The 59878-nt window shown below is 38.8% G+C and overlaps 1 protein-coding gene across 2 annotated transcripts; it reads left to right on the forward strand.

The window, feature by feature from the left end:
• Window positions 1–1377: 1377 nt before the first annotated feature.
• MMGT1 (membrane magnesium transporter 1) lies at window positions 1378–39091 on the forward strand. 2 transcript variants are annotated; one of them, XM_090264242.1, is made up of 6 exons: window positions 1378–1700; window positions 5318–5370; window positions 36529–36682; window positions 37867–37992; window positions 38341–38434; window positions 38835–39091. In XM_090264242.1, the coding sequence occupies exons 1-6, from the start codon at window positions 1622–1624 to the stop codon at window positions 38920–38922; spliced, it is 594 nt and encodes a 197-aa protein (XP_090120368.1). In that variant the 5' UTR covers window positions 1378–1621; the 3' UTR covers window positions 38923–39091. The 2 variants fall into 2 exon arrangements, with proteins under 2 accessions (XP_090120368.1, XP_090120369.1); XM_090264243.1 differs by lacking the exons at window positions 36529–36682; window positions 37867–37992; window positions 38341–38434; window positions 38835–39091 and adding exons at window positions 7265–7368; window positions 9184–9510.
• The last annotated feature ends 20787 nt before the right edge of the window (window positions 39092–59878 follow it).

Below are 59878 nucleotides of genomic sequence, written 5' to 3' on the forward strand. Positions count from 1 at the left end.
GAGACTTTTGAACCCAATTCAAATTAATGGAAGGACTCTCTATAAAGAACCTTTCAAATAAGAGCATATCTCTCCCCCGTTCTTTCCCATAATTTAGTAGTTCATTTAGCAAACATTTATTTGAATGGCTATCATGTGACAGGCAATTTTCTAGACATAGAAATCTCTGTCCTCTTGGAACTTACATTACAGTGGAGTTAGTAAACAGTAACACAACAAACATAAAAAATAGGTAAATTATAGAGTATGTTAGGTGATAAAACTAGAACAGGCTTAGGGGATCTGAAGGGAAGAGGGCAAATTTAAAAGAGGTGGTGAGGATACATCCTCAAGCATGTGAGAGAAAACTGATGCAGCAGGGAAAGAATGTTGACCATACTATGTAGTTACCTTGTGATATGCATTTTACAACTCTGTGCCCATCAGGGGGCACTGGAGGATTTGGTGCAGAGTTTGGGGAAAAAGGGATTCATTCAGTTTTGGCCATATTAAGTTTGAAGTGCCAGAGGATAAAGATAAATGACCAACAGGTGGTCAGAAATGCAGGTCTGGAGCTTAGGAAGATACATTTGAGATAGAGATGTCAATTTGGAACCAGTGTAACATCGATAATGCCTGAAGCAGTGGACATGAATAGGTGAGCTAGCCAGAGAAGAGCAGAGTGAAAGAGGTCAAGGGGAGAACCTTACTATTGAATGTCAACATTTTAGTGGATAGAGACAAAGGAAAATCGTGAAAGAAGAGTGCATTTCATTCTGGTCAGAGAGACAGAGGGGGACAGAGACAAGATGTGCCTGCTTTGTTAGCATTCTTATATTTCTCCCCTTTCATTTCTCCATAATGTAAACCGGTTCTTTTCCTGACAAAACACTCGCCCTGCTACACCCCTTTGGGCGTGAATCCTTCTTAAAGGCCTTGCCAAGGTAAGGAGAAGGGAACTAACTTTTGTTGAGCATCCCCCCTGGCCGTGCCACTTGATTGGGTCTCAAAATACAGTGGCCGCTCTCCTTTGCACCCCACCCACCTCCTTGCTTTCACACTCTCGCTTCCTCCCATAGTGCCGGTTACCAAAGGACTGAAACGTAGTAAAGCCAACACAAAACAAAGAACACAGTTTGAGGGAAAAGCAAAAACAACAAACCAAACAAACAAAACAAAAACCCCCTGACAGGGACAGAAACCCAGCACCAAAGGCCTTTAACCACCACCTCCAGGCCCCGCTCCTCCGCCCCTCCTCCCCCCTAACCGGCCTCTTCGCAGGCCTCGCCCCTTGCCCCAATCATTTGCTGGCGCTCTTCCTCTCCACTTCCCCATTGGTCCATTCGTGCCTCTTCTTTTACGCCCCTCTCCCCGCATAAGCTCCACCCGTCGCAGAGAGGCAGTGCTGCGCCAGCTGTCTCACAGGCACTCGCGGACTTTTCCCCGCGTGCTTCCCCTTCCTTCCCGGCATTCCTGTTTCCGCTTTCTGAAGGCTCTTTGGTTTTCCCACTCCTGTAAGGCCCTTCGCGCCCAGTGGTCCAGTGACGTCATCTTTCTGCGCTGCGTGGACCCCCACTGTTGGAAGAGGGAACTGCTTCCCTGCACTTCACTGCTATCGTAGGGCTGCTGCTCATCCGGAATAATGGCGCTGTCACTGTGGAAGGGGCTGGTAGGCATTGGCCTCTTTGCCTTAGCCCACGCGGCTTTTTCCGCTGCTCAGCGTAAGTGCCTGGCGGACGCGGACCGCTCTGGTGCGGGAATTGGGGGGTGGTGTGTGGGTGCTCCACTGAGGGAGGGTCAGGCTGAGGGTCCCAGGAACGATCATTCGAGACCTTAGAGTTTGCAGTGACTACAAGAAGCGGTGAGGGGATCCCCAGTGGAAGATTGAAGCAGCGTTAGAAGGGGGTGTCTGGAAGAGGGCACAGAGCGGGACAGGCACGCTGCATGGTGGGCAAAGAGGGAGTCTGTCTGGGAAGCCCGGACAAGTGATGTCAGTTCCAGCGCGGGGCTGATCACGCAAAGTGTCAGGTTGAGGACCTCGGTTTCTCAAGGTCCCATGACAACTTGGTGGACAGCATCTTGGGCATTTCTCGGCTGCCCAGGCACTGACTGAGAAGTAATGTGAACATTTGCCTTAGGTAGGGACTGGTACAGGGAACAGAGCACTGGACTCGGAGTCAGGAGGGCAGGTTCATAAAAAATTGCTTTGCCGTTAAACCTGTGACCTTGGGTAAGTCATGTCACACAGAGTGACATAGAAAGTTTAAATGAAAAAAAGGTAGAAGTACTTTATCATACAGATAAAACTGTATCATCTGGAAGAAAGTTGGTGTCCCACAGAGGATGCAGTGTAGTCTTGAGACAGCTGATCTGTTTTGACGTCTTCTCTCCTAGGCCAAGCCAAATGCAGCCTCCCTCCTGTTTTCATAGCGAGCTAAGAATGTTTTTACACGTTTAATTTGTTGGGGGAGGGGAGCAAAAGTATCATTTTATGACCCATGCCAGTTATATAAAATCAAAGTTCCAATGTCCATCAATGAAGTTTTATTGGCACACAGCCACACCCATTCATTTAGGTATTGTCTGGTTGCTTTCTAAGGGCAGAGTTGAGCCTGTGATAGAAACAGAATGGCCTACAAAGCCTAAAATATTTATTATCTTGCCCTTTATGCATAAAGTTGGCTGACCTCTGTCCTAGCCTATACAACCCATGAGGGCAGGGACAATGTATATTTTTTTGTTCATTGCTGTAATCTCAGGGCCTAGCACAATTTTCCTCAGAGTAGGTACTCAATAAATCTGTTCAATGAAGGAACTGAATTCAGGCTCAAACTTTATTTCTTTATTTGCTGGATTGCTTTCCTTTAGGAATAAAGCAGAAAATGAAATGTGAATTCCTTCAAAGCTCCATTTTTTTCCAACTTACAACTTTTTATTGCTTATTATATATTACTAAAATGATCCAATTATTTTAACTACTTTTTACATACATGCATTATGACATTGTCTGAAGGAAATGCAACTTATTTTTTAAATAAATTTGAATTTAGAAATTTTAGATTTACAGAAAAGTTGCAGAGACGCTACAGAAAGTGACTGTATACCCCCTTACCCAGTTTCCATCATTGATAACATCTTATGTCACTATGGTATATTGTCACAACTAAGAAACTGACATTGGTATATTACTATTAACTGAAGTCTATCTTTTATTTGGATCTCACCAGTTCTTTCATTAATGTCATCTTTCTGTTCTAGGAATCAATCAGGGTATCACATTACATTTAGTTGTCATGTTTTCCCAGTCGCCTCTGTTCTGTGCTCCAGGCTTTAATGATAATCATAATGGCTAACATTATTAAGTGCTTACCAAATGCCAGGAACTGAACTGAGCACTTTACTTGTATAATTCTGTCCTACCAAAAGCCCTTGAGGTAGCTGTTATTGTTATTATTGTATTTGAAATGTGAAGAAATTGAGACACACAGCTAGGAAATTTGCACAAAAGTACTGAGATGAGAAATGGTGGGGCCAGGATTTAAAGACAAGGAGTTTTGACTCGAAGCCTATGTGCTACACTACTTTATGAAATTCGGTCTCGGGGAATTGGTTGAAATTGCACTATGCTTAGGTACTAGAGGTAGGGTAAGTTGCCCTGAGGGAGTTCAATGGCAAGTGGAAAAACATGGATCAAGAAATAATCACAATAAAGTGATATAAATGCCATTCTAAAAGTATGTAGACACGTGGAGACAGGGGCAGTTCTAGAGCCTCACTTGGCAACTGTGGTCAGCAGAACAGCATGGTTGTAATCACTTGGGAGCTTGTTAGCAATGCCTGCTCCAGATATATTGAGTCTGAATTGCATTTCAGTCAGATCCCCTGGTGATTACTGTGCACATTCCTTTGAGAAGCACTGCCCTAGGGGAAGGTAGGATTCTGTGGAGTATTGCAGCCTTTTCTACCATAGGCTTCAGCTGTGAAACTTTAAGGTACTAAATCAAGATCACTGAAGTCCTTCCTACCTTTAGTTTTACAGATGAGGAAATTCCTGGTTAAATGTAGTATTAGAGAGTCAGATTAGACTTTAGGCAAAGAAGAAAACTAGCTGGGATCTGAACAGAGGGTAGGAAGTTAGGCAAAACCTATTTTTGGTAGTGGTTTGATTTTTCTTTTACGTTTGTCCTTATGATAAACCCTGTAAGAAAAAACTACAGAAATGTCTCAATGAATTCTCTTTTAAGCGTCAATACACATTGACTCACAACAATTTGGCTTTTTTATTTCACAATACATTATTAAATAGGGATTGTGCAAGGTTCATCTAGAATTAGGGTTTTGTGTTTTTATGTTTCCAGTGAGATAAAAATGCCTTGTGGCACTTGTCCCTGCAGTTGGACCTCTTTATAATGCTCATGGTGGAAAGAGGCTAGCATTAACCTTTGAGGCTACTTGTGTCATGTCAGATTGTGACAGCATAGTGTACTCTGGTGCCATGGCATGCTCATCTTTGCCATAATGGACTTCGTTATGGCTGAGAGCCTGTTATATATCTTACTTAATCCTCACATTATTCCCATCTTACAGTAGCAGAAAATTAGGCCGTGAAAAGATAGGTACTGTATTCCATTGAGTCTAAGACACACTTGCCCTCCAACATCTTTATTTGAACACTGAGAAATTGAGGTAAGTGTTACATGAGAGTGTCTTACGTTGATTGAGATAATATCAGTTACAGTAAATTGAAGAGCTGGTTTTATGATCCAGGCATATCAGCTTCCAAATCCTGATCCTTTTCTTTCATACTATGTTGTTCCCTGAGACTAAGGCAGCAGCAGAATTATAATTTAATCACGGAGGCAGAAATTAATGTCCTGAAATTTTTCCTGTTCTACCACTGCCCCAGCATATTCTCTCAGGAAAAATATTTCCGTACCAATTCTATGTGATGGTGGTGCTATTTCAGAATAGAGATTTTCTGTAAGCTTATTAATTTTTAAATAGCTGTGAGCTCTTTGACCAGTTAGTGAAAGGAACGATTCACTTCAGAGGATTCTAGTTTTCCTGTAGTAATGAAAGAAAAATTATGTATAGGTATTTCTTCCTCATACTTGCTCACCTTTCACTTTTATTCTCTTTTATAAGGTGACAAAGTGAGAATAAAGTTGTTCAAGATCAGGCTGATAGTCTGAGAAGATAGAGGTTTTTGACGAACCCAGAATTAGCATTACTATATGTAGCATACAAGTCAGCTGCTTCTTTGGTATATTGATTTGCTTGTATTTTAAGGAAGAAAAATGAGCTACAGTTTACTTAATGGTATGCTTCTGGTTTATAGATCGTTCTTATATGCGATTAACAGAAAAGGAAGATGAATCACTGCCAATAGATGTAAGTTGGTCATTTATATTCTATTAACATATATTTTAAAAATTAGCCATGTACTTTATGGTAATATTTTTACTGGTTTTTATTCTCTTAAAATTTTTAGACTTAAAATTACATCTGTTCTCTACTCTACTTTTTGTCATTCATTGTGAAACCCAAAGATTTGTAGACAAAATATTTCTGTTTGGTTTCAAGAACAATAGTTGAAATAGTCTTTCTAGAAGTTGCTCTTCCATAGTTTGAGATGCACTTAAAAAGTTGATTATTTTACTTCAGTTTTTGATAAAGTTCCTTTTTATATTAAGTTTAAGAACAAGCAAAATTAACAAAACATTGTTTAGGAACATACACATAGGAAGTAAAATTAAAGAAAAACAAGACCTGTTCTTTTTAGCTAAAATTATATGTGAACTTAACTCACAATTTTAATCTTTACTGGATTTTAAATTACAAATTAGTAAGTTCTTTGTAACAGAATCAAACAGTAAGTATAAAAAGTAAAACTGACCCCATTGCTCAGCAATTCTACTTATATTCTGATGTTTGGAGTATACCAGTAGTTCAGTTTTCTTCCTACGCATAAACATTTTATCTTTATTTATGTCTGTATAGTTGTACCTAATCAAAACACAGAGGGTTTCTTTTAAAAGTTATTATAGATATATATACACATATATATATATAGTTTTATAATTAGATTTTTATTACTTAATTTATCTTGACATATTTTCATGACTACTTACAGATTTACCCCATTTTTCTTAGTGGTGCCTATGATTGCATTGTATGAAACAGGTCTTGGTACACTGGTGGTGGGAATGTAAACTGGTAATAACATATGACATGACGTTTTAAGTTAGGAAGAGTAATAGCTTGTGGCTAATTTTGACTTTAGGTTGTCTATAATGAAGGATATGGTAGATGTGGCTATTAATTCATTCTCCCATCATCATTGCATTCTGGTAGATGCACACACATTCATTTATATCTATTTAAAGTAACTTCCTTCTGTTTACAAATTGGAAAATAGATAAAATCAATAAAAAATATGCCTACAATTCCACATTGATTAATGTCAAGCTTGCAAGTTTTTGCTTGGATAACCTCTTTGGAAAGGATTTTAGTATCATCTAATAGTTGAATGTACATACTCTACACCAGTGATTCCCCTCCCATGCATCAGAAGAAATACACAAGGATATCCACATTGACATTCTAACACAAAGTAACACACAGGAAACAGTCCACATAACCATCAAGAGTGGAATGGGCAAATTATAGTATTTTCATAGAATGGAATACAAAATACAATGAAAACTAATAGACTACAACTATATACTACTACATGGATGAATCTCACAGAAATTCAAAATATAGAAAAGTAAGTAATATATGTTTTAGAGGTACATACATAGCTGGTAAAATTATAAAGAAAAGCAACTGATTAATACAATTTCGGACAATAGTTAACTTTGAGGGAGGGTGAAGAATATAATTGCAGAGGGACAGATGGGACTTGAAAGGTACTGGTGATGTTCTGTTTCTTAAGCTAGGTGATGGGTAAGAAGTATTCTTATACTCTATGATATTTACAATAAGACATTAAAATTTTTAGTTTCTCTTGGAAGCAGATGGTAGTTGATAACTGAGTTTTGAGTGGCTCAGTACCTGTTTTTGCTCTTTGAGGAAAACCCACAAGTATTTTTGTAGCCAATCCATAGAATTTATAGAAGACTTTATTGTGTTTTAAGTCCAAATCCTTTACACTGAGAATTGACTCCTTGGTAGGATCTGGAGAAATACCCATTAGGGGCTAAAAGGAGATTTGAAAGAAAATTGTAAATTTTTATAATAATATTTGTATATAATTTAGTAATCTTAATCTTTATACTCACAGATAGTTCTTCAGACACTTCTGGCCTTTGCAGTTACCTGTTATGGTATAGTTCATATTGCAGGGGAGTTTAAAGACATGGATGCCACTTCAGAACTAAAAAATAAGTAAGTTTTCCCCTTTTCGTAAGCATTTAATTTCTTAAGAGTTTTGTTTTCATTTACATAATTTTAAATTTATGTGTTCTGGCACATAAAAATCATTTTTTTTTTTTTACATTTTGATGGTACAATCAGTATGAGTAATGAAATAAAAATTTTGAGGCAGTGTTTGATATGATAGGAAAAATGGAAGTTGAATAACTGATTATTGATGATAGAATAAGATGCTATATTATGGTTTTGCTTAAAATTATTTATTGACTGGTTGGGTGGACGGGTAGATGGAAATAGATATATAGGAAGGTATTTCCTCAGAAATATTTCCCTTCCTCCCTTCCTTCCTTCCCTCCCTTTCCTTCCCTCTCTTTGCTTCCCTCTATTTCCTTCCTTCCCTTCTCCTTTCCTTTTTTCCTCTTTTTGTCCTTTGTCCCAGCTTAGTCTTTGGAAGAATAATAGGTTTTATATTTCCTCTATCACTTGAACTTAGTCTGAGACATAAACTCTGTTCTCAGGCCCTTTTTTATCCCTGAGTTAAAGTATATGTCTTGTTCTGCTTTCATTTTTCTCCTGTACTTCTTCTAAGTATTTTTTAAAAGATTTTATTTATTTATTTTCAGAGAGAGGGGAATGGAGGGAGAAAGGGAAAGAAACATCCATGTGCAAGAGAAACATCAGTTGGTTGCCTCTCGCACGCCCCCAACCGGGGACTGGCCTGCAACGCAGGCATGTGCCCTGACTGGAAATAGAACCAGCGACCTTTTGGTTCACAGGCCAGAGCTCAATCCACTGAGCACACCAGCCAGGGCTTTCTAAGCTATTTTTGTGAGCTTTGCTTTTTATAAAATCATTCTTTAGCATTGTTCAATTCCATCTCTGGACTTTACCCACTTTCTTGATCCTGGAAAATGTAATCCTTTACAGTATTTTCTTAGGAGGATTCACAATAAACATGTTAGAGGAAACTAACCCGCTTTCCGCTTTTTACTTTTTACTTTATATTTAAAATAGTCACATCTCAGGCTGCCTGTTTTATTTGGGGGTTATGCTAGGATTTTTAGATGGGGTGACTTTGAGATCTGAGTTTTATCACAGGAAGAATTTTTTTCCAGGAAAATAATATTTAAAAACATGCCAGCACTAAAAGCTATACACTTAGGTGTTTGTGAACTTTTTTTAGACCACATATCTTTCACTGGAAAAGAAGAAAGGATACTCCACTATCACCATCCACTACTACTATTCTTAGAAAGAATCTACTAAGCATCACAGGCAAGGGGCCAGGAAAGGAAGAAGTAAAAGAGAATGGCATTGAGTCGGTGGCAGCAAAATATATGAGTTTGGACAACACAATGTACAGAAGTGCCAAAGGAATTTAAGGATTTTTTTGTTGTTGTTATATTTGAAAGAGTCTTAGAAACCAGATCTGTCAAATGATCATAAGGCTTGAATAGTGAGGGCCTAATGAGAATAACCAAAGGTACCATCTCTGTACTGGTTTTTAAGACTATTTGGGCATGGACTAATTTCAGATCTATAGAGGTGATTAAAGTTCAGCAATTACGTGTGCTATTCATAGGCACACTGGAAAGACTGGCTGAATAAAAAAATCCTAAGGCTACATGTTGCTTTTCCAAGTTTCTTATTTTAAAGGAAAAAATAAGATACAGTATGATTACCATTTACAATCTGATTTCATGGATTTAAACATAGTTTAAAGTATAAACCATAGCAAATTCATAATTCATGAGAAGTCTGCTTATTTTCAAATAGGCTTTTATAAGGGTTTATCCAAAATTGATGCTTTTTTTTTTTTCTTTTAAGGACATTTGACACATTAAGGAATCACCCATCATTTTATATATTTAATCATCGTGGTAGAGTACTATTCCGACCTTCAGATACAACGAATTCTTCAAACCAAGATGCACTGTCCTCCAACACATCGTTGAAGTTACGAAAACTTGAATCACTGCGTCGTTAAGATTTTTACAAATCATAACAATACAGGACAAAGAGCTGGAATATTGGAGTTCGGGGTATAAAACACTCCCCCTATCAGTATTTATAATGATCTCTTAGACCTAATTTTAAAAGGTCTGTGGCCCTTGTTTGTACACTGTAATCAAATTATTATTTTTTTGGAGAATTTCAAGATTTATTTATTTTTTTTAATTGAATTTATTGGGGTGATATCAGTTAATAAGATTATATAGGTTTCAGGTGTACGAGTCTATAATATATCATCTGTATATTGTGTATTCACCACCCCAAGTCAGATCTCCTTTTGTCACCATTTATCCCCCTTTTTCCCCCTCTTCTGCCTCTCCCCATCCCCTTTCCCCTCTGGTAATCACCACACTGTTGTCTGTGTCTATGAGTTTTGTTTTTTGCTTTCCCTTCATCTATTTCACCCAGCCCCATGCCCCCCGCCCCTGTGACAGCTGTCAGTGCATTCTCTGTATCTATTAGTCTGTTTCTAGTCTGTTCATTAGATTCCACATGTAAGTGAAATCATATGGTACTTGTTTTTCTTGACTGGCTTATATCACTTAGCATAATACTCTCCAGGTCCATTCATGCTGTTGCAAAAGGTAAGATTCCTTTTTTTACTACTGCATAGTATTCCATTATATAAATGTACCACAGCTTTTTTATGCACTCATCCCTGTTGGGCACTTAGGCTGCTTCTAGACCTTGGCTATTGTAAATAGCACTTCAATGAACATGAAATTATTAATGCAGTATAAATTATCTGTGAAATCTGTGAAATGAGTCTTTGATCTTTTATAGAGAAAAAGTTTTTTTTTTCACTTAAAACATTTACATTTCATGTAAGAGTCACTGTTTTGAACACATTTCTTTGGAAAAAATGTTTTGTAATTATTTATTTTCTTAGATTTCATTTCTTTTGCACTTCAGTTTCTAGGATCCTTTAGAAACAGTGTGACTATTGCATTTTGCAGAGTGAATGATAGTAAAATGGTCTTCATTTCTTCACAACAAATAGACTTCTCTAAAGAGATATAGAAAGGTGACATCAGTTTTTCTTATGCCCCCTAAAAAGTGGCTCTGCTTCAGGAGATACCAGTTTTTAATTTATCTATGACTTCTCATTCCACCTGACTCCTATATACCTTCTAATATCAGCTGTCTTGTTTAATCACTTCTCTGGAGTCCTGTGTGCAGTGTGCAATTTTTGTGTCAGAAATTCTTTGTCTTAACAAATATATTTAACCAACTCTACTTGCTATAAAGGCACTTGTGTTCTCTTCATTTCACTGTAAAAAATTTCCCTAATTGGTTATGTAGTGTAAGAATAGTTGAAGATACATCAAAAAGACTCTTTGTGATATAATTACCCTGCCTATGTAGAAGAATAGTAATCACTGAGGAAAATTGATTATTTGTCATTAGCCAGTTTAACTTATTCAAAACCTTTTATTTTATTGCATACTATACTAGTGAATTAGTAAAAATAAACTTCTCATTAAAGGTAGACTTCAAAGGATTTGGGCCAAATATGTTTTAAATATTTGGAACTTATATATTTAATTTTTTTTAAATTAAGGTCACTTAAGAAATTGTTTTGTAGCTTCTGACTTCTAACAGGCTTGCAGTTTTCCATCTTCATGATATGCTACTGAAGATGAAGATGAGGATGAGGATACAGAGTAGAACTTTTTTAGAAACAGTAATTTTAGTTTTAAGAACATTTGGCTAGCTCTTTGATTTTCAGAAAGCTTAACATTTTTTTGTAGAGAACACTTTTTATTGAACTGTACGGATATGAAATCAATGCTTATGTTGAAATTTATAGATATAAAGGGAATAATTATGCAGATTTGAAAAGGAAATGTGCTTATAGGCAAAGTTCATATGATGCCCTTAACTTTGATGGTATTATTTTTTCCATTAGAAATGAACCTCAGCTTTTCTATTCTGCCTGGTAATACACAGCCCTAAAGCAGGAGATTATTTTTTCATTGGGTTTTATTCATGTTTTGTTTAACTTTCTTTTGCCAATCTAGTCTTTCTGTGGAACACCAACTCTGCTTTCTAAGGAGGACAAAGTTAGAAATCTGATGACCTAAAATAATTTAGAAATGAATTAAAAATATGAAGTCAAGGGTTAAAGTGATAATAAAATCAAAATAGTGTGTGAGAAACCAGATTCTTACATAAGGTTTTATACCGTTTCCTCAAATATGACTAGATTCACAACAGCCTCTTGTTTTCTTCTCTCTTGAGGCTGCCTTCCTTTCCTAATATTTTTATAACAACTTTTTAAAGATATAATTCACATACCTTACAATTAATCCATTTAAAAGATCAGTGGATTTGTAATGTAGTCACAGGTTGTGCAACCATGACCACAGTGAATTTAAGAATGTTATCACCCCAAAGAGAAACCTTGTACCCTCTAGCAGTCTTATCTCATTTCCTCCCAATGCCTCCCAGCCCCGAGCAACCACTAACCTACTTTCTACTTCTATGATTTGCCTTTTCTTATCATTTAATATAAATGAATTCATACACTATTTGGTCTTTCATGACTGGCTTCTCGTGCAGGGTTTTGTCTTATGTGGAGTGAGAACTTCTCATCTTGAGAACTGTAACTGCTCTGAAAGGAAGTAGTTGGTAAAATCAGTAGATGTAAAGATAGAGGGTTTCTTAGTCAATCTTATGCTGAATAGTTTTTCCTCATAACCAAATATTCATGATATACTACTACTTATGTTTTGTCTAGACTCTAGAATGGATATTGAAATCTTTGTCTGCCTAGTCAAGAAAGTCCTGCTAAAAATGATGCCAAATAATTTGGCAACAAATTGACATAGCAATTTTCAAGTGTCTCACTTTGGTAGCAGCTTATATACCTTGGGCCAGGCGAGCTTCCCAAATTTAATTTCCTCCAGTATCTTTTCCAGGTATGTGCCATAGGACTTGAGTTGATTTGGATGCATCATGACACTGCTAAATGGGTTAAGTTCAAAATTTCACTTTTAATACTATTGGATAGCCCATGACTACCTAGAGTAAATCCAAAAAATGTAGTCATGTGAGCTCATTCAGCCTGCAGGTGACTATGATTTCAGTGGTATTCAGAAGTTTGAACTATTAAAAGCTCTAGAATATGTGAAGTCTCACTTCTTAATAATCAGGGAACCAGCCAAATGCCATAAACTAATGGCTCAGCTTCCAAAAATGTAGATCAGTGTATTAGAGACTATGATGCTGTGTAACTCCCTAATGATGGTGTCCTAAGTACTGTAGCTTCTTTTTCAGTGGCATGGCAGCATCTTCCTGGTTGTATGTGGCCTGTTTCCATGATATATTGAGTAGTGTTGTTTGTAGTGAGCATCAATGCCTGTAATACCAAGCAAAGCACATTCTTTTGAATGTTTTCTCTCTTTTAATGACCTGCCCTGTCTAATAAATAAATGATTGTCTTACCTTTCCCCTGTTTTTGGTAGTGTTTTTTTTTTTTTATTTTTTACTTTTAATCACATTTTCTTCTGCTTCTCTGTCCCAAGAAAAATGTAAGAGCTAATTTTATGACTATTTTTCCACTGTAATGCTGTTTTACTAAATTCAATGGATACTTTACTTTTTATTATTTATATATATAAAGTCTTATTGCAATTTTATGTTTTTTGGAGTCAAAACAGAATATAATCTTATTTATATTTATAAATTATCAAATGACCTTTGGGTTATAAGAATTTTGGTCCTTGAGTAGCAAGCAGTGTCTAATCATTTCATCAGAAATTTTTTATATAGCCAAGCTGCTGTGACAAAATGTCACTTTATACTTAACAGGAAATCATGATTAAAGCATTAGGGGGCAAATATAAAGTTCAATGAAAATCCAGAAGGAAGTTCTGATTTGCAAAACTTGGCACTTGTCTGCAGTATTTTTAAAAATAGCATTACCAGTATCTAAATCTATCTAGGAATATCTCAAAACAGCCCACTAATCAAGTATTCTTTAAAGAGAAAAGAATAAAGATAATATATGAACATAGCAAAAAAACAAAAAAATCAGATTGTACTGAAAGGCATGAAAGGAAAACGTGCCCCTTCCTTTCTACTCCTAATACCTCTCCTCAAAGGAAATCAGCTTAAAGTGTCTCATATATTCTTTCAGGGAAAAATTATTTGCCAGCAAATATAAACTTTTAAAATCAGATTGTATTATACTCTTCTTACCTTGCTTTCTGTTGTTTGATAAGATCTTTCTGTGTCAGTATATACAGAAATACCTCATTCATTTAATGACTATGTGATATTCCAATGTATGAATGTGTTATAAATGTTTAAACATTTTTCTATTGCTAAACCATATTGCAGTGAACATACTTGTACGTATAATGAGATTATACCGAAGGGTTCATTACCAGCAATAGAATTGCTGGGTCAAAGGGTATTTTTAATTTAAGTAGTTATTGCTGAATTGTTCTCTGGAAATCGTTGCCCAGTTATACTACCATGTGTAATGTATAAGAATAGTTACTTAAGACGTCCATGCCACTGGGTACCAAATTTTTAAAAATTTGATCATCTGAAAGTGAATAAATGGAATCTTGCAGCTTAATGAAACTGTAATGAATTTTAATGAAGAATGTGGAACACATTTTTATGTTTATTGGTTTCTTACATTTCATTTTATGTTTATTGGTTTCTTACTATGTGGTCATGTTCTGTTTTCTATTATATGAATTTTTATTGATTTATATGTGCTCCTTGTAAGCTATGAAAATTGGTTCATGGTCGTATATTTAATAATATTTTCCTGAGATTTATTTATTTATTTATATGTGTAGATAAACTTATCAGTCTCTATAGCTTCTATGATTTGTGCCTTGCTCATAAAGGCCTTTACATTTAAGAATAAATTTAATGTATTTTCCAGTACTTTAAAATTTTTAACCTTTAAATCTTTGATTCGTTTGGAATTAATTTAGGTAGAAGAAGTGAGGAAAGGATTCAACATTTTTCTCCCTCAAAGAGCTATCTGGTTATTCCAATACTATTGACATTTTTTTTAAAGAATTCATTTATTTACTTTATAAAGAGGGGAAGGTAGGGAGAAAGAGAGGGAGAGAAACATCAATGTGCGAGAGATATATGGATAGGTTGCCTCTCGCTCGCCCCAAACTGGGGACCTGGCCGTCAACCCAGGCATGTGCCCCAACTGGGAATCGAATCGGCAGCCTCTCAGCTCACAGGCTTACACTCAATGTACTGAGCCACACCAGCCACGGCAACACTATTGACTTCTTTACACACTGATTTGAAAAGGCATCCTCATCCATACATTGAATTTCCATATGTATTTAAATCTGTTTTTTATTAAGTTTATTGGGGTGACATTTATTAATAAGATTATATAGGTTTCAACTGTACATTTCTATGATGCATGATCTATATATTGCATTGTCTTTTACCTGTCTTAATTATTTTAAGTTACTACACATTTTCATATTTGCCATTACTTATCCATACCTCATTATTATTACCCTCAGGATTTTTTCTTAGTTATTCTTGCATGTTTATATTTGCAGATGAACTTTAGTATTATTTTTCCAATTCTAAAATCTTACAGACATTTTTCCTAAAATTTTATTTTGAAAAATATGAAACTTACAGAAAATTTAAAAGAATAATATGATGGATTCCAATATACTTTGATTTAGAGTTACCACTCCTAACATTTTGCCACTTTTGCTTTTGTTCTCTCTAAATGTGCTTTTTTTCTTTTTTTAAATATATTTTATTGATTATGCTATTACAGTTGTCCCAATTTTTCACCCTTTGCCCCTCTCCTCCACCTGGTACCCGCCTTCACTCCAGCAATTCCCCCCTTAGTTCCTGTCCATGGGTTGTGCATGTAAGTTCTTTGGCTTCACCCTTTCCTATATTATTCTTAACTTCCCCCTGCCTATTTTGTACCAACCAATTATGCTTCTTAGTCCCTGCACCATTTCCCCATTCTCTCCCTTCCCTCTTACTGCTGATAACCCTCCAAGTGATCTCCATATCTACGATTCTATTCCTGTACTGTTTGTTTGCTTAGTTTGTTTTTTAGATTCAGTTCTTTATAGTTGTGAATTTGTTGCCATTTTAGTGTTCATAGTTTTGATCTTCTTTTTCTTAAAGACTTACCTTTAACATTTCATATAATAATGGCTTGCTGATGAAGAACTCCTTTAGCTTTACCTTGTCTGGGAAGCACTATCTGCCCTTCCATCCTAAATGACAGCTTTGCTGGATAGAGTAATCTAGGTTGTAGGTCCGTGCTTTTCATCACGTTGAGTACTTGTTGCCAGTCCCTTCTTGACTGCAGTTTCCTCTGAGAAATCAGCTGACAGTCTTATGGGACGTCTGTAGGTAACTCTGATTTTCTCTTGCTGCTTTTAAGATTCTCTCTTTGTCTTTAACCTCTGGCAATTTAATTATGATGTGTCTTAGTGTGGTCCTCTTTGGGTCCAACGTGTTTGGGACTCTGTGCTTCCTGGACTTCCATGTCTTATTTCCTTTGCCAAGTTAGGGATGTGTTCTTTCATTATTTTTTCAACTAAGTTTTCAATTTCTTGCTCTTCTTCTTCTCCTTCTGGCGCCCCTATGATTTAGATGTTTGTATGTTTGGAGATGTCCCAGAGGGTCCTTGTACTATCCTTATATTTTTGAATTCTGTTTTTTTCCTGCTGTTCTGATTGAATGGTGATTTCTTCCTTATGCTCCAAATCATTGATTTGAATCCCAGTTTCGTCTTGTCCACTGATGGTTCCCTATAGCTTTTTTCTTTATTTTATTCCACGTAACCTTCGTTTCTTCCTTTATGTTGATGTCGTACTCAGTGAGCTCTTTGAGCATTGTGATCACCAGTGTTTTGAACTCTGCATCTGATAGATTGGGTATATCCATTTCATTTAGTTCTTTTTCTGAGGTTTTGTTCTGTTCTTTCATTTGGGCCACGTTTCCTTGTGTCCTCATTTTGCCAACCTCCCTGTGTTTGTTTCTGTGTATTAGGTGGAGTTACTCTGACTCCCTGTCTTAGTAGGAAGGCTTATTGTAGAGAAGGCACCTGTAAATTGTGTGGGGTGGAGCCTTAGATAATCACCAGGGTGGGGCAACCCACTCCACTGCTTTGTGGCTCTGTCGGGGGTGGGGGGAGGGCTCAGAGAGGGGACACTGCTGCTGCCTGGCTCCTGGAGGTTTGCCCGACACTTGTCCCATTTCCAGTTACTTCACCCACTTCCTATATGCGACTGGCGCCCTTTCAGCTATTGCCCTGGTGGTGAATCCCAGAGTGGTTGGGTTTGCATGCATTCTAAGTCCATACAGACCCCATAAACTCTCTGGAATCTCCTGAATATCTGGTAGTTTTTTCAACTGCCCCAACCCCCACTGGTTTTTGCAGCAGAAGTTACAGAGATTTATGTTCCTGGCTCTGGAATTGTGGGCTATGTGGTCAGGCCTGGGGATGGGATCTCTCACTCCCAAAGAATCCATCCTGATTTTTATCCACCATATGTAAATGTGGTACTGTCCCTTCTGCCACCGCCACCTCTGCCACACACTGCATCTCTGTGCCTCTCCGCCCATGTCCACGACTCTGCCCCTCCTACCCATCTGTATGCATGTGGCTTCTTTAAATCCTTGGTTGTTGGACTTCCATACAGCTCAATTTTCTGATGGTTCTGGGTATTATTTGTTTTGAGGTCTAGTTGTAATTCTTTCTATGGTTGCACAAAGAGGCGAAGCATGTGTATCTCTGCCTCCATCGTGACTGAAAGTCTAAATGTGCTTTTTTCCTGTCCTATAAGAGTGAGGACATTCTCTCTTTTAACTATAGTACCATTCTCACACTTAAGAAAATGATGAACAGTCCAATATTATTTCATATTCAAATTTCCCCATGTGTCCCCATAGTGTCTTTTATAGCTGCCCACACCAAGGTTCACAAATTACATTGGTTCGTGTGTCCCTCTAGTTTCTTTTAAACAGTCCTCTTTTTTAAAACGGTATTTTATAAATAAACTATTTTTAGAAATTTTAGATTTATAGAAAAATCGGGAAAGTAGCATCAAGGGTTCCCACATGCCCCGCATTCAGTTTACCTGTTACTAACATCTTATGTTAGTGTGATGCATTTAATATAATCAATGAACCAATATTGATGCATTATTATCAACTACAATGAATGTTCAAATTTTCTTAGTTTTAATCCAATGTCCTTTCTGTGTGCCAGGGTAGCATCATATTTAATCATGATGTCTTCTTAGGCTTCGTTCTCTTGGTTGTGATTGTTTCTTAGACCTTACTTATTTCCGATGACTTTGACAATTTTGAGGAATACTGGTCAGGTTTTTTTGTAGAATGTTCCTCTATTGGGGTTTATCTGATGTTATTACCATTATTAGGCTGGGGTTACACGTGCCATTGTTGTATCAAAGGTACATATTTTCTAACCAGACTTATCACTGTTGATGTCATTCTTGATTACCTGACTGTTTTATCATGTTTTTCTACTATAGTTACTCTTCTTTTCCACTTTCCATATGTACTCTTTGGAAGGAAGTCACTATGTACAGCCCAAACCTAGGAAGTGTGGGAGTTATGCTCCAACTCCTTGAGGATGAAGTATGTACATCAATTATTAATTTTACTGCACAAATGTATTTCTTCTCTCCCACTTATTAACTTATTCAGTCATTTATATGAGTTTGGGCACATGGATATTTTACACTTTGGGTTATCCAATATTTATTTTGTTATTGAAATTTTTCCAACTTCGGACATTGGTAGCTCTTTCATTTGGCTCCTGTGTCCTGTTGACATACTCCATTATTGTGGATTCTTTTTTACCACTTCCTTACTGTCACAACAAGATGTTCCAGACTGTACTTTTCCTTTCCCAGTCCTAGAATCAGACTTTTCTCCAAGGAACCTGATTCCTTTAATTGAAGAATGGTATTTAGAAACCAAGATCTGGGCTTTACTTGTGCTCAGTGCAGCTGGGGTTTCATCGCTTCGAGGCCCTTTCAGCTGACAGAGCAAGGAAATATATATGTGTGTACTAACCTGTGCACACACACACACATTTATATAAATATTTTTGTAACATCTGTATTTCTACTAAGATAAACACGAATTCATATTGATGTTTGATCTATCACCACATAAATCATTCTCAGCTCCTTCCTTTGCTTATCTTTAAACTCCTGCTCCAACATTTAGAAACCTGGATTTCAGCATCTGCTACCCATTTACTTGAATTATTTAGTTCCAGAATACTTGTGAAATGATTTCAGAATTGTTAACCCGTACTCCCATGATAAGAAACTTTTTCAACTACAGCACAGTGATTATGGAGGTTTTTTTGCCATTAGTTTTACAGACTCCATTGATTTCCAAAGTTATTTAGGTCAGGGCCTTTCCCCTTACTCTCTTAAGTATATTTGTTTCATAAATGTTTAATACAGTTAGATCTTTTTTGTCACATTCTGCATTCTATCCTGGGACTCCCCTGATCTAAATATTTTTTTTAAGTTTGTATACATCAAGGTTCAGTTTTTAAATTACATTTAAAAATTGAGGTAACATTGGTTAATTATATTATGTAAATTTCAGGTGTACACCACTTTAAATTTATATCTGTATACTCTATTGTGTGCTCACCACCAAAAGTCTAGTGTTCATCCACTACCATATATTTGACCTCCTTTCCCAACTGTGCCCTCCCCACACCTCTCTCCCCTCTGGTAACCACCATTCCACTGTCTGTATCTATGGGTGTGTTTTAGTTTTGTTAGCTCATTTATTTTTGTTTTATATTCCTTATGAGTGAAATCATATGGTTTTATACAACTCACCAGCAATAAAAGCAATTCAATTAAAAAATGTGTAGAGTATCTGAATAGGCATTTTTCCAAGGAAGACATACAGATGGCCAAGAGAGATATGAAAAGATGCTCAACATCACTAATCATCAGAGAGATGCAAATTCAAACCAAAATGAGATATCTCACACCAATCAGAATGGCTATCAACAATAAATCAACAAACAAGTGCTGGCGAGGATGTGGAGAAAGCAGAACCTTTTGCAATATTGGTGGGAATGCAGACTGGTGCAGATACTATGAAAAGCAATACGTACATACATCTAAAGCCTAAAAATGGATCTGCCTTTTGACTCAGCAATTCCACTTCCAGGTGTATATCCATAGAAACCTGAAACACTAATTTGAAAGAACATAAGCACCCCTAAGCTTATTGCAGTGTTATTTACAATAGCCAAGATCTGGAAATAGCCCAAGTGCCCATCAGTAAATAAGTGGATAAAAAAAGCTATGGTACATATCCACAATAGAATTATTAGCCATGAAAAAGAAGGAAATCTTACCTTTTGCAACAGCATGGATGGACCTGAAGTGTATTATGCTAAGTGAAATAAGCCCGTCAGAGAAAGACAAATACAATGTGATTTTACTAATATGTGATTTTAAAGAATAATATAAACAAACAAAACAGAAACAGACTCATAGATACTGAGAACAGACTGATGGTTGCCAGAAAGGAGGGAGTAGTTTAGAGGACTGGGTGAAGAATGTGAAGAGATTGAGAAGTACAGATTGGTAGTTATAGAATAGTCACAGGGATGTAAAGTACAGCACAGGGAATATAGTCAATAACATTGTAATAACTATGTGTGGTGCCAGTTATGTACTGATAATATCAGGGGGAACACTTTGGGAAGTATATGATTTGTCTAGCCAATATGCTGTACACTTGAAACTAATACAAAATAATTATGAATGTAAAGTGTAATTGAAAAACAATTTTAAATGTAAGAAAAGCAATGAGGAACACTGGCAAATGTCAAAATTGACATTTCCAGAACTCTGGAATTAACCAAAGTGTTGCCCCCCCCCAAAAAAAAATCCTAACAGGGTTTAAGAAAAATGGCTAATTCACAATAACAGGAAGCTTTGTGGTTTTTTTATCTGGCCTCTTTTCACCCTTCTCTCTTCTGTTTTGTAGTAGCCTTGAAAACCAAGAATCACTATTCTGAGAGAATTATTACTATTTAAGGTGCCTTGCAACACTTTGAAAAGCACATTCCCCGGGCTTGTCCATAATTAAACAGTCTGAGAGTTTTCTCTGTGTGAACAACCTATTTAGTATCTTAAGGTACAAGATAGGAATCCCTGTAGTGCAGTGCTGAATAGAAGCAACAAAGGTGGGTGGGAATCTTATGTTGTTTTGATTTTGTGAGGAATGCTTCCAATTTTTCACTACTAGGAATAATATGTATTGCAAATTTTCAGTAGATACCTTCCTACCAAATGCTTTTAATTTTTGCTCATGAATATTTGCTGTATTTAATCACATGAGTGTTTTGTATCAATTGTGATGATTATATAATCTCTTCCTTTCCCATTAATACAGTGTGCTGGTTTTTTATTTATTTCCTCTCAGCTCCAAAATCACTCTTCTAGCCTGCTCTTTTAAAATGGTTATGGTTCCTTTAATTTTTTTTTTTTTCTTGTGGAAGTTGATACGAAAGGTTACTGTATGTGTAGAGGGCACCAAAGACATTCATTACATGTCAGAAGTTTTGCTTGCTGGTTCTGAGGGTTGCTGGCACAGATGGCTCCTGCTAGGCACCAGGATCTCCAGCACCAGGACTTGCCTCTCACACGGCTTCTGCAGAGCGCAGCTGGTACTCATCTTAGGCAGTAATATAGCAGTGACTTTGGTGAGACGCTTCCTCATGTACATCACTCTCAAACACCTTAGAGGTAGTATTTCCAGCAACTCGAAGAAAGGTAGTTGTTTCTAGAGGCACCACAACTTTCCTGCCATTTTGAGTTGCTTGCAGGCTTGTCTAACAAGGTCAGGATTTGAACACTTAGTATGTGAATTCTTTGACCAAGGTATTCTATCTCTGCCTGGGAAAATGTCCCTTCCTTGGATGTTCTAAGTCTAGGTTGCGGTACTATTCCTGGGTGATTTGACTCAGCTCTTTGGAGACACTTCCTTGTGTGTTTTCTGGCGCACCTTATGTCAGCCATGTTAGGGAGGATACTGTCTTCGTCTCTTTATCTCAGTTCTGCGAAGAACTTTTCCTTGAGCAATTCTGTCCTTGCTGGTGAGGGAAGTCTTTCTTGGGTTCTTGTCTCAGCGCCATGTGAGGGAGTGAGATGTTCCTTGGTGTCTAGATAGCACTAGGGGGCGTTTTTTCCTTGGGCGCTCTATCTCAGCCTGATAGGAACATTCTTTTGTTCTGCTCCTCCCTGGTGGGTGTGCTATCCCAGTCCTAAACAGTTACTGTTTCCTGCCTGTGGGCTGGCTGTTCTTGGATTCTCTAAGACGAAGCTGGACCTTTCCCTTGGGAGCTCTGTGTCAGCTGTTGGTGAGACAACCTATACTTTGATTGCTTTCTCGCCAATATGGGTTCTTTGGCTCTTTCTCAGGGTTTTTCTTAGATCGGAGGTGATTGAGATTATTTCTTGGAAGGTTGACCTCTGCCCAAGACAGAGCTCTTCCTAAGCCATAATGGAGGAAATTTTCTTGGGAACTTCATCTCACTTCTGTAGGGGTGGAATTTCCTTGGATGCTCTGTCTCAGCCCAGGAGTGGGGTACTTTTCCTTGATTTCCAAATCTCAGCCTTGAGGGAGTTCTTTCTAAACTTTAACTATGTCCTTAGGCATGTATGTGGGAATCTGGTTTCACCAATGTAGGAGTGCTCTTACTTGTACCATATACTTACAAACACTTGCTCCATAGTCGGTGTAATTTCAACCACTCTGGTGGATGTGCAGTGATCTCTCATTATGTCTAAACTAGCATTTTATGTTAATTAATAAGGTTTTCTTACCATTCACATATGCCCTTTATGAAGTGGTTTTTCAGGTCTTTTACTCATTTTTTAAAAAGATTTTATTTTTAGAGAGAGGGGTGGGAGGAGGGAGAAAGAGAAGGGAGGAACATCAATATGTGGTTGCCTCTTGTACACCCCCAGCTGGGGACCTGGCCCAAAGCCCAGGCAGGTGCCCTGACTGGGAATCAAACTAGTGACCCTTGGTTCTCAGGCCAGCACTCAATCCACTGAGCCACAGCAGCCAGGGCCTTTTACCTATACTTATTGAGATATTTCTATTTTTAAAATTGACTTGTAATTACATTCATTTTTTGATATATTACATATATTTAAAAAGATAATTTCGAGTATCTTCTATAGAACTGTTTTAATTTTCAGTCTCTTAAGGTAGTATTTTTTATAAAAACCTAATTAAATTAAGTCTAATTAATCAATTTATTCTTTATGGTTAGTGCTTTTTTCTTTTAAAAATTTTTGCCTACCTTAAAGCCATGAAGCTAATATACTAAGTTTTCTTCTAGATATCCTATTTATCTTGCATAAATCTTTTATAGAGTGAATTGAAGTAAGACTTAAGGTTTATTTTTACCCTGTAGTTATCAAGGGGACTTTTTAAAAAAGATTTTACTTATTTATTTTTAGAGAGAGGGGAAGGGAGAGAGAAAGAGAGGGAGAGAAACATCAATGTTTGAGAGAGATACATCCATTGCTTGCCTCTCACGTGCCCCTAACTGGGGACCTGGCCCACAACCCAGGTGCGTGCCCTGACTGGAAATCAAACCAGTGACCTTTCATTTCGCAGGCAGGCTCTCAATCCACTGAGCCACGTCAGCCAGGGCTCAAGTGGGCTTTTTAAAAGAACTATCTTTTCCGCAATGCTTTGGCTAATATTTGTATATTTCCAGATTGATTTCTAGATTCTCTGTCCTCTTGCATTGGTTTATTTACCTACCTTTGCTGCAATGCCACATACTTTTCATTTTTTTACCTTTACTGTAAGTCTCATATCTGGTAGTCTGTCTTCCAACTTCTTTTTTTCTTACACTGTGTCTTGGTTTTTCTAAGCCTTTTGATATCCACTTAATTTTTTAAAAGATTTTATTCATTTATTTTTAGAGGCTGGGGAAGGAGGGAGAAAGAGAGGGAGAGAAACATCTATTGGCTGTTTTTTGCAAACCCGCAGCTGAGAACCTGGCCTGCAACCCAGGCATGTGCCCTGAGGGAACTGAACCATTGACCTTTCAGCTTGCAGGCCAGCACTCAATCCACTGAGCCACACCAGTCAGGGCCCATTTAATTTTTTTATCAGCTTGAAATTTTCCCCAAAATGAACATGGTGGAATTTAAATATGGTTGTTATAATAATTCTGGGGATAAGTGACAATAATGATTGAACAATGAGATTTCCAATGCATGCAAAAAGCATTTCTCTGCATTTCCTGGGGTTTTTGATTTCTCTCAGTGATGCGTCACAGTTTTACACGTATTGGTCTAGCAGACCTTTCATTGGATTTATTCCTCAGTATTTGATGTTCTTGATACTATTTTCAATTGTGTTTAAAATATCTGTTTCTAATTATTTCTGTTATTATACAGAAATACTTTTTTAAAATTATTACCCCTATACCAAGTAACTTGGCTGCATTCATTTATGAACTCAAATCATTTTACAGCAAAGATTGGTTCTCCAATATTTCTCATCTCAATTCGGTTCTGAACCAAGTTGTTCATGAGGAAAAAGGTCTCTGTTTTTTAACAAAACTTCAATTTTTGACCCAACAACCCTTTCATGCTGTTACACTGGAAACTCAGGTCTCAAACTTTGCAATTGAAAAGGTAGAAAAAGAGGGAAGGGAGGATATTCCTGCTCACTAATGAAGGAAATGCTTGGGACATGGGGAGAAAACAAAGTTTTATTGAAAAATATCACCCTGACAAAGAAGTAGCAAACCTTGCAATAAACTTGTTCAATGACAATGCAGTATCTCACTTCAGGCAAGTGTTAAAACGCAAGCAGAAACAAACATCATTGGATAGGCTTTTAGTGAGACAGAGGCCCAGAGAGCCTGAAGCAAGTTCAGTGGAGCAAAAAACAGACAAAAGAGAGAAAGAACCCCAGAAGAACAGCTACTTGACTTTTCTTATGGAAGGGTCTCTCCTTCCAAACAATAACATCTCTCCATCCCTCCATCCCTCCTCTCTATATTCAGTCATCAATAGCTCTGAACATTAAAGGTAAGTTCTAGTGTGTGCATAAATTTTCATTTTTTACTGTACATTTCCTTTCCTTTTTGCTAGATTTTCATTTACATTTCAAGTCCTTTTTTGTGTTTAAAACATTTATTTATAGATTAAACAGTATACCAGACATGTATTGTGTATCAGAAAGGTTAAAACAGAGAATCATTTGGGGGTCTGAAATGGATTAATTCAATTTACATTATTTATAATGGGAAAAATTATTTGGTTATTGAACAAACTGCTTCTTGAACAGGCTTCCAGAATGAATTAAGTTCCAGAACTGAGGTTCCACTGTATATCCTTTTTAATATTTTATGTACAGAAAAATGTAATCTGTGAATAATGACAGCTTTCCTTATTTCTTTCCAAACTTTATACCTGTTTTATTTTCCTGGTGAGAACTTCATTCATTTTTGATACATAGTGGACATCCTTGTCTTGTTTACAAACTGAGGGAGAAATTGTTTGATATATGACTATTAAGTATGATGTTCGCTATAGGAATTTTGGGGGTAGATATTCTCTATAAAGTTAAGAAAATTACTTTCTATTCTTAGTTGCTGATAACATTTAATCATGAGTGGTGTTGAATTTAGACCCATCTATAAAATGATCATGCATTTTTTCTTGTTCTTTTTTAATATGGTTAACATTTTCTGATTTTTTAAATTTAAACCAATCTTGCCTTCCTGAAGTATACTGCACCATGACATGATGTATATCTTTTAAAATTTTTATTATTTTTAATTGTATTTTTAAAATTTATTTTATTTTATTGTTGTTCAATTACAGTTGTCGCAAATTTTCCCCCTGTTGCTCTCCCCTGCCTTGCCCACCCACCTGCATACCCCCAGAAAAATATTATTTTTTTTTCTTTTTTCCATTTTTTTATTGTTCTGTTACAGTTTTTCCATTTTCCCCCATTGCTCTCCCCTGCCCCACCCACCTACCCCCTCTCCAACAGTCAATCCCCACCCTGTTGTCCATGTCCATGGGTCATTTATACTAGTTCCTTGACTAGACCCTTCCCCTTCTTTCCCCCCTTCTCCCCCTCCCCCCTCCACTATGGTTACTGTCAGTCTATTCCTTGTTTACATGCCTCTGGTTCCATTTTGCTCCTTTGTTTGTTTTGTTCATTAGGTTCCTCTGTCAAGTGAGATGATATAATAGTATTTTTCTTTTGCCACATGGTTTATTTCGGTTAGCATAATACTCTCCAGTTCCATCCATGTTGTTGCAAAAGGTAGGAGCTCCTTCTGTCTTTCTGCTACATAGTATTCCATTGTGTAAATGTACCACAGGTTTTTGATCCACTCATCCACTGATGGGCACTTAGGTTGTTTCTAGCCCTTGACTACTGTAAACAGTACTGCTGTGAACATAGGGGTGCATAGGTTCTTCTGAATTGGTGTTTCAGGATTCTTCAGGTATAATCCCAATGGTGGAATCGCTAGATCAAAAGGCGGTTCCAGTTTTAGTTTTTTGAGGAGATTCCATACTGTTTCCCACGGTGACTGCACCAGTCTGCACTCCCACCAACAGTGCAGTAGGGTTCCCTTTTCTCCACATCCTCGCCAGCACTTGTTGTTTGTTGATTTGTTGATGACGGCCATTCTGCCAGATGTGAGGTGGTATCTCATTGTGGTTTTTATTCGCATCTCTCTTATGGCTAGTGATGTTGAGCATTCTTTCATATGCCTATAGACCCTCTGTATATCCTCCTTGGAGAAGTGTCTGTTCAAGTCCTTTGCCCATTTTTTTAATTGGATGCCTGTCTTCTTAGTGTTGAGTCATATAAGTTCTTTATATATTTTGGAGACCAAACCCTTGTTTGAAGTATCATTGGCAAATACATTTTCCCATATGGTTGATTCCCTTCTCATCTTGCCAATGTTTTCTTCCACTGAGCAGAATTTTTTTAGTTTGATGTAATCCCATTTGTTTATTCTTTCCTTTATTTCCCTTGCCCTGGGAGATATATCATTAAAAATATTGCTGCATGAGATATCTGAGATTTTACTGCCTATGTTTTCCTCTATGACTTTTATGGTGTCACAGCTTACATTTAAGTTCTTTATCCATCTTAAGTTTATTCTGGTGTGTGGTGTAAGCTGGTGGTCTAGTTTCATTTTTTGCATGTCTCTGTCCAGTTCTCCCAACACCATTTGTTGAAGAGGCTATTTTCGCTCCATTTTATGTTTCTTCCCCCTTTGTCAAATATTAATTGGCCATAGAGGCCTGGGTTTATTTCTGGGTTCTCTATTCTGTTACATTGATCTATATGTCTGTTCTTATGCCAGTACCAGACTGTTTTGATTACTGTGGCCTTGTAATATAGTTTGATATCAGGTATTGTGATTCCTTCTACTTTGTTCTTCTTTCTTAAGGTTGCTAAGACTATTCAGGGTCGTTTTTGGTTCCATATAAATTTTTGAAGTATTTGTTCTAGGTCTGTGAAATATATCATTGGTATTTTAATAGGGATTGCGTTGAATCTATAAATAGCTTTGGGAAGTATGGACATTTTATTTTATTTTTTAATGTGTTTTATTGATTATAGTGTTACATTTGTCCCAATTTCCCTTCCCTCTGCTCCCCTCCACCCGGTGGCCTCCCTCCCTCCCCTTGTCCCCCACTTTTAGTCCATCTCCATGGGTTGTGCATATAGTTCTTCTCAACCTCTCTCTGTCTATTCCATTCCCTCCTATAATGCTTCTTAATTCCTATACCATCTCCCTCCCTCTCCGCCTTCCCCCTCCCTGCTGACCTCCCCCCAATATGCTCCCCATACCTATAGTTCTTTTTCCACTCTCGTTATCTATTTAGTTTGCCTTTGTTTCAATTCCCTAGCTTCTTTTGTTGTTTCTTGTGATGCAGTTTTCATTTTAGTGTTCATAGTTTTGAACCTCCTTTTTCTAAACCAGTCCCTTTAACATCTCATATAATAGTGGTTTGGATCTAATGAACTCTTTCAGTTTTATTTTGTCCTGGAACACTTTCTCTGCCCTTCTATTCTGAATGACAGTTTCACTGGATAGAGTATTCGTGGTTGTAGGTTTTGGATTTTCATTACTTTGAATATTTCTTTACAGTCCCTTCTTGCCTGCAGGATCTCTCTTGAGAAGTCAGCTGATAGTCTAATTGGGACCCCTTTGTACATGATTCTTTTCTTCTCTCTTGCTGCTTTTAAGATTCTCCCTTTATCTTTAATTTTTGACATTTTGATTATAATGTGTCTTGGAGTGGTTCTCCCTGGGTCCAGTTGTTTTGGAACTCTCTGTGCTTCCTGGACCTGGACATCTATTTCCTTCCCCAAGTTTGGGAAGTTCTGCTTTATTTTCACTTAATTTTTCAATTTCTAGTTCTTCTTCTTCACCCTCTGGCAATCCAATAATCCGTGTGTTTGATCTCGTATAGCTGTCCCAGAGGTTTCTGATCCTCTCATCATTTTCCTTGCTTACTGTTTCCTTTTTCTGCACTGGTTGACTGTTTGTTCCTTCTCTATGTTCTGGTTTGTTGATTTGAACTCTGGATTTTATTTCCTCACCATCTGTCTTGTATGTGGTTTTGTTCCTTTCAGTATGAGTGTTTTTCAATTGTTTCTCATCTTTTTCCAGATCTTTTGTTAATTCTGTAAGTCACCTGATAACAATGGCCCTGAACTGAGCCTCTGATAGTCATCTGTCAGGTTCTTCATCTGTTGCCTGGTGAGCTGCGTCACCGTGATTTCTATAGTTGTCTGCCTCATTTTGACAGATGCGTTTTGTTTTCTTGGGCCGGCTATAGGAGGCCGTGCCTGTGTACTCATCACAACCCAGCGACCAGCGACGATCTGCAGCCTTTTTTGCTGTGCTGTGGCCCTTTGTCGTCACTGCCCAGCGACCAGTGGCGATCCGCAACCTATTTCGCAGCGCTGTGGCGCTTTGTGTGGGGGTGGGGGTCCAAGATGGATTCCCACAGTTATTCCGCTAGGAGACCGGGATCCGTCCTCCCGCCCTCTGAGCCTCACTGTTCTGGGCGATGTGGTGGCTGCTTTTCCCAGCGTTGGGGTCGCAAGCTGCCAAGGTTCGACTGCAGCCAGGATTGCTCTCCCTGCTGCTGTCCCTGGTGCGACCGCAAATAGCACTGCCTACTTTCGCTCTTCTTACCTGCCCAAAGACCGCCGCTGGTTTATAACTTTGTACGTTGGGCTTCCATGTAGTTTTATTTTCTGGAATTTCTAGTTATCTTTTGTTTTGAAGTAGTTGTATTCCTCTCTAGTTGTAGAAGGAGACTGAGCGTGTCCATCTAAGCCTCCATCTTGGCCGGAAGTAGTATGGACATTTTAATGATGTTAATTCTTCCCATCCATGAACATGGAATATGCTTCCATTTATCTGTATCTTCCTTAACTTCTTTCTTCAGTGTTCTGTAGTTTTCCGAGTATAGGTCTTTTTTACCTCCTTGGTACTTTGAAATTTTTTATTATTTTTAAAAAGGTTTTATTTATTTTTCAGAGAGGGGGGAAGGGAGGGAGAAAGAGAGGGAGAGAAACATTGATGTGCAAGAGAAACATCCATCAGTTGTTTGCATGCCTCCAACTGGGGACCTGGCCTAAAAACCCAGGCATGTGCCCTGATGGGGAATTGAACCAGCGACCTTTAGATTTCTGGGACAATGCCCAGCCCACTGATCCACACCAGTCAGGGCTGTATATATATTTTTAAAATATATATTTGTTTTTTGGTTGCTAATCTTGTATCTAGAATTGTTGTGTTTATTTTCAGGAAAGAGATTTTGGCTTACAATTTTCTTATCTTCTACTGTGCTTGTTAGATGTTGGTATCAGGTTTATACTGGCCTCACAAAATGAACTGGGAACTAGTCCCCTATTTTCTATTTCCCAAAAGAGATTGTGTTATTTGCCCTTAAATGTTTAGAGGACTCATCAGGGAAGCCTTCTGGATATGAATGTTATTACATTTTTGTTAATCACTTTACCAGATAGAGGAATACACAGATTTTCTCTTTTTTCTGTGGTAAATTTTGGTAAGCTTGATTTTTCTATAATTGTGTATATTTTTTCTCAATTTTCATATTTGAAAAAGACTTCCATAGTATTCCCTCCATTTTAAAACCTCTTCTGGACCTATGGTTATGCCTCCTTTTTGTTCTTAATATTGTTTATTTGTGGATAAACTCTATCTTGAGCAATTGCACCTGAGATTTGTCTGTGTTGTTACTGGTGTTTTCAGATGACCTATTTCTGCTTTTATTGATAATCTCTACTTTTCTTTTTTTTCCATTATTAGTATTGCTTTATTTTTTCCTTTTTATTGAATTTATTGGGGGTGACACTGGTTAACAAAATTATACAGGTTTCAGGTGCACAGTTCTACAACACATCATCTGTACACTGCTATGAGTCTGTTACTGTTGTGCTTGTTAGTTCATTTTGTTCATTAGATTCCACATATGAGTATTGCTTTACATTAAAATAAAACTCATTTTTATCCTTTCTTTGTATTCGTTGTAATCTTCCTCCTAAATTGACACAAATAATTAATTTTCAGACTTTTTCTTGTCCAATATCAACATGAAAAGCTATACACCTATCCCTCTATGTGCCACTTGAACTGCATTCCTCAGGTTTTGCTATGCAATATTTTCTTCATATTTCGCTTGTAAATATTTACTTAGAAGTGTGTTTAAATTTTTGGATTGCTTTTTCTTGTTGCTATTGACTTCTAGTTTAATTACACTTTATTTAGAGAACATCATCTACATGAAGCTAAACATTGCAATTTTTAAGAATGTGGCCATTTTTGCATGTACGCTTGAGAAGAATTTTTATTCTGATTGTTGGATACAGGTTTCTATTTATGGCCATCATTCAAGCTTACTAATTGTATCTTTAAATATATGCATTTACTGTTTTGACCTAAACTAAACAAATTAGCACATTCTAATGCCCCCTTTACCATAATAATTGGTTCAAGTACGAGAAGGTGAACTAAAGAACTCAATTACAGTGAATCTTAGGACTTCTGGGAATACTAGGACAGAGAGATATAACCACTTTTTTCTGCTTAATGTGACTGAAGTAGCTTACAACTCAGGAGCCCTGACAGCCGTCATGAAATCATGAGGAGGAGCCAGAACTAAAATGAAAGTGGCACCAAAAAGAGCAGGAGAGGGACTTCTGGTCAAGATGATCACATAGGTAAACACAGCTTACCTCCTTGCACAACCACATTAAAATTATAACTACATTATAGAACAACCATTACTCAGAACCATCAGAAATTGAGTGGAAAGGAAGTCTGACAACTATGGAATTAAATAAACCACACCCATTCAGACTGTTAGGAGGGGTGGAAATGTAGAATGGGCTGGTCCCACATCCACATGTGGTGGATAAAAATTCAGAAGGGAGATCTCAGGAGTGAGGAGTCCCAGCCCCACACTAGGCCCCCAGCCCAGGGTTCCAGTGTCAGGAAGATAAGTCCCTACAACTTCTGGCTGCAAAACCAGCAGGGATTGAGTCAGTGGAAGAAACTGCTGGAGCCCCAAGCAGTTCCCCTTATAGAACCCACACACAAACTTACTCATACTCACTCCCTCTGAGCTCCAGCACTGGGGTAGCAGCTTGAAAGGCACTGGTGGCATACAGGGAGGAACTGAAGTTCTGGCATCAAGGCAAGAGCTGGGGATAACTTTCTCCTGGACAGAAATCAGGCAGAGGCCATTATCCCTTTTCTGAACTCCGCCCAGAGAGCCAACAGGTAGGTATCATATATAAGACTCCATTAACCTGGCTAACACTTGTTTGCCCAACCCTGGTGATCCCCAAAGACTTCTTCCAACCCAACTTATGTGCCCACCCTAACTGCTCCTCCATGTGAATGGCTGGTCTTGGCTTATGCTTCACAAGTTTTTAAATCTTTTCAAACAAGCATCAGCCAGCCTCAGTGAGTCCCCAGCCCCTGTACCACTTGCAAAGTGGCCCCATGCATGGCACTAGCAGCAGCCATCCTAGATTCACAGCTTGGTTTCATCTGGAAATGTCTAAGCCCAGCACAAGTAGCAGCCATCTCAGAAAGCTTTATAGCTCAGGCACAGTGCCCTGGGCAAAACACAGGGGGCCGACCTTGGCCTGTACCACCTGGGAAAGCCCAGGGCCAGTGCACCCAGTGAACAGCTACAAACCATGTTGGGGCACCACCACCCTGCCTCCTGCATAGCTGATCCTCCACAGAGGACAGAGGTTGGTGGTCAGTGGTAACAACCAGTCCTTGCAGCTGACTGGCCTAGGTAAATCCCTCCCATTGACCTGCCGACAGCCACCAAGACTCAACTACAAGAAGAGGGTGTACTCAGCCCACACAAAGGGCACACCGCAAGTACCCAGCTTGGGTGATAGAGGAAATTGTGCCACTGGATCCTAGAGGCCTGGAAGACACCAACCACATTAGGCCATGCTACCAAGACAGGGAGCCATAGCAGCTCTACCTAATACACAGAAACAAACATGAAGGTTGCCAAAATGAGGACATAAGGAAACATGGCCCAAGTGAATGAACAGATCAAAACTCCAGAAAACGAGCTAAAAGAAATGGAGATACGCAATCTATCAGAGGCAGAGTTCAAAACACTGGTTACAAAGATGCTCAAGGAACTTAGTGAGGACCTCAAAAGCATAAAAAAGATCCAGTCAGAAATCAATGATACACTATTGAAATACAGAACAATTTATAGGGAAACAACAGTAGATAGAATGAAGCTGAGAATCAAATCAATAATTTGAAATTAAGGAAGAAAAAGACAATGAATCAAAACAAGAAGAAAAAATAACCCAAATAGATGAAGATAGTGTAAGCAGCCTCTGGGACAATTTCAAGCATTCCAACATTCACATCATAGGGGTTTCAGAAGAAGAAGAGAAAGTACAAGAAATTGGAAATCTATTTGAAAAAATAATGAAAGAAAATTTCATTAATTTTGTGAAGGAAATAGACATGAAAGTCCAGGAAGCACAGAGAGTTCCAAACAAGATGGACCCAAAGAGGCCTGCTTCTAGACACATCATAATTAAAATGCTAAAGTTTAAAGATAAAGAGAGAATCTTAAAAGCAGCAAAAGAAGTTAGTCAACTACAGGGGAGTTCCCATAAGAATGTCAGCTGATTTTTCAAAAGAAACTTTGCAGGCTAGAAGGGATCAGCAGCAAATGTTCAAAGTCATGAAAAGCAGGAACCTACAGCCAAGATTGCTCTAGCCAGCAAAGCTGTCATTTAAAAAGGAAGGGCAGGTAAAGAGCTTCCCAGACAAGAAAAAAATAAATGAGTTTATCATCACCGCTGCATTATTATATGAAATGTTAAAGGGACTTATTTAAGAAAAAGGAGATCAAAAGTATGAGCAATAAAGTAGCAGTAAATACATATCTATCAACAATTGAATCTAAAAGAAATGAAGCAAATAAGAAAAACAGAGACAGAATCATGGATATGGAAAGTGTTTTGATGATTGCCATATGGGAGAGGGGCATGGGGGAAGAGGTGAGGGGATTAAGAAGTACAAGTAGGTAGCAGAGAATAGCCATGAGAATGTAAAGTACAGCATAGGAAATGGAGTAGCCAAAGAACATATATGCATGACCCATGGACATGAACAATGGTGTGGGGATTGCCTGAGGGAGTGGGGGATTGCTGGGTGGAAGGAGGCAAAGGGGGAAAATTGGGACAACTGTAACAGCATAATCAATAAAATATAATTTTAAAAAAGAAAGAAAGCAGAAGAGAAGAATAGGAAGAGAGTAGGTAGGCTCCTGGTAATATTGTTCCACCAGGTTAAGCCTCACCTGAAGCTAGTTTTCAGTTGTATATTGAGTTCCTGTAGCGTTTAGCCAACAGGAGTGGAGTTTTCTGTCCTCTTACAATTCAAAGCACCCCGTGCAGAACAATGTTCATTGCAAAAGTAAAAAGAAAAAAAGGGTACATTTGAAAATCACCAATCATTCCAGCACTCAGCAACAATCACTGTTCACATTTAGTATTACAAAAACCTGGAGAAATTTTTTAATACTTTTATCTAAGTTCCCCTATTGTACAAAAACTCCACTTTTTAGTAATCCAGAGACTGGAGTGTAGCTCTCTGAGGGAAATGAGTTCCCTTCTACATTTACATAGGTAGATCCAATGAGGGGCAGAGCAAGGGGAGCACTAAGAAACCAAAGGAGTAATGGTTTCCTCTGTTGTGCTGGAGTCATGTTTGAGTATGTTTAAGCCTCCTGTGCTGCTCAATCTTCAAATGGTCACTTTTGTCCAGGCCCTGATCTTCAACATTTGGGTTCAAAATACAATTTGAGTAGTTTCCTAGGAAATACCAATTCTCAGAAAGGATGAATTCACACTCACAAACCTCACAAGAGATTGACTGATAAAAAAATGTATCGATTTGGGGGTGAGAAGTGAAGTACTAAGCAAACGGAAATGTTTTTTCACTATTAATTTTTGTCTTTATTTATTTATACTTTTTTAAAAGCTGTTTTTTTTTTTTACTGTAAAATTAGTGAATGCTAGTTAAATATTTTAGAAACTCCAGGACAATCCATTCAAGATCACCCATTGTTACCCACTTGATGTATTACTTCTTTTGCTTTTATTTATCTATTTATTCTATAATGTATTTTATTTTTGCTTTCTCAGTGGTTTTGTTTTGTATGCATAACCAACTCTTACTTATCTGCCATGCACTAATTTGTGGATTGACTGTCATTAGATGTTAAGACAAATAATTTGTGAGAAAATATTAAACTTATCATAAATCAGTGAATAACTTTATTAAACAAATATCTTTTGAATGTATACTGTGTGCCAAGCACATAACTGCAGAGTGAACAGCTGGCACACATGGAGTTGACTGCCAAAGAAGGAAGCCCCATCTCCTCCTTCACCTACCAGAGGAGGTCCCTCTGCTTCCCTCAACCCCACCGAACAGGGGTTCTTGGCCAAACAGATGGCTACAGATGAAGGAATGAGGTGAAAAAGAGGAAGGAAGAGAGGAAGCATACCTCAATTGCACTCCAATATGTGAAGATTTCCTAGGTTCCCTTTATTTTTGTGTTTTATTTTATTTTTTCTTGCCATTAACGTTAAGTCCCCTTCTACTCCCTCCCCCTCGCAATCACCACACTGATGTCCATGTCCACGAGCCCTTTTTCCTTTTTGTTCAATTCATTGACCCCCAACCTTCTCCCCCTTAGCTGTCATCCTGCTCTTTATCTATGAGTCTGTCTCCATTTTGCTTGTTAGTTCAATTTGTTCACTAGAGTCCACATTTGAGTGAATTCATATGGTGTTTGTCTTTCTCTGACTGGCTTATTTCTCTTCGCATAATGTTCTCCAGGTCAATCCATACTGTTGCAGAGGGTAAATTTTTCTTCTTTTTTATGGTCGAGTAGTATTCCATTGTGTAAATGTCCCATAGTTGTTTTATCCACTCATCTACTGATGGACACTTGGGATGAACAGAGGGGTGCTTATGTTCTCTCTAATTAGTGTTCTGGGTTCCTTCGGATATATTCCCAAAAGTGGGATTGCTGGGTCAGAAGGCAGATCTATTTTTTATTTTTTTGAGGTAACTCCATACTGTTCTCCATAGTGGCTGCACCAGTCTGCATTCCCACCAACAGTGCACTAGGGTTCCCGTTTCTCCACATCCTCGCCAGCACTTGTTGTTTGTTGATTTATTGATGATGGCCATTCTGACTGGTGTGAAATGGTATCTCATTGTGGTTTTTATTTGCATTTCTTTGATGATTAGTGATGTTGAGCATCTTTTCATATGTCTGTTGGCCACCTGTATGTCCTTTTCGGAGAATTGTGCGTTCAGGTCCTTTACCCATTTTTTAATTGGGTTGTTTGCTTTTTTGGTGTTGTCCCAGGTTCCCTTTAAACATTGTTGAACACAGTGCATGGGACCTCATCCTACAGATTTTAGTTACTTTCAAGTTTTCTTTCTGGCTAGTCTTAAAGCTCACCACTTAACTTTACACATCTTTATGCTTTCATAAAATGTGACTCTTCCAAGTAAAGAGACTGTGACAGATTATATTTAAGGCTGAGAGTTTTTGATTTGGCATAAGACACTCCTACTGCCAAGGCACCTCACTGATTATGGGAGTCTTTGCAAACGCTGGATCCTCTTAGCCCGAAATATTTTCTTCCCAAACTTGTCATCGAGTTTTTGCTAGCATTATGGCTTGGTGGAAAATTAAGTGTTAGAACATGTAAAGGATTTAGAAGAAGACCTGGCTGGTATTAAATGCTTCATAAACACAATTTTCCTCATTTGCATTCCTCTTTAGTGGGAAATGCAAATTATTCAGAAAAGTTGTTTAATAACATTTTATTCAAATAATGGTAGGGCAAATTCTTGGGTTATCCTTACATGATAATATCTTTAAGCTAGTCTTTCATTCTGACATATCTCATCTTTATCTAACACCAACATTTAATAGTGGCCATTTTATGACTCCTAGAGTGACATAAGTGAGTCTCCGTGTGAACAGAAGCAGGTGGATTAAAGATTTCTAAATGCCCTGTCCTTCACCATCTACAAGTAGCATTCTATAAAGTATAAGTCCATATTTGTTAATGGTGAGTTTAAGTTAAATAATCCCAAGAAAAGAATTTGTTTTTTCTTAATAAGGATTGACACAGAATGGTTTATACTTCCTCAAAGACATAATAATGTGTTTATTAAATTTTGGCTGATGACATCCGCTGACTTCATACAAGGATTCTGAATAACCATGTAGTATGTTTGGCTTTAGACTACACATCTATGTTACCTTCCTCCTTTTTTCACTTCTACTAGATTAAAATTAGGTTGCTTTTTTCTGAGAACAGTGTTTGTTGGGGTATGGTAAACTTTGGCTCATGATTAAAACTCATATTAAAGATGCAAATACATGCTGTACATATATAGAATGCAATTTTGCAATGGTTGTATTTTGTTACTAATGGATTTTGTTTACTGATGTTTCTCAGGAATTTGCTGTAGAGCTTGAAAACAAAATGAGCCACCATAGAGAACACAACAGTCCATCTTCATCTAAAACAAGCCAGAGTATGGCTCTGCTGCCAATGAAAGAGGAAGAGGAAGAATCCAATTTTAGGGCCTCAGCCAATAATATGGAAGATGGTAAAGATGTCTGTCTTTGCCTCCTGATCTTATCCAAATACAGTCTGCCTTCTGTCTCCACCACTTCACTGGAGCTGTTCTCATCAAAGTCACTAGTTCTGCCTGATGCTGCCATTAATTTCTCAGCCATGTTTGACATGGTTGTTCACTCTCTCCTTCATGGAAACTTTCTTGGATTTCCATACTCCAAAATCTACTGTTTTTTTCTCTCCTCTAAATATTGTAGTGGTTCCTGAATCCTATCATTCCTCTATTCTGCTGGTCCACACTGATGAATTGTTCACCAAGCTACTGCAAGAGTATTTTTAGCTTATATCCTTTCTTTCAAACATTTTCCTCTCTAACTCATTTTCTTCCCTGCAGCCAGAGTGACGTCAGAAATCAGATCACGCCATGTCCATCCTGAAAAGCCATCATGAATTTTCCTGTGCACTTACAACACAATCTAAACTTCTAACACTAGTGAATAAGATGTGCACGACCTGGTCCTGCCATCCTCTCCTAACATGTGTCCTTTCCGTTTCCTTGTTCTCTCTGACTTTGTCCTTTACTTTATGGTTCCAGCTTGAACCCTCCTAGGAGCCTGGACTTGTCCTTATTGCAGCCTGGAACTTCCTCTGTATCTGCAAAGGGTAGGCTCTTTGTTCTCTGCCAGGCTCTGACCAAGGACATCTCCTCAGAAGGCTTTGCCTGACCACCCTATCCATTGAGGCTTCCCCTGCCTATCTCTGTCACATCTTTGCTTACTTATTTCCTAAAATGAATTCAAATTGTAATTATTTTGTTTGTTTGTTTTGCACTTACCATCTGACTTCCCCATGAGAATTTGTCAGGTCTGAGTTTTTTCTCTGGCCTAACCTCCTACTATAATTTTTTTTTTTTTAAATGGACACTGAGGAGTACATCTGTGTTCATGTGGGGTGATGTAACACAAATTGAAGCTCAACCTCTAAATTGATTTCCAGATTCTCCTGTCATCATAATATTTATGAGGAGGTGAGAAAAAGTGGTTAAATGCCACCTGTTCCACTGGAACTTAGGAATATGGCAGGAGATGGCATTCTACCCAACCAATTAGATGACCTGTCTGATGGCTTACCCAATCTCAGCAAAGGTGAACTGATTTGCAAACCTGGTAGTAATACACTTCGAGGAGGAATTATTGTCAGCTTATCTCTCTGCAGATGACCCAAAAGTCACAGTAATGTCTGAAGTGGAAACGATGTCACATACATTGCTATCCAACCCAGAGAAAAACATTGCTGATATAAAACATCAATTAATGAAGGAAATTCGACAATTTGGACGAAGTAAGTACAATCCAATTCTTATCAATGAAACCATGGGAAGTTTCTTATTCAGTGATTTAGAATATGTTGTCAGAAACAGTTTTTCACATAATTTAGGATGGTTCCTCTTTACTTGGATTCAAATGTCATAAAATACACTTCCCTTCTTTTTTTCTTACTTGGTTATTGTTTACAAGAATTCCATTGGTAGATATGTTCAGGTGCCTTATCTAAACATTTAAAACACATGTACTATGTACCATTCTAGCCCTTGAGAAATTACTGAGATAGTGAATACACCAAAATTGAGTTTTATCTCCTCTTAATATTTGAGAAATACTGAAAGTTTATTTTTAAATATATCTTCAGAATATGAAAAAATCTTCACATTGCTTGAAGGAGTACAAGGACCTCCGGAAGTGAGGAAACAATTGGTTGAATTTGCCATCAAGGAAGCAGCAAGGTGGGTGTAAAAGAAGAGCTCGCCAATTGTTTTCACAGCTGGGCCCAGTGCAGCGCTGGGGTGAGTGGTGGGCATGGGCCCTGCCATGCTTTTCTCAAACCCTGGTCCTCACTCGGAGTTAAAGTTGTCACCACAGTTATTTAGGTTGATATTTTCTGAGTCTGTCTCATTCTTCCAAGCTCAATGAAATTCTAGTCACACCAGAGTTTGAGGTGGGAGTTGACCCTGAACTGATACACCTTTTTCCTTTGTATTTGCTAGACTGTCTCCTCTTACCCAGAAAATGCATTTTCTATTCCCATGTAAATCAAGCTCCTCTTTCCATTCCCTACAGCAGGCCTCTTGGCATCACAGGTTCTTAGCATATATTTTGGCTAATGACTTGTCTCTTTAATTTTAGATTTAAAAGAAGACATTTAATTCAGCAGCTTGAGAAGTTACTAGAAAAAATACATTCCGATCATTTTCAGAAGAGCCCAAACATGTAATCCTGTTATCAAAACGACCCATGACAAACAAGAATCAACTTGTTGTGGTCTAGAATGGAACACGATATCACTGAAACTTCCTAGCATGTGTGAGTTAAGAAAATTGTTTTCTAAAGGGTAAGAAAAGTATTGAAACTTACTGCTGTAGATTTCCATTAATACAATAAAAGCTGAGCACTCAAAAAGATTGTTTGTTTGCTTATTTGTTTTCCTGCCTCAAGTGGGTATGTTATTAACTCATCAGGTTACACTATAAGCCTGGTTCTGCAGCAGGTCACAGGGTTGCAGTTGGTGTTTATAACTATCTTCTACACTACCCATTTCTTATTCTTTTTGCCTGAGCTAGTACCTAAGCTGCTGGAGGGTTTGGCCTGGGGGGAATGGTTCAATCCTTAATTACTGATGGATCTGGACTGTTAGGTGTCCTGCCTGAACTGAATTGTTATAATTTCAATTTTTATTTTAATCACAAAACATGAGAATACTAGAAAAACTCCAAAGATTCTAGACATATTCCTCAGTGTCTTGTGTAGTTGCAACCCAATTTACTTCGATAGTTAGGTTCCATCTCCCCAGACTGTACAGGAATCCTAATTTTTCCTGCTGATTGAGAGCGATAAGAGATCCAAGGTGACCAGCTGGCAGTGTATACTTCCATTTCAGTAATTGTTAGAGCTCCTCTTAAAAAAGATTCCTGTTTGGAATGAAGACCTCAAGTACTGTAGAGTCTAAAGTTGTGGGGATGGGAAGCAAAATTTTGCTTCTGGATACATAGGAAGCCCTCATATTGCCACCCCTTCATTAAAAAAGATGTGAATCATGGCTATAGGAGAAACAGTTCCATATACTGGATGCTGAGATAGAGCATTGCCACTGAAGCAGGAGATAGTGTTAGGGCTAGAGACCAACATGTTGACTGCCCTGTAACCTGCCATCTGAGTCAGACCTTGCAAAACAGTCTATGGCCAGTGGTCACTGTGTTCTCAGAAACTGGCCTGCAGTCATGCAGGACCTGAGTCACCACCTGTGCTGAAACACAGAGGGTCTGCGTCACCCGCCAGCACTCGATCACCAACTTCCGCGTTAACAGAAGCCACTAAGGCATAGTTGCCGCATCCTGCTGAGAGCTAATTACACCCCTATTGCCCCTTCCCCTTGCCCTTAATCATTTCCCAGAAACAGGAACTATCCCTCTCCTGACAGCCATCCCTAATCAGAGGACATTGTTTTTTCACAAACACCTATACTCTGGACTCTGGAGCCAACCAACAGGGTGACCCATCCCCCTGAGGGTCTGCTCCAAGGCCTTAAAAATCTCTCTACCCCTTCCCTTGGGGGTCTGCTTGGACTCAGCCACCTGCTTGAACATTCCTCAAAAAACGACTTTGAACTCAACTCCTCCCTTCTTCCAGGCACAAACCTAACAGTCAGGAAGCAGGACGCTCCTAGGGTGCCCCAGGGCTAGGACAAAGGACATAGATACAGAACAGAAACCCTGTTCTCAGACTGGTTTTCCTTCTTTCTGGAAAAGCACTGAATCATGGTGAATCATGACTGCACCTGTGCAGAAGATGCTGCATGACCCCTGCTTCATTATAATAGCATTATAATATATTAGCATTGTGGGACACCCTTCTCTAGTGGCCCGTCATGGAAGACCACATGTGCAGTAGCTTAAAAGTAATATAATTTGTACATGTGCAATAAAAGCCCGCCAAAACTAGCCAGGAAATATTTGCTTTATAAGAATAGAATCCACCCAGCCCCTGAGGTCTGTCTCTGCTCAGAGCTGGCCCACTCCCATGTTCTGTGGAGTGTACTATCACTTAATAAATCTGCTCTCTCCTTTTCTGCTATAAACTCTGTGTGTTCAGTTCAATTCTTTATCCGCAATCACCACGAACCTGTTTACCTGTGCCCACCTGTGACACCACCTCCTAAATTATATTACCCCAGCCCCACAAGGTACTTCCACCAAGTTAGAATCATAACTGTGGCTTCAAAAGATCCTTCCATTGTTCCACTGAAACTGTCACTTCATGGATGATGCTGTGTAGAATACCAGGGTGGTAGCTAAGGCATTTTCGAAGTCCATAAATGTTGGTCTTCTCAAAGTACTGTGGGTGGGAAGGAAGATCAATACACAGAATAAATGTTTATTTGAGTACAAACAAAAGCTGCCTTTCCATATGGAAGCAGACCAAAATAATTAACGGGCTACATGGTAGCTGACTGACTACTCTGGGATATAGTGCCATATCAGATGCTCACTGTTGGTCTTTGCTGCTGGCCTATTCAGCAGTCAGCAGTATGTGTATAGCAAGATAGTCTTGGTGAGTGGAAGTTCATATTTGTGGCCCATGCATGATCTGCATCCCGGCCTCCATGACCATGATGATCCATTACTGCATGGATGATGGAGGAGTACATCTAAGGAAGTGTGGAGGTGCTCCTGGAATCTCAGAGTGGCTTCAACTAGGACAGAAATAAAATGGGGAACTCAGTCCTACAGCCTTAAGAAACTAGACCTGCCAATAACCAGAAAGACCTTGGAAGTAGTTTTTCTCTCTGAGTCTCCACTTAATGAATGATTGCCACCTTTGTTAGGTAGGATGCATAGCAAACCAAGGCAGGGAGAAATAGGGAGACATGTCTCACCCACTAACTCATCAGTCCTGAGACTGGTCCCATAGTATTGCCAGGTGTTCCAACATCACAGGAAACACCATGTTAACACGGGAAGATGGCAGTCCTTGAAATTCTATGCATCCTTTCCACTATCTGGGAAGAAAGCCTTTGAAACTGTGGATTCATCCCAAGGCCTGACACATGGGAAAGAGTCCATAGTGCCCAAAGGTAGAAGCCCATAAAACATTTAATCTTGGTTAAATGCCTACTTCTGGTCACTATCTGTTTTACAAGGAAGTCCCTAATGCTTAGGAAAGAGCCCATACATAACTTTGGGTAACTGCCCCAACTTTAATTAACTGCGTCCTGTCACGTATCTGTTTTACAAGAAGATGAACAAATGGGGTCTGGAGCAAGATAAGGATTCAGGCTAACAGACCCCCCCACACACACACACACACCTAAGTTTGGGTAGTCACATCCCCCTGGGAAAGCTGGCAGCACCTTTACCTGTCAATGAATACATAACTTCTTCACCTCATCCCGCCAACTATATAAGACCTCAAAACAAAGGACTCGCTCTCTTGGCTCTCTGGCCACCCAGCCTCCGGCCACCCTTACTTTTGCCACCTTTGCCCTACTTTGCTTATGCATTTCACCCCCACTTTAGCTAGGTCCATTCTCTTCCATGAGAACAGATCACCAATAAACCCTGCTTGCACACTAATAGACTTGCTGATCCGTAATTCTTTACTGTGTTGACGAGAAGAACCCAGTTTCTGGGAGTTTCTTCTGTAATACCTTGACATTGATATTGTAAGACCCTAAGCTGAGAAACCGATCAAAGCAGCCTGGAGCTTCTGACCTTATAGAACTATTTGATAACATTTATATTGTTTTAAGCTGCTGTATTTGTGTTGATTGGTATGCAGCAATAGAACTCTAATGCAGGCAGTGCCTGCATATTATGAATAACAACTGAAAATGAGGCACAATTTTTTTCCAGTTAGCTGGTCACAGGAGGCTCCCCATTGGGCCATAAGTTCAGGGTCAGATAAATTTCTCTTTTCGTGGGCCCCACTCCAAGAGAGGAGGCTTTTCAGACTATTTGTTGATAGGTACTATATGAAAATTAGTTATAAGTTACAATCAGCACCTAGTAGGCCAACTTGTTGTTGTGACCCTTTTTTAGAAAAAAAGAAAAGATGTTGGAACTTGTTGTTCCCTTATGAGCACTATCTTGACATTTCCCACACTACTAGATCACTAAAAATTTTACTAATTTGGAAGGCCCCTGATTTTATGTGGGAATTATTCAACATGTCTGCCAAGCATGTCATCAGTATACCTATATTAGTTGCTACTTCCTTCTCAAACAGAATAATGCCATCAATATAAAAAGTAGTGCCATATCTAGTATAAGGGAAAGGTGATAAAAGTCTCCAAAGACTAGAATATGACATAAGTCTAAGAATATTGATATAAGCCACACGTAAAAAGTGATGGGCATTGCTGACCTTTTCAGGTGAAGTCAAACTATTTCTGGTGATATTTATTGACAAGGGGGGAAAGCATTTGCCCAGTCAATGCTGTATACTAGTGCCTGAGGATGTGTTGATTGCTAAAACAACAAAACCACATGTAGAATAGCAGCTGTAACTGGAACATTTATGTGGTTAGGATTATTGCAATCAGTTGTTGTTCTCCAAGATCTGTCTGTTTCTATAAAGGAAAAATAGGTAAGTTGATAAGGATGTCATAAAATAATGGCCTTACACATTGCATTCTTTTTTAAAAAAATATTTTGTTTATTTATTTTTAGACAGAGGGAAAAGGTGGGAGAAAGGGAGGGAGAGAAACATCAATGTGTGAGAGAAATATTGATTGGTTGCCTCTCATATGTGCCCTGACTGGAGACCAAAGCTGCAACCCAAGCATGTGCCCTGACTGGGAATTGAACCAGTGACCTTTCGCTTAGTCACACCAGTCAGAGCACACTTTGCATTCTTGATGGTGCCACAATTACTCCAGTCTCTCCAGGATTAATGTTTTTGGCTTAATTTCTTTACAGGTAGGTAGTTCTAGTGGCTTCCACTTAGCCTTTCCTACTGTATTAGCACTCATTTGACAGGTCAAAGAACCAAAGTGGAATTCTGTCATTTTCTGAATATGTCTATTTTAATTACACATTCTTAATCTGAGGAAATAACCAGAGGGTGAATTCAGAGACCAACCATTGAGATGGACATGAAGTAAAATCACATTTGTGCCATGACTTCCATAAGCCTGTGAAAAACTGTGAAGTTTTAGTTCTTCAGACATTAGTATCAGTTCATAGCCAGCATCAAATAATCTCTAAGAATTCTGATTACTTAACTTTCAACATCGTACACTAAGCTAGTAATTGGCCACAGGTTGGGGTAATGATTAACAGTATACATATTTGGCAATGAAGCACGGCCCTTCCTGAAGGGCAAGTCCACAGTAACTTTTTATTATTTTTAACTTAAATCATTTTTTAAATTTTTCAACTACATTTGACATACAATATTATATATATTAAGTGATTAGACATTATATAACTTACTGACACCATACATAGTTATTAGAATATTATTGATTATGTTCTCTATGTTGTATTTTACATTCCCATGAATATTTTGTAACAGCCAATTTGACCTTCTTAATCCCATCACCTTTTTCACCCATCCCCCTAATCCCCCTCCCCTCTGGCAACTGTCAAAATGTTCTCTGTATCTCTGAGTCTGTTTCTGTTCTGCTTGTTCATTTATTTTTTTTTTAAGATTCAATTGTTGATAGGTATGTATTTATTACCATTTTATTGTTCACATTTTTAAATCTTTTTTCTTCTTTTTCTTAAAGAAGATCCTTTAACATTTCATGTAATACTGATTTGGTGGTGATGAACTCCTTTAGTGTTTTCTTGTCTGGGAAGCTCTTTATATGTCCTTTGATTCTAAATCATAGCTCTGCTGGTTAGAATAATCTTGGTTGTAGGTCATTGCTTTTCAACACTTTGAATATTTTTTTGCCAATCACTGCTGGCCTGAAATGTTTCTGTTTAGAAATCAGCTGACAGGCAGTCTTATGGGAGCTCCCTTGTAGGCAACTAACTCCTTTCCTCTTGCTGATTTTAAGATTCTGTCTTTGTATTTAACCTTTGACATTTTAATTATGATATGTCTTGGTGTGGGCCTCTTTGGTTCATCTTGTTTAGGATTCTCTGCACTTCTTGGACTTGTATGTCTATTTCCCTCACCAAGTGAGGGAAGTTTTCTGTTATTTTTTTTTCAAATAAGTTTTCAATTTCTTGCTCTGTCTCTTTTCTTTATGGCACCCCCATGATGTGAATGTTGGTATGCTTGAAGTTGTCCCAGAGGTTCCTTATACTATCATTATTATTATTATTTTTGGATTATTTTTTCTTCTTGTTGTTTTGATTGGACTTTTTTGCTTCCTTATATTCCAAATTGCTAATTTGGGTCTCAGTGTCATCTACTTCACTGTTTTCTTGTAAATTGTTCTTCATTTTGGTGAGTGTATCTTTTATCTCTGACTGGATCTTTTTTTATGGTTTCTATATCCTTTCTTACACTGTGAAGTTCTCTCTGAGTTCATCTACTCTTTCCCTAAGTTCAGTGAACATCCTTACAACCAATATTTTGAACTCCGCATCTAGATTGCTTGTCTCCATTTTATTTAGTTCTAGTTCTAGAGTTTTGTTCTTTTCTTTCATTTGGACCATATTTCTTTATCTCTTCATTTTGGCAGCCTCCTTGTGTTTGTTTCTATATATTAGGTAGAACTTCTATAATTCCGTGTCTTGGTAGTATGGCCTAATGTAGTAGGTGTCCTGTAGGATTCAGTGGCACAGCCTTCCCTATCACCCACGGTGGGTACTCAAGGTGCATCCTTTGTGTGGGCTGAGTACAGCCTCCTCTTGTAATTGAGCCTTGATTGTTATTGACATGTCAGTGGGAGGAATTTACCCAGGTTGATCAGTTGCAAGGACTGGCTGTGACCACTGACGACCAAACTACGACCACCATGGAGGGTCAGCTGTGCAGTGTCCCACTCCACAGAACAGGACTTACTTCAGCAGGATTCTGGTGCCTGCTGAGTCCACCCCTTGAGTGTGTTGTTTGTGGAGGTGGTTGGGTGTTGGTGCCCACATGTGGTCTGTAGCTGTCTACTGGGTGAGCAGTCTCTGGGGCCTTCTGGGAGGTGCAGGCCAATGTCAGCCACTACCCGTGTTCTGGCTGAGGCCACCCAGCATAAGCTACTAAGCAATCTGCAGATGGCTGTTACTTGTTCTGAGATTGGAGGTGCCCAAGTGAGGCCAAGATGTGAACCAAGGTTGGTTGCTGCTAGTGCTGGGCCTGTGACCTCTTAGTGACAGGAACAGGGCTGACTGAGGCCAAATGCTGCTTGTTTGAGAGAATTTAGGAAAATCTGAGTCAGAAGCCCAGACAAGCCATTCGTATGGAAAAACCACTGGAAACAGGTTGGATGGGCCTGAAAATGGGTGGGGAGGAGCTTCAGGAATCACCAGGATGAAGCAAACAATGTGAGCCAGGTTGATGGAATCTCAGATATGATGTCTGGCTGCAGGCTCTGTGGAAGAAAAGCTCAGAAAAGATCAATGACCTCTGCCAGCAATTGTTTCTGGGAGAAAACTGCCTCCTAGCTCTCACCCTGATCCTGGACAATTCAGTTCCTCCCTTCCTCCCTGTATGTCTCTGATGCCTTTTAATCTGCTGCTCCCACACTGGAGTTCAGAGGGAGTGAGCCTGAGTAAGTTTGTTCATGGGCCCTTTAAGAGGAACTACCTGGTACTCCAGAAGTTTCTGTCTTCCTCAGTCTCAATCCCCACTGGTTTTTACTGTCAGAATTATGGAGTCTTATCTTTCTGGCACTGGAACTCTGGAATAAGGGGCCTGATGTAGAGCTGGGACCTCTAGCTACTGAGAAATCCTTCCCGATTTATATCCAACATGTCGGACCAGCCTGTTCCACGTCTTCACTCTTCCTATGAGTATTTCATATTTTTTAATTTTTTTTTTAATTTTAAAGTATATTTTATTGATTATGTCATTACAGTACCCCACTTCCCCTAGCAATCCCACATCCTTAGTTCATTTCCATGAGTTGTGCATATAAGTTCTTTGGCTTCACCCTTTCCTATATATTTTTTAAATGCTCTATTGATTATGCTTTTACAGTTGTCCCAATTTCTTTTCCCTTTGTTCCCCTCCACTCCGTGACCACCCTCCCTCCAGTTGTCCCTCCCACTTAGTCCATGCCCATTGGTTGTGCTTATAGTTCTTCTCAATATCTTCCTATCTACTCCACTCCCTCTCTTCTTAATTCCTATACCATCTCCCTTCCTTTCCCCACTTCCCCCTCCCTGTTGACCTCCCTCCAAAATGTTCCCCCTACCTATAATTCTTTTCCCACTCTCGTTGCCTACTTAGTTTGCCTTTGTTTTGGTTCCCTAGCTTCTGCTGTTGGTTGTTGTGATAAAGTTTTCATTTTAATGTTCATAGTTTTCATCCTCTTTCTCCTAAACAATCCCTTTAATATTTCATATAATAGTGATTTGGATCTGACGAACTCCTTCAGTTTTATTTCATCCTGAAAGCACTTTCTCTGCCCTTCTATTCTGAATGACAGCTTCGCTGGATAGAGTAATCATGGTTGTAGGTTTTGGATTTTCATTACTTTGAATATTTCTTGCCAGTCCCTTCTTGCCTGCAGAGTTTCTTTTGAGAAATCAGCTGATAGTCTTATTGGGACCCCTTTGTACGTAATTCTCTTCTCTCTTGCTGCTTCTAAGATTCTCTCTTTATCCTTAATTTTTGACATTTTGATTATAATGTATCTTGGTGCGGTTCTCCCTGGGTCCAGTTTTTCTGGAACTCTCTGTGCTTCCTGGACCTGTAAGTCTATTTCCTTCCCCAAGTTAGGGAAGTTCTGCTTCATTATTTTTTCACATAATTTTTCAATTACTAGTTATTCTTCTTCACCTTCTGGCAACCCTATGATTTGGATGTTGGCCTTCTTATAGCTGTGCCATGGGTTTCTGAGCCTCTCTTCATTTTCCTCATGTTTTGTTTCCTCTTTCTGCACTGGTTGACTGTTTGTTCCTTCCCTCTGTACCAATTTGTTGATTTGATCCCTGGTTTTCTTTCCCTCATCATTAGTTTTGTACGTGCTTTCATTCATTTCAGCAGGACTAGCCTTCATTCCTTCCCCGTCTTGTTTAAGATCTGCTGTTATGTCTGTAAGCATTCATATAACCAAAGCTCTGAACTGTGCCTCAGGAAGATGTCCTATCTGCTGATGCGTTAGATTAGATATTTGCTGGCTGGTAAGCTGCATCACCAGGATCTCTATCATGATCTGTGCCATCCTGACTGTTTTGTGTTTACCTTTGCTTCCTGGGTGGGGCTGTCACACCTCCTAAGCTATAGAGGGCGGAGCGCCATGCACTCTTCACTACCAGGCGACCCTTCTCACCACACTGTGGTGTTTTGTGTGGGGGCGGGGGTCCAAGATGGATACCTGCCATTCATTCTCCGCTGAGAGACTGGGAGCCTCCTCCTCCATCCCCATGCCCTCTGGGCCTCACAGTCCAAGGCAATGGAAGTCTGCCTTCCCCGGCTTTGTAATCATGAGCTGACAGGCTTGGTCTCCAGCCAGGGATGCTCCCCAGGCACTTCTTTCCTCCCCTTAAATACTGATGTCTGTGCTTACCCCAGTTCTGCCGCCATTGCTGCAGCTGCCACCGCCAGCACAGTTTGACTTCTCCGCCCCAGCTTCGTCCTTCCTACCTGTCTGGAAGAGCACCACTTCTTTGTAACTTTATATGTTGGACTTCCATGTTGCTTTATTTTCTGGAACTTCTGGTTATTTCTGGTTTTGTGGTAGTTGTATTCCTTCTTAGTTGTGAAGGGAGATGGAGCGTGTCAGTCTAGGCCTCCATCTTGGCCAGAAGTCCCTCCTACAAGTCTTAATGTGGTTTCTTCCTTGATTCCGTAGTTGTAGGATTTCAATTCAGCTCATTTTCTGGTGGTTGTGAATAATGGTTGTTCTGTAGTTTAGTTGTAATCTTTATGTGGCTGTGTGAGGAAGTGATCCATGTTTACCTGTGCTGCCATCTTGACCAGAAGAGTCAGATAACTCATCTTTAGTATTTGTTCTCTAGAATCTCTCTCAGTACCATAATCTCTATCACATATTCTGACAATGTATGCTCTGTAAAAATTTTATCTAAAATAATTTGTTTAAGCAGAAGCAATATCAATATTTTGTAACTCATCAGAATTATGTTTAGATCTTTTTAAATTATTCACAGATTTTCCTCTATTCAGTCTTCTCCAAGTGTATAGGTAACATTAAGATTTTTATTAAACAACAGTCACAGTGACATCCCAAAAAAGAATGTTTAGTAAGCCTAAATTAAGTAAAAATTATTTTAGATCATCACTTGGCAAGAGAAGTTGTTGTACAGTGGTCTCTCTCTATATCGCGGTTAACTTAGTGTACATTGCTATTCTCTACTTAAAAATGAGATCAGTGTAGAAATATATTTTGAAAATATGATTGATGAGTTTGCATCCATTAAAGCCAGAAAGTTAAATTATAATAAATTCTGTTTGGGGTAAAAAATATTCAAATTGAAAATAATATTGTGAATATTGGTACACCTGCTTTTTAATTTTTAAATATCTTTTAAATGACTTTGATGTTCTGGGAAATACTCATTATATAATTTCATAAAACACATATATAGGAGTACACAGGCTCCAATATGACTTGGTGCAACACTAAGGGGATTCAGCCCCTCCACTTTGAGGCATTGTCACTCCTCTGGGAATAAAAGATGAAAAGAAATGTAGAAATCAGAAAATGTAGCTCTAAAAGCAAACTTTTCCCACACATTTCCATCTGACATCTCACTGTCAACAACTGTGTCAAAGGACTACCCTTCACTGCAAATGAGGGTAATGTTTTATAAAGAACACAGGGCCACTCAAGGCAAAATCAGGATTTCAATAATGAGGAAGAAATGGGAATGAATATTGGGTAGACAAGTAGCAGTACCTGCTCACACAGAACAGACACTGAACCAAGAATCAGACTATCTGCAAGTCGTAGTGCTATGATGGAAACAGGGTCTGAAAGAGAATATTACTGAGGGTTTTACTTTAGATAGGGTGACAAAAGGCTTCTCTGAGGCGGTGGCACTTGAGGAGAGAGGACAAGAATGAAAAGACATGGGAAACAGTGATTCCTGCAGAGGAAAGATCTAGTGCAAAGGCCCAGCAGTGTATAAATGCCTGCTATGTTTGAGGAACAAAGAGGTAGTGTGGCTATAGCATAGGGATGGATAGAAAAGGTTGATGGTACCAAATGTGTTGGAGATATCCATTGATTTTTTTTAAACTGTGCTTTCTATGATCGCATTATCAATCTTTTGTGGCTGAATAGTTCAAGGATATACTTTAAATGGTGCAAAACAGATTTATGCAGCCCACTGCTGTCTCCATAATAGACTTTTGTAGAAGGTAAATAACTCTTTTCCTCTTCTTACATTGCTTTAAAAATCACATTAAGTGATTACATGAATTGATAATGAACTTGTGAAAAGTCAGCTTTAAGGAGAACACCCTGTATAAACAGAGACCTGCTGCACATCTGTGGGCAATACTAGATGGAAAACTGGTTTTTGATCTTGAAGATCTACATTTTATGTAAAAGCTCTTTTGACAATCATTAGATGGTGTTTGTCATGGAAGTGGGGTAGGACATTAACACGCAGATTAATTTCACACACACATCCCCCATCAAGAATCCTAAGAGTATTATCTGGCTCCAGTGACCCTGCTACTTGTCTGTCCCTAGTTAATTAAGACTTGCCTTTACCACTTACTGAGAGTACCACCTTGGTCTTCACTTCATTTGCCTTGGTCTCAATTTCCTCACAGTAAAATGGAGTGAGTGATGAAGCTAATTATGAGTGATGGCTGGGCTCCTTAGCGTTGTGTGACAATTACATGGAGATGGACTCTGGTGAACACAAACACACAAGGAGACACTTTAAAGATGCAGAGAGCTGTGCCACAAGTTAGCATGCGCTTGAGACAGGCCGACCATCCTGAATGAGATGTCAGTGTTAGCTTTACACAGACTATCTGCTGTCTGATATGATTTGGTGTTCTGAGTCACTCCTCTTGAGAGGACACTTTGTTTTTCTGTGTGCAGGCTATCAGAAGTGAGGTCATCCTTTCTTCCTTGACTCATCCCATGCTTCAGAAATTCCAAGAGCCTGCCTAGGAGCACCTAGCTTGGTATTGTGGTCTCTTAAACTATGCAGAGAATCACAGCATGCTTTGAGATAAACAGGGTTCTTGGCGTGCACTTCTTCAGTTTGAAGACAAAATCCTCCCACTTTTTAGTCTTTAGACCTCAATTTAGTAGTAATCAGTTTTCCTTTTGTGAAGTACAGTCACACTAGTTATAGTCCTTTTTCAATTTTATTTTATTTTATCTTTAGAGAGAGGGGAAGGGAAGGAGAAATAAAGGGAGAGAAACATCAGTGTGTGTTTGTCTCTCACACACCCCCGAGTGCTCATCATCACTAATAGTCAGGGAAATATAAGTTAAAACCACAATGAGATATCACCCTACATCTGTCGGAATGGTTAGCATCAATAAATAAACAAACAACAAGTGCTAATGAGAGTTTGGAGAAAAGGAAATCTTTGTGCACTGTTGGTGGAGTTGCAAATTGGTGTAGCCACTATGGAAAACCATATGGAGGTTCCTTGAAAAACTAAAAATAGAACTCCCATATGACCTAGCACTCCCATTTTTCCCTTTGTCCAGGGCTGAGAGAGTTCACCTAGTTCACTAATTTCAATATATATATATATGCATTCCTATGTTCTTTGCAGCATTATTTACCATAGCTGAGATACAGAAGCAACCTAAGTGTTCATTGATAGATGATTGAATAAAGAAGTGGTACATGTATGCAATGGAATATCTCTCGGTAAGAATGAAATCTTACCGTTTACCACATGAATGGATCTAGAGGGTATTATGCCAAGTGAAATTAGGCAGATAAAGACAAATACATATGACTTCACTTACATGTGGATCCAAAACCAATTAAATTTGTAAACAAAACAGAAACAAATTTATATATACAGATAAGAGAGGGTGTTGGAGGACTGGGTGAAAAAGATGAGGGGATAAGAAGTATAAATTGATAGTTACAATACAGTCATGGGATGTGAAGTATAGCATTGGGAATATAGTGTATAATATTGGTGGTGTCAGGTGGGTAGACTTTTCTGAGGGACCACTTTGTAAGTTTTATAAATGTCTAACCACTATGTTGTACACCTAAAACTAATATACATCCCAGTTAGACATCCCTCCAGGGATGAAATTGTGCACCCAAGGAAAAGACCCCTCCCCAGGGCTGAGATCAAGTGACCAAGATAGTGTCATCCCTTAGGACTAAAAGAGACCACCTATGGAAAGTTCACTTCTAGGGTTGAGATAGAGCACCTCAGAAATAGATCCACACCACAGGAAGGAGACAGAGCCCATGAGGAGCAACCCACCGCAGGGTTGAAGTAGTGCCCCTGTGTGAGAGCCCTCTCCCAGGATGAGTCAGTAAGGTTGAGCTTGATGACCAATGGATGTTCTCCATAGGCTTAGAGCAAGCATACAAGGACCTCCCACCCTGCCACCAAAGGTTGAAGTCTAGATCTTGCTGGGAAGGCCGAGGTGTGACTCAATGGATGGCAGAGAATTTTTGAGGAGCCACACTAGGGGAAATTTCTGGATATCCACCATCTGGAATTAGAGATATAGCATACCAAGAAGAATCACTTTTCCCAAAGCTGAGAGAGTTCACACAAGGAAAAGTCCCTTCCAAAACATGGCTAAGTGCCCATCTGTAGATGAGTGGATCAAAAAACAGTGGTACATTTACACAATGGAATACTATGTAGCAGAAAGAAAGAAGGAACTCCTACCATTTGCAACAACATGGATGGAACTAGAGAGTATTATGCTTAGCCAAATAAACCAGGCAGTGAAAGAAAAATACCATATGATATCACCTAATACAGGACACTAATGAACAACACAAACAAACGAGCAAAATTGAACCAGAGACATGTAAACAAGGAGCAGACTAACAGTGACCAGGGGGGAGGGGGGAGGGTGAGAAGGGAGCTAAGAAGAGGAAGGGTCTAGCCAAGGAACTAGTATAAATGACCCCATGGACATGGACAAAGGGGTGGGGACTGACTGTGGGAGAAGGGTTGGGCATGGTGCGGGGAGCAATGGGGGAAAAATGGGGCAACTGTAATAGAAAAACAACAAATAAATAAAAATTAAACAAACAAACAAAAAACATGGCTAAGATAGAGTGCCCTGGAGACAGCTCCTCACCACAAGGCTGAAATAAAGTACCCAAGTAACCTGCACAGGAGATAGAGCACTCCAAGAAAAGTATGCCCACCCCCAGTGTTGAAATTCTCACTTTGCTGGAGGACCTTAGCAGAAACTCACAGGACGTCAATAAGGTTGCCATTGCGCCACATCAGTGGAATGTTCTAGGAATCTGCCCTCTGGCTGGAAATCTGCCTCCAAAGTGTCTGGGAATGTTGTACACAAGCAAGTGTCTCACCAGAAGCATTTGGATATATTAATGCCCAATGAAGGTGTAAGGGAAGATGATGGCCATGTAGTGATACTTTTCACTGTGCCCTGCACCAGCAAGGCTCTGGAGAAGCTACAGGAGATGCAGATCCTGGTGCTGGAGAAGCCTGGCGCCCAGTAGGAATCGGCTGTGCCAACATACCTATGAAGCAAAACTTTTCACTGTCACTGTCTCTGCCGCCCTCTAGCGACAAACCTCAGTAACCACTGAGACAAGAAAAAAATGTCAAGGACCCAGAACATTTTTTTAACTCTCCTCTCCTCTCCTCTTCCTTTCCTCTCCTCTCCTCCCCTCCCCTCTTTTTTTATCCTCACCTGAGGACATGTTTATTGATTTTAGACGGGGAGTGGGGGGGAGCGGGAGAGAAAGGGACAAAAACGCTGATGTGAGACAGAAACATCTATCGGTTGCCTCTCATAGACACCCCAACCAGGACAGAACATCCCACAAGCCAGGCATGTGCTCTGACCTGGAATCGAACCCCTGACCTTTTGGTTTATGGGATGATGTTCCAACCAACTGAGCCAGACTCACCATGGCTAAGACCAAGAACATATTCACAGAGCAGGAAAAAGAGTGGATTTGGAGTTTCAGACAATATAACCAGCACACGTTATTAATAGATTAAAAGAGGAAAATCATGTGACCATCCCAATGAGTGCAGAAAACTCATGGGATAAAAAGCAGCAATTATTTATAAAAAAAGAATCTAAAAGCACTTGTTAAGAAGGGTATATATCACAAATCTACACCATACAGTATTCCAAGGTGAAAATTAGAAATATTCCCTGTTAGATAAAACAAGACAAGGATGTCCACCATCATCCCTCAATTTAACACTGCATTACAGGAATTCCTACCTTGTACCTTCAGGTGGTGAGCTCTCAGACTGTTGAATTATGAACAAATCCTGACAATGGTGCTTTTCGGGGAGTCACTAGGTACATCAAGTAGTGACAGCTGTCTGGGAATAGAGATGCTGGGGAGCTCCAATCAGTTTAGTCTCCTCCAGTGACTGATAGGTATCTGTGGTGCAGAGTTACTCTGGAATAAAGGTCATTGGTTTCAAGGCTATCATGGAGCTCAGGAGAGGAGGGTAAGAATAATGCAAGTTACAACACCCCAACACTCACTGTTTGTATTGTGTTCTAGCCATTTTTCTTGAATAAATGCTCTTCTGGTTGTTACAAAGCTTTGGTTAATTTCCAGAGTTCTGAAAATGTTTATTTTCACTATATTTGCCAGTGTTCTTATTGCTTCCATGCTGGAGTGGATTTTCATAGGCCCTTACTCCACCAATCCAGAAGTGCTTCTTCATATATACATTTTAAATTAAGTAAAAATCAAATAAATCAGACTGTAAATTATTTATATTATTTCTCTTTTTGTTCTGGAAGAAAACTAACATAGGCAGTTATCTGCATATTGTAAAGAAATACCTCAAGAAAAGTCTCACATATTGCTTTTCTAGCCAACTGATTTTAGTGAAATCCACATGAGGATATGGGTACAGATTCAGAGAGTGCATCAGTTGTGTGTGTGTGTGTGTGTGTGTGTGTGTGTGTGTGTGTAACACATTATCCAAATTTAGTGGCTTAAAAATTACCCCAAACCTAGTGACTTAAAACAACACCCATTTCTTATTTCACAGTTTTGTAGCCGAAAAGTCTGAGCAGTCTTGAGTTGGTTCTCTGCTTCGAGTTCTAAAAGGTTGAAATCAAGATTTTAGCCAAGCTGTGGTTTCATCTGGAAGATTTAGGGTGGAATGTGCTCTCAATTTTATTCAGATTAATGGCATAATTCAGTTCCTTGCCACATGGGTTAAGGATATTGGCTGTTCACACAAGCAAACGTGAGAGTTCCTATTGCTCTACATCCTCACCATCATTTGATGCTATCAATGTCCTGGATTTTGTCCATTCTAAAGGATTGTAGTAGTATTTCAATGTTGTTTTAATTTGCCTTCATGACATATGATGTGGAGCACATTTCACACTTATTTGCTATCTGTGTATCATCTTTGGTGAGATGTCTGTTATCTTTGGTCCACTCTTTTAGTCAGGTTATTTTCTTATTATTCAGTTTCAAGCATTCTTTGAAAGTTTTGGAGAATAGTTCTTTATCACATATGATTTTGCAAATATGTTTTCCCAGTCTGTGGCTTGACTTCCTGTTCTCTTGATATTGTCTTTTGGAGAACAGGTCTTTTTAATTTTAATGAGGTTCAGCTTGTCAATTTTTCTTCATGGATTTTGGATTGTGCCTTTGGCATCATATATAAAAATTCATCACCATACCCAAATTCCTCTAGGTTATCTCCTATGTTATCTTCTAGAAGTTTTATACTTTTGCATTTTACATTTATTTCTATGACCAATTTTTTGTTAACTTTTGTTAAGGGTATAAAGTCTGTGTCTACATTTGAGGTTTTTTTTATTTCACATGTGGATGTCCACTTGTTCCAGCATCACTTTTGCTAAAGAGACTATTATTGCTCCATTGTATTTCTTTTGCTTTTTTGTCAAAGACCAGTTGACTATTTCATGTGAGTCTATTGCTGAGTTCTCCATTCTGTTCCATTTTTCTATTTGTCTATTGTTTTGCTAATACCACACTGTCTTGATTACTGTAGTTTTATAAGTCTTGATGTTGGGTTGTGTCAGTCCTCTAGCTTTGTTCTTTTCCCTCAATAGTGTGTTGGCTATTCTGAATCTTTTGCTTCTCTGTATAAATGTTACAAACACTTTATTGATATCCAGGAGATAACTTGCTGGGATTTTTATTGCAATTGCATTGAATTTATAGGTCAAGTTGGGAAGAACAGACATCATGACAACCAAAAGCTGGAGTTTTTGTCTCAGACTTGTCCATAATGAGCAACCAGCAATTTGTCAGTTATAGACCAGGTTTTCCTACCCCAGCACTGGTTCTCATGGTACTTTCCAGTCATGAGTCACCTGTTCAATAAGCCAGAAATCTGTTATTTTCCTGTTTGCCTTTCCAATATTGGGGGCAGTGGTTTACCCTGTGTCTCTCTTCTCTTATGGATATAAGAAGAGTTGATTTTTCAGTCTGTTCAGCCTGTTACTTATTGTTGAGATGGAGTGGAGACTTCCAAGCTCCTTACATACAAAACTAGAAACTGGACTAGAAACTGGAAATCAGTGATTTAAAAAATATATTACAACTAATAATTTTGTATGTTAGGAATTTGAGCAGGGCTGAAGTGGTAATCATTCTGCTCCATATGGCATAAAGCGGCATCAGACGGCAGCTGGACTCCTCTGGAGCATTTCGTTGTTGTTGTTGTTGTAAATAACATAAAATTTACCTTTTTGAAATGTACAATTCAATAAACTGAAGTACAATATTCCCTCACTTAGCGCGGGTATTACGTTCTAGATGCACCCGCCCCGTGATAGGTGAAAATCCGCGAAGTAGGAAACTTACATTTATTTTAGTATTTAAGGCTTTACTAAACCCTTCCCACACACTTATAAACTGTTCCCACTCCCTTATTAACCTTTTCCATACTTTTATAAACACTACTTATGTTTTTAAACATACTCTATGCTCTTAAACCTACATAACTTTAACATTATGTATACAGTACCGCAAAATCCTGAGATAGAGAGAAAAATTCGCGATAAATATATTTTTTTTTAATTCTGCAATACAGTGAGGCCACAATAAGTGAACCATGATATAGAGAGGGACTACTGTACATTCATAGTGTTGTGCAGCCACCACAAAACTATCTGGTTCTAGAATATTTTCACTATCTTAAAAGGAAACTCCATTAGCAGTCATTCCCCATCTCCCCCGCCCCCCAGCCCCTTGCAACCACTTATCTACTTTCTGATTCTATAGATTTGCCAGTTATTGACATTTCATATAAATGAAATCTTACAATGTGTGTCCTGTTTTGACTGGCTTCTTTCACTTAGCATAACACTTTTAATGTTCATTCATGTTGTAGAATGTATCAGTACTTCATTCCCAGCAATGTATGAGGGTTCCAATTTTTCTACATCCTCCAAACTGGTTATTTTTCTATTTCTTTTGATTATTTTCATCCTAGTAGGTGTGAAGTTGTATATTATTGTGGTTTTGAGTTACATGTCCCTAATGACTAATGATGTTGAGCATCTTTTCATGTGCTTGTTGGCCATTTGTATGTGTTCTTTAGTGATATGTCTTTTCAAATTCTTTTTATATTATGGATAGTAGACTCATCAGATGTATGCTTTACAAATATTTTATTCCATTCTATTGGTTGTTTTTCCATTCTTTGATAGTTATTTGATGTACAAAAACTTTTAATTTTTATAAAGTCAAATTATTTATATTTTTCTTTTGTTGCTTGTGGTTTTGTGTCATATTTAAGAACTACTGTTAACTCCAAGGTAATTAAGGTCTACTCCAAAGTTTCCTTCTAAGATTTTTATGATTTTAGCTCACATATATTTAGGTATTGGTTCATTTTAAATTTTTATATATAGTATGAGGTGAGGGTTCAACTTCTGTTATTGATTTCTAGTTTGACTCCACTACAGCAAAGAAGTTACTTTGCATGGTTTCAATCTTTGGAAATTTATTAAGACTTGTTTTGTGGCTTAATATATGCTCAACTCTTGAGCCTACTTTAGGAGCACTTGAGAATGTACTCTGATATTGTTGGGTGGGGTGTTCCATAGGTGTATATTAGATGTCATTGGTTTATAGTGTTCTTCAAGTCCCCTGTTTCCTTATTGATCTCTGACTAGTTGTTCTACCCATTATTGTGCTAAGCCTAAGGATGAGCCAGAGGGGAAGTGTTATGGTCTTCTCAGGTCCTTCTGACTGAGTCCTGCCCAGGGCACGCACCTGGTGTTCTAGATACCCAAGTATACATGGCAGTATTTCAAAGGCTTTATACTCCAGAATATCTCACTTCCCAGTTTTTCCTCCCAGGATGTTGGCATGTCCACTGTTTTTCATACACAGCAACAGCTTGTTCACTTGCCTTTCAATATTTTTGAGGACCATTCTCCACATAGCTTATTTTCCACCTTATGAGAGTTTGGAGTTAGGTGAAACAAAAGCAATCAATCCCCTTGTATCTGACCTTCATGGAGCCTCACAGACAGATTCAAACAGACAAAAACAATTCCATTGGAATAAGTCTACTCGCCTTCCACCAGAACCAGTAACCCAGACTTGGAATGCAGGCTGCCATGTTCAAGAACACTGCTATGCCAGGGAGGGGAATGGGGGCAAGAATCGGTTAAAATGCCACAAAATCTCCTGTTTCAATGGTTTTTCTCTGGATTCAGCATTCTCTTGGTTGCTATAAACTTTTGACTATCTTCCAGAATTTAAATAAACTCAATTCTGACAGTTTTTTCCCAGTATTTTCAGTGTTTCTGGAGAGGGACCTCTAGGGTACCCTAGTTTACCATTTTCACCAACATCACTCAGTTCTGAGTGACACTTTGAAGTTTAAATCCTTATGTTAACATCTTAATTGAACAGTGTACTTTTTTTCTGAAATAATAAATCATAAGGAAGACAAGACTAGAAATTTCTCTAGCATTAAACTTGTGGAGGACTTCTGGCCAAGATGGAGGTGTAGGTAGACATGCTGCATCTCCCTCACAACAAGGAATTTACAACCATTTCAAAACTAAAGAACCCAGAAGATCCAGAAAATCGAACTACACGGAAGTTTAACAAACAAAGAAATAAGAAATATTCAACCAGACAGGTAGGAGAGGCGGAGCCAGAATGGAGAGAATGAGGTGCTGCGGCACTGTGATAGCAGCTGTCGGGGTGGTGCTTGGTGGCAGCACTTGGTGGCATGGCTAGCGACAGTGGCAGGAGCACAGGGACTATAAGACTATAACTGTGGCGAAAAGCACAGTTACACATTTCAAACCTGGGAAGTGATCCCAGCCCCAGACCAGATCGCACAGTTCACGGTTCCAAATAGAGCCACATTGGTTCTGACTGTGAAAGCCAGTGGAAGTTGGGGTGGAGGAAGAAACTGCCAGTCTCTCAATGGAGGCAGCTTGTTTAGTATGGGAAGGGGGAGAAGTACCTGGAAAAGGGGTGAGTGCGGGGCAAGCAGCACTGTTCCCTCTCAGACCCCTCCCCCATATACAGCACGACAACATGGTGAAGTGGGTCACCAGCACTAATGAATACCTAAGGCTCCGCCCCTTAAAATATAATAGGTGAGACAGCTCTACTTAAGATACAGAGGCAAACACAGAAAACTGTCAAAATGAGGAGACAGAGACGTACAGCCCCAAAGGGGGGCAGATCAAGGTTCCAGTGGGAGAACTGAGTGACAAGAATATAGCCAACCTAACAGACGCACAGTTCAAAAGCACTGGTGATAACGATGCTCACAGACTTGAGAAAAGACTAAGCATGACAGAAAATAAATGAAGGCTATACTAAGTGAAATGAGGGAAAATCTACACGAAACCAATAGTGAAGGAAAGGAAACCAGGGTTCAAATCAGCAAATTGGAATATAAGGGAGAAATAAACAGCCAACCAGTACAGAAGAAGAAAA

Source organism: Furipterus horrens, unplaced genomic scaffold (genome assembly GCF_987537825.1).
Source record: "Furipterus horrens unplaced genomic scaffold, mFurHor1.1.pri manual_scaffold_17, whole genome shotgun sequence".
Lineage (NCBI taxonomy): Eukaryota > Metazoa > Chordata > Mammalia > Chiroptera > Furipteridae > Furipterus > Furipterus horrens.

What these genes read in the sequence shown, in the direction of transcription:
- MMGT1 (XM_090264242.1), top strand. Translation starts at nt 1,622, where the DNA reads ATGGCGCTGTCACTGTGGAAGGGGCTGGTAGGCATTGGCCTCTTTGCC. An exon ending in GGCTTTTTCCGCTGCTCAGC is followed by an intron (nt 1,701 to 5,317) that starts GTAAGTGCCTGG and finishes TCTGGTTTATAG; the next exon opens with ATCGTTCTTATATGCGATTA. An exon ending in GCCATCAAGGAAGCAGCAAG is followed by an intron (nt 38,435 to 38,834) that starts GTGGGTGTAAAA and finishes CTTTAATTTTAG; the next exon opens with ATTTAAAAGAAGACATTTAA.